General features: G+C 38.3%; 1 protein-coding gene across 1 annotated transcript; it reads left to right on the top strand.

Annotated features, from left to right (window-relative positions):
• Positions 1-27,042: 27,042 nt before the first annotated feature.
• Positions 27,043-71,299, top strand: LOC140245797 (myelin regulatory factor-like protein). The gene is made up of 23 exons (XM_072325310.1): positions 27,043-27,173; positions 33,391-33,448; positions 39,190-39,378; positions 40,996-41,544; positions 43,569-43,672; positions 47,404-47,451; positions 48,613-48,751; positions 50,329-50,422; positions 50,800-50,978; positions 51,507-51,708; positions 52,987-53,067; positions 54,417-54,536; positions 56,872-57,257; positions 57,817-57,987; positions 60,042-60,101; positions 60,804-60,883; positions 61,780-61,926; positions 66,161-66,394; positions 67,157-67,226; positions 67,750-67,821; positions 68,497-68,599; positions 70,112-70,192; positions 70,938-71,299. The coding sequence occupies exons 1-23, from the start codon at positions 27,131-27,133 to the stop codon at positions 71,037-71,039; spliced, it is 3,312 nt and encodes a 1,103-aa protein (XP_072181411.1). The 5' UTR covers positions 27,043-27,130; the 3' UTR covers positions 71,040-71,299.
• The last annotated feature ends 790 nt before the right edge of the window (positions 71,300-72,089 follow it).

Below are 72,089 nucleotides of genomic sequence, written 5' to 3'. Positions count from 1 at the left end.
TTAGAGAGCTTCAAACTCTATGACTTCAATTAAAGCATTCACGATTTGCTTTCACAAACTATGGTAACCAAGAATGAGGCGACTTCAATAATGTAGTCTTTTTATTCATCATCCGAGATGTCCAAACCGATTAACAATTCATTTCACAAATCGAGGCACTTACATTGAAAAAAAGAGCAATAGAAAAACTGTCGTTATTCGATGTGCCTGCGACTTAGCGTGGGGATAATAGGGAGTTTTCGCGACACGACGGGAAGACCAAGAATACGCGGAAGCAATCAGCTGACTTCCGTCCCCATATCTAAGCAGTTTCACTCTCCTGTTAGAACGGAGGCGTGGGGACAAGATCACTGATTTGCTGGCTGGCTGGCTGGCTCACTCCTACCAAGCATCGGGACCGAACGCTATTTTGGCCGAGTACCGTACTCGTTTTCCCCTGGACGGGACGTTTTTCGGATTTGACCATACGCAGAAGCAAATTTTGCACACGGCACGCCCAACTACCGGCTGCGTCGTGCTTGTGAAAACTCGCTAATGGGGGAGGGGGGATCTCCAACTCCCACTCTCACAGTGCAGAATGAACATGGGTATAATTTATAGTCAACATCAGTTAATATACATGTACACATACCTTTTCGGGGTGATTTCCTGCCATCCCCATCTCTCTTTTTGTACATTTTTGTCATCATTTTGTTAATTTGGAATATGGAAAAGTGCATATGAATCAACATTGAATGAAAATCATGTACGTGTATTACCATGTGTCTTTGATGAAAATGTGATTAAAGTATGTTATTTTACTGTCTTGTTCACTTTATTTTCTAGGAGAAAGTGGTATCGCTATAACGCAGTCACCGGGGACGCTTTACCTGTTGAACACGAACAAGCTCACTAAGATGTCAATCGTCCCATCAGATGGAGAGGAGACGGACGTATTGACACTCCCTGGCTCTGCATTAGGGTTTGTCCTTTACAACAGGTAAGACTATAACTTCTCTGACCTTAAGCATTAAACATTACATGTTTGAGTGGGTCAACCACGGGTTCATATAGATCACTTTTTAACCAGGAAAACATCAATTGCATCTTTTTGGAATTCGAAATAGGCCTTCCTTCATGAACATTATGGGAGTACTAAAATGAGCCTGAAATTAACAAACATAATAAAATTCTTCTTTTTTTAAAATTCATTTTTATAAATCGGTGTCATCTTGTTCATTTTCCATTTCTTCAGTTCTTGGTGTTTCCTAGGTGAAAGCATACTAAAAAAGTGAAGAAATGTAATTACCAATGACACATCTTTTTTAAAGAAAATATTCACTCCAAAATAGTTTTGATTGAATAAAAAAGAGAAATAATTTCCCTACGGAACAGTGCAAAAATTACAAAACTCGGATAAGAAATAAGGAGGTTATGACATTTTGACATTTCAAACATTTTCGGAAAATACTTCTTGACCAGTGGTAATGAATATTCAAATCAGCAAGTTGATGATGTCATACTGTCTGCACTTAAATCTCACCAAAACCAAGGAGATTGTGTTTGATTTTCGGAAAATGCCTGTTGCGACACAGATTGTCGCCCCTACACGGATTGTCGCCTCCTGCTCGGGGCGACAATCCGTGACGGGCGCTGGCGGCACGGATTGTCGCCCCCTACACGGATTGTCGCCTGGCGACAATCCGTGACGCTGTGCAGTTCCCAGTTTTTGACCTCGAAGGCGACAATCCGTGTTGGCAAAAAAATTGTTGCGACACGGATTGTCGCCCCGTCACAGATTGTCGCCCCGGGCTCGGGGTGGTTCCTCCGGTGTTAAGCTTTGGTGGGATGGGTATGACTGGTAAGTTATGCGTATGTGTGTGTGTGTGTGTGTGTGGGTGTGTGTGCGTGTGTGTGTGTGTGTGCGTGTATTGTGAGCTGCATGATATGTGATGTGTATGATTTGTTGTGTGTGTGTGTGTCTGTGTGTGTGGGTGGGTGTGTGTGCGTGTGTGTGTGCCTGTATGCTTACGTGTGTATGTGGAATATAGCGGCGCTACTGTGGCAATACAAACGCCTTCAGAGTGTATGAGCACGTGTTTAAAAAATTCACACCAGCGTTGATCTAAAAATAGTATGGGTGTGTGAACCAATATCAGCGGTGAGGCAGGCTAGGCGAGAGAGAGACCGAGAGAAAATACATACAAGGGAGGTACCCTCCCCAAATGTTATTTGTCTTTGTTCATTTTTCACTGCAGTCATTTTCTTCCGTCAGTCTTATAAACTAGAACGTCCATACCACTATTCTTTGTCCCAGAATAGGTTTAGCATGCTTTATGCATGAGCGAATAATTTCCACACGCCGTAAAAAATTTGTCAGTTGTTAGTTGATTTTAGCACAAACGAACTGCCATTGCACACCGCTAATACATACGTAATACAAACAAACACCAACAAACACTCAAACAAATCCTCATAATGCAAATAAACCAACTCAACACTTTTTTCCTTGATATTCATTGATTTCATTCAAATCATTCATAAATCGACTCATTCTGGGTGTAACATGAAAAAAAAAGTTGCAAATGGCAATTCGAAACAGAAACAAATCCATTTGTCAATTTATACCACAAATAATCTCACTTCAACATAGATAACTCGATTATAGACCAACCCTACTAACAATTTCTTCACGAGAAAGTTTTGACATGTAGGGCCCTACCAAACCTATATTCCTTGAATTCATTGGTTTGGATCATGTAACACCTTCTTACTTACAAGGGCATATATATAAAAAGAAAAACACACACACAAATACATTACACGAATCTAAAATGAAATCAGTCATAAAAAACCCGACCACCCCCTCCCCTCCCCATCCGAAACAAATCTAGGGCCTACATCTTCTATCCTAAATATTAAATCCTACCAACATCTGTCATACCATTTATAACTATCCTTCTTCAAATCCAATCCCCAACCCACCAACCCCTGATTAAACAAAACCTAAATCATCCCACACCCACATTCACCAACTCAAATACACACACACACACACACACACACGAAGGTTCCGTTATTCCGAAGTTTCGTTTTTCCGAGGCTTCATTTTAATATCCGAAACACACAATTCCCTATACCTAGAGGTTCGTTGATCCAAAAATGAAATTCGGAATAACGAACCTTCGGAATAATGAGCCTTCGGACGAATGAGCCTTCGGACGAATGAGCCTTCAGAGTAACAAACTTTTGCAATAACGAAATGTAACCCCCTTCCCACACGGTGTAAAAATGGCAGAGGTAAAAATGGCAGAGGTAAAAATGGCAGAGGTAAAAATGGCAGAGGTAAAAATGGCAGGGGTAAAAATGGCAGAGGTAAAAATGGCAGAGGTAAAAATGGCAGAGGTAAAAATGGCAGGGGTAAAAATGGCAGAGGTAAAAATGGCAGAGGTAAAAATGGCAGGGGTAAAAATGGCAGAGGTAAAAATGGCAGGGGTAAAAATGGCAGGGGTAAAAATGGCAGAGGTAAAAATGGCAGGGGTAAAAATGGCAGAGGTAAAAATGGCAGAGGAAAAATGGCAGGGGTAAAAATGGCAGAGGTAAAAGTGGTAGAGGTAAAAATGGCAGAGGTAAAAATGGCAGAGGTAAAAATGGCGGAGGTAAAAATGGCAGGGGTAAAAATGGCCCATTTTTTTCCCGGTCTCCCCTATTTTACTTTCCAGCATTTTTTTTTTTTTTCATTTTTCATTTTTTTTTCTCACGGATACCCTCTGCGTTTTAATGGAAAGGACCAAACCTCCCACCCAGCCTCCAACGTCTCTAAACTATTGCAAATGGACCATGTACAAAAATTGTCCAGAATGAACACTGCATTCCTTCACGACCGATAGGGCTTACGTACATGTACAAAATATTCCCCTCGTTTTCCTCACTTAGACAGGTAGAATGCATATCGCCTCACCTGACCTCTTTCTGGTTTATCCGCAACATTTTCTTGGGGCTATGAGATGAGAGTGCATAAACCGTGACGTAAACGATGTATACGTTATTATAAACATTAAAACGGAAAAAAAGGTATACATGTGCGAAAAAAACACGCGTAAAGGTTTGAAATTCTCGGATCACCACAAAAATTTAATCGCTTGTTACTTGTGCCATTCTCAACCTTTCCTGCAAGTTTCATCTCAAACCGTTAACTACTTTTTGACTTATTTTGCACACAGACAAACTAACTAACTAACTAACTAACGAACGAACAAACCAACGGTAACGAAAACATAACCTCCTCCCTTGGCGGAGGTAACTAACAAAATAGAAAAGCACTCTGAGAGCGCAGACCTCCGTCAAGCATTCAGCTCATTTCCACCATTGATCATGTTCTTCCATAGAACATTGAAAAAAAAAGGATTGTGAAATTATCTTGTGTAAATTAGATATGGCGGGGTCTAAGACTCTTCATATGGCTGCGTACTACAGGCCTCATGAAAATGACGAAGAGAGTCTTGCAGAGCTTCAGCGATCCCTGTGTAAATTAAATCGCGATCATATGGTAGTCATCGAGGCGGTGATTTCATTCTACCTGGATGGGATTGGATTGGATTTTCTTACTGTTGTTGTATAACGAGAGAACAACGTCATTTTCGGTGACTGAATCTACCAATCTTTAGCAACACACCATGTTGATAGATTTACTACGTTAAACATAATGGAATCTGACTTCGGGAGCAACAGCTAAGTTTGAAAGGCATCAAACATTTACATTTTTTCGCCTGCGGATTCGTTCGACAATGATTGAAAAAATCCCATGGCAAACTATCGGTTTTTACTCTCACTTGAACAGTTTATTGCTAAAGTTCGTCTCCAGTTTTAATAAGCATAAGTTTGTTAAGTGACCACAAAGTGTTCATTAAACTTCGAGATATTTGTTTTTGCGCCATGTGATACTTGAACAATGTAATAAAATATTTTGCAAGAGCTTACTTATGTCTGCCGATACATCTGCTGTAGTTTGTTTTTTGCGTTTTGTATTTTTATTTCTACATTATGTCGTGATCAGGCCTTGTGAAATAAATACCCTCCTACGAAACTTGAATGTGAGAAAATAACATAGAACAGGTGAAAAATTAGCGGTTTGCTTCGACTACTGATGTCTCCTTTATTTCTTTACACTAAACAGTTCAAAAAATGAAAAATAATGACAATATACTAGCCTGGACGTGAGCGGAATTTGTTTGTGTAAGAGTGTGTATGTGAGAGTATGTATATCTGCGTACAGAAGTATATGTTTATACCAAAAGTGGGTTCGTGAGTGTGTGTGTGTGCGTGATAACTTCATTGGGCGAAACAACATAGAATTATACTGTTTAAGGGTTTTGCAGCATTGTTGGAACCCCCTTATAATGATAGATGATAGTAATAAAGATGATAATAATAATAATAATAACAATAATAATAATAATAATAATAATAATAATAATAATAACAATAATAATAATAATAATAATAATAATAATAATTTCCCATAGGCCTACTAGGCTCTTAGCTGGTTTATTATTCCTCTGAACGGACAGATTACGCCACTGCACTTGAACCAAACTCAGAATAATGAGAGTGCTCTAATCTTTTTAAAACATAATTCAATAAATATTCAGTTCAGTTCAGTTCAGTTTTTATTTCTGCATTTCAAAATCAATACAAATCCACAAATCAACAAAATACTTACATAGTCATTTACACAGCTAATATTCGTAACGTTTGGATCTTACATACATTTTCTCTTTTTTTTCAAGAACGAATATCATATATGAAAGGAAGCAATAGGAAATGGTAAAAATGAAATGCAGGGGACCATCATCATAAGCTAAGCTTGACGAGGAAGATGGCCCCAGGTAAACAGATACATAAAGAAAATCTTGCCACTCACTGAGTGGGGGGGTGATTGTGCAAAGGGCACAACGAAGAGATACATAAAGAAAATCTTGCCACTCACTGAGTGGGAAGTAATTGTGCGAAGGGCGTGCGGTGCAGTGCGGTGTGCATTGTGTTGGGATGAATCTTGGTTTGTACGTTGAGTGTTATTTTGTGTATCAGTGTGATGAGGTGAATGTTACTTCAGTTATGGCCGTGAACTCATTGTTTAGGGTGTTTGTTGACCAGGTGGTATGAATATTTATGTGTCAGAAGTATACTGGATTATGAGGGTGTTTTTTAGTTCTCGTTTGAAAATGTTCAACGACGTATGTTGTTTTAAATTAGGGGGTAAAGAATTCCAAATATCTGGTCCATTGTGCTTTAACGATTTTTGAGCTAAAATGATTCTGGGGTTTTCGAGATGGTAATCGGACGACTGACGTGTTGGATATGAATGAACGGTGAAATTTGGAGTGAAGAAGCCATCAAAAATTTTTGGAAGACAATTAAATGTATATTTATACATAAAAACAGCAGTTTGAAAGGTGTGAAGATCCTCAATTTTCAATGTTTTTAGTTGACGAAATAGGGGATTGGATGGGGATAAGTAACGGGAATTGGTAATCAAACGTACAGCACGTTTTTGGAGAGTAAGAATTGGATTAATTTTAGTTGAGCCACAGTGACCCCAAACGATATTGCAGTATGTGATATGTGGTAAGATCAATGCATTGTATAGAATAGTCAGGGAATTTTGAGAAATGAAGTTTTTCAATCGATATAAAATTCCTACAGTTCTTGAGACAGACGTGTGGATATTATGAATGTGATCGTTCCAAGTTAAACTCGAGTCAATTGTGATTCCTAAAAATTTAGTAGATCTTACTTCAGTTAAAGATAATCCATCAATATTGATATTATAACTGCTGTTAATATTCTGTGAAGCAGTAGGTTTGAAACGTATAAAATTTGTTTTAGAGACATTAAGGGATAATTTATTATATATAAACCATCGGGAGACTTTGTCTATTTCCGTGTTCAGAGTATTAAACAGTGTTTAATATTTATTCTTCAAACCTGCTGTTGGAATTTGATAATTCGATACAGTTTGCTCTGGCTAGGTTATCAATCAAAACCTCTTCATACGTTTATCTCTGACGAAATCACTCTCATTAATTCTGACATTTTACCTCTGACATTTTTACCTCTGACATTTTTACCTCTGACATTCTTACCTCTGCCAGTTTTACCTCTGACATTACCTCTGCCATTTTTACCTCTTTCATTTTTACCTCTGACATTACTTCTGCCATTTTTACCTCTGCCATTTTTACCTCTGCCATTTTTACCTCTGCCATTTTTACCTCTGCCATTTTTACCCCTGCCATTTTTACCCCTGCCATTTTTACCCCTGCCATTTTTACCTCTGCCATTTTTACCTCTGCCATTTTTACCTCTGCCATTTTTACCTCTGCCATTTTTACCTCTGCCATTTTTACCCCTGCCATTTTTACCTCTGCCATTTTTACCTCTGCCATTTTTACCTCTGCCATTTTTACCTCTGCCATTTTTACCCCTGCCATTTTTACCTCTGCCATTTTTACCCCTGCCATTTTTACCTGGCACCTTCCCACATACCGACGCACACCCGAACCGATGCCACATTCCTTCCTGATGAAACGAGGGGCCCACACACTACAAGCTCTGTCTTTTTAGTGGGTCCCTCCATTTTTCGCACGGTATACATGTACTTCACTTCGATCACTTCTGTTGCTTTTTTACTATACAATGTATGATTACTATAGGTCCTCAATTATTGTACAGTCTATTCATTTCACTATGTTCTATTTACCTTGTTCTCTGTTATCAAAAGAAGTGAAACATATGTTATGTCGAAAAATGAAATAAACTTTGAATTGAATTGAATTGAATTGAACGATTTCCCAATATTGATAAATAAGACATAATGGACCGTATGCAGAAAAGCAGCATCTGCCCGCACGCAAGCTCCACTCCGAATTCATATAAATCTGCCAAACAAACTCATCAAATTCAAAGCTTCTGATAAAATCAATATCAACGTTTATGCCAGCAACAGCTTACTAGGTATCCCTCCCCACGCGCAGCTAAAAAACACATACGCAAAAAACTGACATAATAAACACATTCTTCCATCACACACACACACACACACACAGACGCACAAACGGACACTAAATTATCATGTGCACGCGCACATACACACTTCCTTTAAACCTCACCATGACTTTTTACATGGCATGTTTGCATGGATGTAGCCATGTAAGTTATGTGTTAGTATTTCAATGATTATGTCCAGAACGATATTACCCAGCAAAATGTGCTTCGAGGGCGGGCGACAATCCGTGTAGGGGGCGACAATCCGTGCCGCCAACGCCCGTCACGGATTGTCGCCCCGAGCAGGAGGCGACAATCCGTGTAGGGGCGACAATCCGTGTCGCAACAAATGCCCCCACAGCCCGTTATTCATAAATATTGGTGGTAGAGACATTGAGATAGTCAAGAGTTATAAATAGCTAGGGACAACAGTGGACAGTTCTTGGATTGAAGAGTGCGAATCTGTTATCTTAAAAGCCCGGACTCGTATGTACTTTCTGAGAAAACTGAGATCACTGCACATTGATAGAACTATTCTCAATCTTTTCTGCAAATCAGCTGTTGAAAGTATTGTATTATTTAACTGTGTCATCTGGTTCAGGGTTTGCGGGAAACAAGACTTCAAGAGAATGGAAGCTATAGTGAGACAGGCTAGCAAAATGACTGGGGAAATTTACGACCTTACAAAGGAATGTACAGATCGGATCGTCAATATGGCAGATGGTATTATGCTAAACGAGAATCACCCGCTACATGATTATTTTGAATTCCTACGATCAGGCAAAACACTACGGTCTCTGAATTAATGTACAAATCAATATGCAGATTCCTCTGTTCCATACGCAATCAGGATGTGCAATAACAGCTGCTGATTTTTGCATAAAGTGAAGGGGAGCTGTTGTGTGTATGAAGGCAGGCGGGGGTATTTTTGTGCATAATTAAAAAGACATGGACGAAATTATGGTTTGTGATTTTTTGAATAAAACAATTTTTGAGTGAATTAAGATTATAGAATGTGTTTTTTAGGAAACATTTTGTTGTTGTTTTATTTTTCAGTTTTTGTTTTGTACGTATATTTGTAACCGTGCATCACAAAATGAACAAAAAGTCGCACGCAGTGAATTTGTGTGAGGACTGAAAATAGGTGAAATGGGTCAACAGAGCCGATCTTGAGTTTTTCATATTTTCTGAAAGAGCAAGTCTTCTTCTACATTATGTTCAAGTTTGGGATCATAAAACAAACTAGAAACTGTGCTTTTAGCACTTTTTGTCAAACGCGTTATTGTAGAACAGTGTGAATAGATGTTTCTAATAGAGTCCACTAATCCTGCACACACTCTTCACTTTCAACTATAATAACTTTTGAAAGGATAATGCTACTGCTTTGAAAGTTGTCATAAATCATGAACAGAATGTGTTAATAAAGCATGCCTAATTGTTAAGCTTAACATGACAGTCCCTTCAATATAATCGATCCGGTTGTTGTTGTTGTTGTTGTTGTTGTTGTTGTTGTTGTTGTTGTTTTTGTCCCATTCATGACACAGCTAGCGTGGCTTGGAAAAGATTCAGCGCTTGAATAGACTCTTTACTTCAGAGCCTCTTTTCTCAGTTCACACTTTTCCATAGTGTGTGCAGCTTTCTTTCCAACATTAGGAGAGTCCATTTGAATTGAGTTATGCATCATTTTAAAGCTTAGAGTCTGTTCTTTTAGAACTGCTCTTAACTAAAAATCCATGTCTGGCGACTTTTTGTTTGTTTTGTGGTGCAGGGTCACATTTTGTTATGAAATCACCCGATGAGTTCATTTTGTACCTCTGTGTTTAAGCTATTTAAAAAAAATGGGTTTTTATTGTATCTGAAATGAAGTATTAATAGAAATGCATTTTTTATTTGTTTTGGAAATATCCCATGATCCCTCACAGTATATTGGAAAAAGAAACATTTATATTTGATTCATATACGTATTATGTTCGGATATATATATATATATATATATATATATATATATATATATATTTGCAAGTTAACGTGCAATAGTTGTTTGATTGTGCACATCAGGCGTGTCAGGGCATCAGTGAAAGGAAGCAGATTTTAGCTGTGTGTGTATGGGGGGGGGGGGAGGGGTCGCAAGGAATTATGTGCAATATGTGTTATAATATATGAATTATGATGTTGGGGTGGTCTGTATAGAGTGAGGTGTTGTAGAATTTGTGGTTATATACAGTGGCGTATCTAGAGAAAACGGCGCCCGGGGCAAGCGCGAAAATTGCGCCCCTAATTTCTGAAAAAGTGTTCCACCCCACCCCCATCCCGGTAGGGACTTTAAACAAAGTCCACATAATATGCTTTTTCAAGCACTTAAAAGGGATCTTTTGAGATTGATTTAAATGTAATGAGTGTTGATAAATTTTGGCGAGCGAGCGCAGCGAGCGAGCCGAAAATTTTTGTATTTCAGCTTACAAAACATGGAATTCTTATCATTTTTTGCTTATCAAATCTTACAATTCTAATAAAGATATAGTGACGGCCTTGTAGATAACGATTTATACCAACAAACTGAGGACTTAGAAAAAAATACTCTAAATTAGTACGCGCGAGTGAGCCGAAATTTGTATATTTCCGCGGCATCATCACGATTTGTGCTTATCTCTCTTTTTTTTTCTTCTTTTTTTTGATAAATTTTGACGAGCGAGCGCAGCGAGCGAGCCGAAAATTTTGTATTTCAGCTAACAAAACATGGAATTCTTGTCATTTTTTGCTTAATAAATCTTACAATTCTAATAAAGATATAGTGACGACGATAACGATTTATACCAACAAAATGAGGACTTTAAAAAATACTCTAAATTAGTAGGCGAGATTAAGCTGAAATTTGTATATTTCCGCGTCATCATCAAGTTTTGTTCTTATCCCTTTTTTGGGGGGATAAATTTTGGCGAACGAGCGCAGCGAGCGAGCCGAAAAATTTTGTATTTCAGCTTACATAACATGGAATTCTTGTCATTTTTTGCTTATTAAATCTTACAATTCTAATCAAGATATGGTGACGACATTATATAGATAACGATTTATACCAACAAACTGAGGACTTGAAAAAATACTCTAAATTAGTACGAGCGAGTGAGCCAAAATTTGTGTATATTTCCGCGTCAACATTACGTTTTGTTCTTATCTTGTTTGATTTAGGGTCTTTTTGCGCCCCCCCCCCCCGTTTGTTCGAAACGGTTGGCGCCTTCTTTTGATCCAATGGGCGATCGCTTTAGAACAAAAGAAATTGCAGCCGCTGCTCTGTGAAACATTTTGCCTGCTAAATATAAAATGACATGTGTGAACACAAGAGACATTGGCATTTTCTCCGCGTCATAATCACGTTTTGTTCTTACCTTCTTTTTTATATAAATTTTGGCGAGCGAGCGCAGCGAGGGAGCCGAAAATTTTTGTAGTTCAGCTTACAGAACATGGAATTCTTGTGTGAACACAGATAATAAACATTGTCATTTTGTCCGCGTCATCATCATGTTTTGTTTTTATCTTGTTTGATTTGGTTTTCTGTCCCCCCCCCCCTCTTCCGGGCGAGTTTTTTTCTTGTTCTTTTCTTTCTTTCTTTCTTTCTTTCTTTTTTTCTTCTTCTTCGTTTTATTTTTTCTTTTTTCTTCTTCGTTTTTTTTTTTCGTTTTTTTGCGCCCCCGAGGAGCGGCGCCCGGGGCACGTGCCCCCCTTGCCCCCCCCCCTAGATACGCTACTGGTTATTACCTTTTGCAGCAGTTGACTCCTCCGTAGTTTTCTGTGTATATCAGTGTACATACATATGATTTTTCCCTCTTTGCTCGTTCAACACATGATGATAGTTTGTGTGCTGTGATGTATGTTTAGTACCCTGTATTTCTTTTTTTAGTATTCATTTGACGTTTTATATGTAACGTTATTTGTTATTCATCTTTTGACAATATGTGTTTATGAATGTATGACAAAATCAATTTTCCACGCCATGTTTTTATACATAATTTGGACAATAGAGAAATGAAGTGAAATAAAATGAAATGAAATACTCTCTCAATTTCTTATTCATTCCATATGGAGAAATGACAAAAATCTCAGCTGCATAATTTTGAAACTTGCCTTAAACCTATCCAAAATAACAAAGAACAAATGTTAACTCAATATATTTTGGTATGGGAATATGACTCTACGTCTATCAGCTAAAAATAACAATTTTCCCGAATTTATTAGATAACATACATGAAAAATTCTGAGGGCATGACATCATCAACTTATGTATTTGAATATTCATAAGGACTGGTCAAGAAATGTTTTTTCTTTTTTTTTTAAAGAAATTTGATATTTCGAAATGTCATATCTTCCCATATTTATTATCCTATTTTTGTGATATTTGCAAATCTAGACTTAATCTATATACATTTTCTGCGTGGATTTCATTTTTATGGAGACAGGCATTGGAGATTATATTGGAGTCCCGGGGTTTTATTCTCATAACATGATAATATAACCCTTAAAAACATCATCAAAATGATATTGCGTATTAGTTTATTTTGGACATTTTTGCTTACAGAAGAAATGGGTCCAGTCTCTTCACACAATATGTAAAGTGTTCATTAATGTAATGTTTATTAGCTACATCAGTACGATTGCAGATAAATCACCATCTTTTGACACTTCCAACATGCTTGTTTCAACTTTAGGAATGACTATTTAAAAATAATTTTCCATGATTTTGTTTCAATTTTCCTCTACACGACTTGAATTCTTCACAAGAATACCTAAAAAACACAAACAAACAAACAAACCAAATATATTGTGTTAAGTTTGTTTAGCATGTTTCTAAACATATTATGTCATATATTACCAACACATTATGACCCGTTGTATAACGCGCGTATTAAAGTAAAAAAAAAAAAAAATCTGTTTATCATTGTTACAGTGTTGTCTCATACTGATTTCCAAAGGCATAAAACAAACTGTAAAAAGCCAGTAACAAGATAAGACAGTGTTGAGAAAATCAGCTGTGAAGTTTATATTCGGCAGGGGTTGTGACGAGGGAGATTTTGCATTTTCAGACTTGAAATACAGATATCTAGTGCACTTTTTTCGTTTATGTCCGATTTTTGTTTTCTATCAAAAAAAAAAAAAAAGAAGTAAGTGTTGACGTGTTGCCTATATGAAAAGAGCCCGTAGGTTATTGTTCTCAAGATGTAAGCAGGTTGGAATTCTGGCCATTTTTTTGTTCCAAATCTGTCTTCTGATGAACATCGCAAAAATCAGCCCCCTATTCATGGCCAACCGCTATCAATTAAACTGACCATCTAATTTGTCAATCTTGACAACTTTCTACTGAATCTAGATTTTATATTTCTCTCTTCATTACAGTCCTGACCGTTTGAAACAGACACTAAGAAAAACAAACATTTATAATGAAAACATATCATACAAAAACGAGAAGTTCCGGTTGAAGTTATGTGATGAAATAATTGCTTTATTTAGACTTATAAACCTTTCTTTCTCTCTATTTTATTATTTTTCATATTTTTTTCGGCACTGGTACAAGACATATCTGATGGTATAGATTCGTGTCACTTCATCCGCGAAACACACTGACCGTATTGGTGAATTTGTGTATGTACTTTACTTTCGTGTTTTTTCTACGTTTTTAGTTCTGTGTACTGGACGAGTTGGTATAACCAACGAATAATGTGCAATAAACTGCAAGACGGAGCTGACTGTTCTCCTCTATACACATCTGGTAACATGTACATCTTTGCCGTGTCCATCGACGAAAGTGGTGAGCAAAAAATTAATGTACAATGAATAGTCAGTGCAGTCATGGTTTTGAATTAAAAAAAGGGTCAACTAGTGGAAGAGATGAAACATTGACGACGTGGGGATATGTTTCGATCGATGTTTGATATATGATTCTAACCTTATGCACTGCCAAAAAATTTTGTCATTTTGTCATCATTGAAACATAGCTATTGCGACGGCCTGAATGTGTCCGATCAACATCTCGAACGGGCATATTACCAATGTATACGCAAAACTGCCATCAAGCCTATTTCAAGCGCTTTAATAGAATGTGTAAAAAAAGACATACACAATGATTTTCATAGATTTACAAGAAAAAAGTTGGACATGCTTTTTAAAACGTGTATAATGATTCCATCAACAAGGGGAGCTTCAAGCTAGAAAAAAAGTAATGTGAACTCATGAAGAAATCTAACAGGTAATTAAAAAAAAAAAAAAACAGCACAGCAGCACCACTGTGTGTACGTCACCGAGCGTACGTGCAGGACTGTGTCCTACAAAATGAACAGTATTCAGGGCAGTGTTGCCAGATGGTGATTTTGGTAACCAAAAATGGGTGAAATTTGGTGCTTTTTTAAATTGTTTGGTGACAAAATTTTAGCCTGGTAACCAAATCAAAATTTGGTGATTTTTAGTGATGTTTGGTTATTTTGAGACCAATGAAAAAATAAAAAAAACAATAATGAAAACGAAAATGCATTTTCCTAAAAGTGTTTCCCTTAAATTGCACTGCAATTACCTGTACAAAGATAACATGGTATGTCTTCTGTCGCCCAGCACACACATACACACATACACGTCGAGTATTATCCATGAACGTTGTACGCGTTGTGCGTTGTGTGCGTGACCACGACGTGTAGTGCGATCAAACTGCACCGAGACTCGCACAATGCAATCGTGTAGAGTTCTTGATAATGGTTTATTGACATGATCGGTCATAAACCTGTTTGTGAAGCCACAACTACACTTTTCAAATTTTGTGATTTTTGATGAGTTTTGGTGAGTTTTGACATGCCTTTTGGTGAACTTGTTCTGCTGGGATCTGGCAACGCTGATTCAGGGAAATTATCAGTATCATAATAGACACACCACAACGCTGATATTATTAATGGTTAATAAGTATGGGTATCAATAAAATACATCGTTTTGCAATTGAGCATCATATTGTTTTGATGTATCGATTTAGATTAATGAGGAGAGAATATTGTTTTTCTTTTCAGTGCATCAGCTTGAAATGAAACACGTAGAAATACACTCTAAGAACTGTATATTTTCCAGTGCTGCGAAAAACATGCTTTGTAGTTAGATCTGCATAATTTTTCCAGCTCTTTGCTGGAGAGAAGTTCTAGTTTATGGATTCAGTGAATAGAACTGCCGATACCCTTACAAAAAAGTCCTGTGGTACTCCTGTGGTAATTACCACAGGACGGTACCACAGGACAGTACCACAGGACAGTGTACCACAGGAAAGTACCACAGGACAATTCCTGTGGTACTGTCCTGTGGTATTTTGGGACATACCACAGGACAGTACCACAGGAATTCCTGTGGTATTTTGGGATGTACCACAGGGCAGTACCACAGGAAAGTACCACAGGACCGGTACCACAGAACAGTACCACAGCACAGTACCACAGGAATTCCTGTGGTATTTTGGGACGTACCACAGGGCAGTACCACAGGAATTCCTGTGGTATTTTGGGACGTACCACAGGGCAGTACCACAGGACTAGTACCACAGGAACTGTCCTGTGGTATTTTGGGACAGTACCACAGGACAGTACCACAGGTCGATCATTACCACACAGCATTACCACAGGGCAGTACCACACAGCATTTCCATGGTACCACAGGAGAGTACCACACAGGATAGATCGAAAAAAAAAAAATCTGGGAGAATTTTAGCCACATATCAAGGAATATTACTGATAGGTGAGTGATGGATTTCAGGACAAACATGGCCCTACTTAATAACCTGTCCTACTCCTAACATATAACCTCAAACGAGAGTCTAATGGCCAAATGCCAATCTAGTCCTATAATAGATCTATATAGTCATATTCTATTCCTAGGTAGCCATCGATCCTATCAGTACATATATATATGGCCGTCTATCCGTAAAGCGTTAAGGCATGGTTACTAACTCGATTATGCTTTATTATCAAGATATGAAATTACACTTTCATAACAATATCTATGATATTGGGAATAACATAACATAATTAGACAATCTTTCCTAAAGTTCAAAGTAAGTTTCATCATTAATACTTTGACTTTTTAAGTCATATATGTACTTTCTAAAATCTAGAGTGCTTTTTATGAATATTCATGAGCTATGTAAAAATTTGTACCACAGGAGTACCACAGGAGTACCACAGGAGTACCACAGAAGTCCTTATGAAATTTCTCATGCTTTACATCAGCACTTTCACTAAATAGGTAATACAGCTTGTACTGTAGGAGTATAGGACAGGATAAGTAATGGCAAATCAATGGCTATAATTCACAGCACAACTCATCTATCAATTAATTGAGGAATATTAATATGTGCTTTTTTGTATGTATTTTTGCTATAAATTTCAGTTGATTCTGCCTTACAATTTTCCTGTGTGGTACTGCTGTACTGATATTCTCCTGATGTGATAGTCCTCTGGTATAAAATGTTAAGAAAAAAAAGAATATCCTGTAGCATTTTTCTGTGGTACTTACGAATTTAATTTGCTGTGTGGTACTTCTGTGTGGAATAGCACCATATTATGATTTTCCTGTGGGATTTTGGACAGTTCCTGTGGTACTCTCCTGTGGTATACATCAAAAATTACCGCAGGAATTCCTGTTGTACTGTCCTGTGGTACGTCCCAAAATTCCACAGGACAATTCGTGTGGTACTGTCCTGTGGTACGTCCCAAAATTCCACAGGACAAGTCATGTGGTACTGTCCTGTGGTACTATCCTGTGGTACTTTCCTGTGGTACTGTCCAGTGGTACTGCCCTGTGGTACTGTCCTGTGGTACGTCCCAAATACCACAGGACAAGTCGTGTGGTACTGTCCTGTGGTACTATCCTGTGGTACTGTCCTGTGGTACTGCCCTATGGTACGTCCCAAAATACCACAGGACAAGTCGTGTGGTACTGTCCTGTGGTACTATGCTGTGGTACTTTCCTGTGGTACTGTCCTGTGGTACTGCCCTGTGGTATTGTCCTGTGGTACTGCCCTGTGGTACGTCCCAAAATACCACAGGACAAGTTGTGAGGTACTGTCCTGTGGTAATATCCTGTGGTACTGTCCTGTGGTACGTCCCAAAATACCACAGGACAATTCCTGTGGTACTGTCCTGTGGTATGTCCCAAAATACCACAGGACAAGTCGTGTGGTATTGTCCTGTGGTACTATCCTGCGGTACTTTCCTGTGGTACTGTCCTGTGGTACTGCCCTGTGGTACGTCCCAAAATACCACAGGACAAGTCGTGTGGTACTGTCCTGTGGTACTATCCTGTGGTACTTTCCTGTGGTACTGTCCAGTGGTACTGCTCTGTGGTACTGTCCTGTGGTACTGTCCTGTGGTACGTCCCAAAATACCACAGGGCAAGTCGTGAGGTACTGTCCTGTGGTACTATCCTGTGGTACTGTCCTGTGGCACGTCCCAAAATACCACAGGACAATTCCTGTGGTACTGTCCTGTGGTACTATCCTGTGATACTTTCCTGTGTTACTGTCCTGTGGAACTGCCCTGTGGTACTGTCCTGTGTTACGTCCTAAAATACCACAGGACAAGTCGTGTGGTACTGTCCTGTGGTACTATCCTGTGGTACTTTCCTGTTGTACTCTCCTGTGGTACGTCCCAAAGTACCACAGGACAATTCATGTGGTACTGTCCAGTGGTACTGTCGTGTGGTATACGTCCCAAAATACCACAGGACAATTTGTATGTATACTGTCTTGTGGTACTGTCCTGAGGTTCTTTCCTGTGGTATTGTCCTGTGGTACTGCCCTGTGGTACATCCCAGAGTACCACACGAGCCTGTGACACAGTACCACACAGTTCCTGTGTTTGTGTGGTACATTGTGTGGTACCAACCAGTACCACAGGGAGTACCACATGAGCCTGTAAAACAGTACCACACAGTTCCTGTGGTAACATTTATTTATGTGGTACATTGTGTGGTACTGACAAGTACTACAGGGAGTACCGTACAAGCCTGTGGTACAGTACCACACAGTTCCTGTGGTAACGTTACAAGTGTGTGGTACATTGTGTGGTACCGACAAGTACCACAGGAAGTACCACAGGACTTTTTTGTTAGGGTAAGTACTTTTAGAACATTCTGACCATTATGGCTAGAAAACGAACACTTGACACCCCTTAAAGGGGAAAATTATCTTTTTGTATTTATGTTTTTATTGATTTTCATGAGGGAAAATTAGCTTCCCAAAAGATAACGAGCACCACTGTTCGGTACGTCGCTTGTCTAATTACATGGGCCCTATATGATCGTATTTTCTTTGAACTTTTACGTATAGAATATACACATTTTCGTAAATTTGTCTTCTCTCTCACTGACAGCTGGTCGACTACTGTATTGTAACAAGTTTGGAATCGGCGCAGCCTACTACACTAACTTGCCGCCAGGGATCCCGCGGCACACTTGGGTACAAGGAGTTGGCATACAGAGTGATGCCACCAACAAGGACCTGAGGGATGTGAACATATTTAACCATACAGCGTACTGGTTGAGGCAGGACGGTGTAGTGGTCACCACAGACTACGCCTCGGACAATCCGACTTCCGTGCTGTATCCCATAACACGGGATGAACTCGGAGGTACTCAAGTCACTCGCTTGTCGAAAATGGCCATTGCTTATGATGGCCACATGTAATCCTCACAATCTCGTCTTTTAGTCACTTAGACTATACAAAACGAAGCTAAACAAAAGAAAAATATCTCATAATCTACTATATTCCAGAAATTCCATATCCTTGCTAGACATTGCTGGAAATAATTGTAAATTTTTCATCATTGCAAATTCTTAGCTTGCAAAATATGTGGCTCTTCATTGAAACTGCGTAATAGCATAATGATAATGCTATAACGGCATCTTTTCCACGTTGTAGCTAATATAATTGTCAAATTGTACATGTATATGGCGCTCATTCCATGAAGACTGCTATGGGAGATTTTAGTAGGCGTATAGCTACGGATTTCAACAGATTTGATGACCGCCGAGCATTCGGTACGTCAGTGGACCTTCATATACTTATCTGCCACCTGCCGTATGCCTCATTTGCTTCTAATGGCGATTAAAGAAAGATCAGTAACAATGAGTTACAACTGAAAAATTGAATGGTCATTCCAAAACCATTAGTTACATTGAGTAAAATGCAGAATTTAGATGACGTTGATCATTGCAATGTTCACGTTGCCTATCAATTGCTAAACTCACTTCCTCCTCCTCCCCCTCCCCCCCCCCCCCAAAAAAATGAGAAAATAGTAATGATTAGACGTGCTCTTAATGCTTTATCAGGCACATGAACAGAATGACCAGTGTTTTTTTTTTTTTTTCGTTACGAAGAGTGATCGTAATATTGAGAAACGAGCCTGTCTGCCTAAAGAATATTGAATTTGTCGAGTTACCTGATCTTTGCTGGGGCAAGAAAAAAAAAAGTACTTTATTAGAGCACTACAGAGCGCAAGAACAAATTACAAGTTCATGGTATTATTTTTGTATCCATTTTGTTTTCCACTGAAGAAATAGTGCAGCCAATAGTGGATGTAAAGGAGTATATGAGTTTAACAAAGACACATAATTAATGCATTATTGTTTCATCCTTCGTTTCGATTAGCATAGAAGTATTTAGAGTGAAAAAGGCTGAGTGAATTTTGTTTTTGTCCTCAATTTGAGGGACTTTATTCAAATCAATTATTCAGAATCATGCATAAGTCAATACAAGCATAAGACAATGTAGTCATAGTTCAATTTACATCAAATGAAAATTCTGTATATAACGGATTTTATCATCGATTTCTCGAATACTTCTTTTCTTAGAGATATCATTACAATATAACAGAAACTCATATTTGAATTCTTTTACAATAAAGGATACAGTAAATCGCTGATTTCTGTATTCTTCCATGAGATATACCTTATAAATTGCATATTCCATGAAATTGATTATTGCGTTGGTAAAGAAATAATCTTTCTCACAAATTTCATACCCAATTACTATGATTTTCTCATCTATGATAATGTTTTTTCTTGAACATTCAAAAATAAGGTCACTGATCCTTGCCCAGATGTTTCTTATTCTCGGACAATGTAACAAATTGTGCATTAATGATTCATTTTCATTACAGAATTTGCACTGTGCATTTGTGGTAATTTTCCATTTCAATAGATTATCCTTAAAAGGTACAATATTGTTTATCACTTTGAAATTAAACTGTTTTATCTTGTTGAGTTTCACTTTCAACAGTTTAAAAGCAAATACTGACTCCCAATCAAATGTATAAGGCAGGTCGAGTTTACGTTGCCAAATGATGATCATATTTGGTTCTGAAACCTTCTTTTCTTTTAAACTGATATAATACATTTTAGCTTTTTTGCTAAGGATATCAGAAACATTACTTCTTGACACTTCAAACATCTGTTGACTATTCATTTCATGTTCACTTTTTTGATTACGTAGTTTATGCAACCAAAAATGAGGGAAGGCGTGTTTCAATTTTTGATACTGGAAAGAAACAAGTAAATTATCAATCTGCAGACTATTGTTAACTTGGGTTTGATCAACCCAAGATCCATAATCCACAAGAAGTAATTCTTCTTACTATAGGTCTTGTGGAATGATGAATATTTTACAAGCATTAATTATAAGCTTTTTTTTTTGTTCACACAAGTTTTATCGCAATATTAATGAAACTTACTTTCATTATTAAAACATGCAAAATAGGATGAAAACCATGTAATATTCATGACGCATTAAAGCATTAGATTCATTAATGTCGGCATAGTAATTATGTTGATAATGATCATGTATGTATGTGTGCACTTTTGTTTATGCTTTGTAAATATTAGGGCTTTTTTTCGCTAAAGTAGTATTTGCCTCCTTTATTTAAAAAAAAGGAAGAGAAAACTGTGAATTCACGTGAGAGACAACAATGTAGCAAGTAAGTAGCAAAATTTCTAACATCGGATAACAGCATGTGGAGAATTTTTCTCTTTTTGGCTAATAGCCGTGTTGTCATAGGACGAATGTCGCATATCACTAAAGCTCGTTACAGACACAGCTGACAAGACCTTTTATCTCAAATTTTGGTAAAATATCACCTTTTTCATCAAGGAATTGTAGATGATCATAAAGTTTGGACTGTCAATTATATATTCATTGTTTCGCTTTGGCTGCATGTTTTGCGCTATCCTGAACATTTGACATTTTCAGACATGGGGTTTTGACGCCCCAGTCGCCAAAAGGTACTTGTATTATTGTCCACAAGTTTAAGAAAAGACAGATCTGCGAAAATGTTTGTCATTGATTATTACAGTAAATGGGTTGACAAAATATTGAATTCTTAATCATTTCCCTCTCCCAGTTCTCAAGCATTTATCCTCATGAAGGTATTTCTTTTTAAGTGAAAGCAAAATATTAAAGATTGTTCCTAAGCGATTTGTTTGTAATGGCGGTAAAAAAAGATCCGTAACAAAGAGTCTTGGTTATGACTGCAAAAGTGAGTTGTCATTCAAAAACATGGAGAAAGTGCAGGATTCAGATGAACATGATCATTGAAATGTTTATGTTGCGTAGTCGATTGCTAAACTCACCCCTCCCCCCCCCCCCCGAAAAAAATAGTAGTAATAATTAGACGTGCTCTTGATGTTTTTATCAGGCATATGAACTGAATATCTACGCCTTTGTCTTTTGAATCGTTAGGAACAGTTTTCGTGTTGTAGAGAAACGAGCGTGTCTGCCTATAAGAATACTGAATTTGTCGAGTCACCTCATCACATGTTTAGGCACAAAAAAAAAAAAACACTTTGTTAGAGCACTTTATAGTGACAATCGTTGCTGTTTCATATTGTATAATATATGGTAGGAAACAATCGTGCAGTCAATAGTGGATGTAAGGGGCATGAGCAATTCTTTGTTCAATCGTCTTGCTTAACATGCAACCCTTCAGCGTGAAAAAGACTGTATGAATGAATTCATGTTGCACCTTTATTTTGTTTTCGTGTCCGATGAAAAATATTAAAATTGGCACAAACTTTGCACTCGAAAAAATCATTACTTTAGTTCTTGTAGAGTGATGAATATTTTTCAAGCACATATTGATCATTTTCGTACACACACGTCTTGTTGCATTAATATGAACCCTACTTTTGTTATTTCAACATAAAAAACAAAGATAAAGAATGCTTATCAAGTATGTTGACAATAATTATTCATATATTATGTATGTATATATATATATATATAATGTATATATATATATACATATATATATACACATATATATATAAATATATATATATATATATATATATATATATATATATATATTATATTAGTGTGTGTATCTGTGTATGTATTTGCGTATGTTATGTGAATGTAAGGGCTTTGTGTTCAAAGCTGAAAGTTTTATTGCCTCCTTTATCTAAAGTGACAGACGGTATTGTAGCTGTAAATAAGTGGCACAATCTCTAACATCTGATAATAGCCATAGTGCAGAACATTTTCTTATTTCAATTAATTCATTTATTTACATATTTTATTATTATTGTTATTATTATTATCATTATTATTATTATTATCATTATTATTATTATCATCATTATTGTTATTATTATTATTATCATCATCATCATTATTTTCATCCTTTTTATTTTTTTTTCCTTCTTTTGCTAATAGCCGTATAAAAGCAGTTGTAGGATTAACGTAGCACATCACAAACTATAAAGCTCCCTGCGTAGTGTTATGACTGCTCCATTGCTCTGACGACTAAGCTAGAGGAAAGAGCGCCCCCTCCGGTGCACAGATTCCTCCTCGTGCAGCTGCAGGCAAAAGTAAACCGTAACAAGATGTATCACTTCTAACCAACGGCGTAAATCCGTACTGAGGAGTGGGGAGATGGTCACCATCACCACGATTACAAGCCCATAACCGGACCGGGGGGGGGGGGGGGGGGGGAGAAGCTTGGTGCCCCCCCCCCCCCCCCACACACACACACACACACACACTTTACAGGTACCGGATGTCCCACTCTTTTGCATGAAATATAAAGTGGGAGGAAAGTGGCAGCAAAAATATGAAGACTTTTTGTTCTTGTTGCTTTTTTTTTGCTTGTCAGATGACTTTCAGCGGAAAATCAGACCTTTGGAAAGGGAGGGGGGATGGCCTGTACAATCATCCCCCCTGAATCTTGTATCCTTTATAGAGTTTTGAGTTATTGAAGATGACTGCCATTTATGCCAGAATTGAAATTCCAATATAAAAGCATGTTTCGTCATAATAATAATGATGAAAAATAGAAACAAATTGATGGTCTTACTCCATTTCGAGGGTACTATTTTTTCTTGATGGTGCAACTCCTGCATGTCTGGAAATATTGAGGTATTGAAAAATGATTGTGCAGCATAAATGGAAAATCCTGTATGTTTTCTTATAAATGGTGAAATATCTAACTCTAAAGATAAGAGGGGGATTGAACTCGGGGTGAAAAACAATATAGATATAAGTCAGTTGAGCGAGTTTATAAAATCAACCCAAAATTAATGGTATCAAAAATGGTCGCATAATATTATGTTGTTTTAACGAGTGATGCTAAAGATTGATATTACCATCATACTGAAACTTATGAAAACAAAGATAGTACTTATAATCTTATTTTGCAAAATTGAACCTAAAAATGGCTTTATGGCCGCCAAATATGGCTGGAAAATTATAGTTTGGCCAGGGACACGACATTACTTTGCTCTTGCTGTCTTATTTTTCTCCAAGGACCTAGCCAAAGTTTATAGTATTAGGGTTGTGATGGGGTTTTGGGTTAATTTTGATAATATAACATACTATGATGATTAGGATTTTACTATAGGGTTACCGGTATGTGCGCGGGTATGATTTATGTTTGGCTTAGCATGCAGAATATTTCATGAGAGCAATTGTCTAGCTTCTTTTTTTTTTTTTTTTTTTGTGGGGGGGGGGGGGGTTGTCAGGGGGCTTTTTGTGGTTCAAGGCGCTTTTTTTTTTCAACCATACTCTCTCTCCCATTCTCTCTCCCCTCTCCCTTTTTCTTTCGCTCTCCCTCTTACTGTATATCCATGTTAATGATTTGTCCGATTTGTCCTCAGTCTTGATAAAGGGCAGGCCCCTGGGCCCGAAGGCTCGCGAAGTCAAATCAAATTGTGAGGATTCAAAAGGTACGTCTACCGCTTCTTCTTTATTCTCACCTATATATATATATATATATATATATATATATATATATATATATATATATATATATACTTTTATATATATATATATATATACATATACATAATGATGTACGCCCACAACATCATCTCGTTTAAATTGCCTGTTGTAACAGTTGCATAAAGGTATATTATAGCAATCCCTTTCATAATGCACTTAAAGGCGCGAGTGAGAATAAGGCGAATTTTCTACAGGATTTCCCTCCGCCTCGTAATTCTTCACTTTATTTTCCGTTCTTTTTTTTTTGACATATTTTCAGGATTCGCTAATTTCAAAAGAAATTAGATGGAGTGTTGATTTAAGTATTATTGATATAAAAACCCACAGTTAAATAAAGGATACTATTATAGTTAAATCAACACTCCAAGTCGTGGTAACGATACGAGTTAGGTGTGAGGCGTGTCACAACGGATGGACGAGCCGCAGGCGATTTATTAGTTCCTGAACCGCCAGAAACCGCCCGTCCGCAGCTGCTTTATTATAGTTTTATGCTTTACCATAGAGTATAATTACGTAAGTTGAGAGATGTTAAACATCAACAAAAGGGCCATCTTCCTCGCCCCATATTAGCCATCGCATCTTACATAATCAGCCTCTAATGAAAATCAATATTCAGCAAGAACAATGTCATACACTATGGTGTTTGTTTCTTTTTCCATGTCAAATAGTAACAAAAAAAAGTTTTCTTTATTGTTATACATACTAGCACTATTATATTCACGTAAGTTTATTTATCTTTCTTTTCTCTTCATCGTTAGTATTGCTGCTGCCTGCTTGCTGAATTACTATTACTGCATTCTTGTGGCATTGGATACAATTTTGCATATATGAAATTATAAGATTATTTCCTACAGAAATTCTTAGGTGCTGTGCTAGTTCACTTCTCATCTCTGTTCATTTTCACTCATTTTGCAGTGACGTCAGGGATCACTCCAAAATCTTCGAGTGATCCCTGACGTCACTCCAAAATGAGTGAAAATGAGCATTTTCACTCAAAATTCACTCCAATTTCACTCGAAATTCACTCTTTTTTGTATTCACTCTTTTTAGAGTGAAAATTTTCACTCAAATTTTTTTTAGAGAGTACAGGACGCTGACCTTGTAATGTCCCTTATACCACGATGTAGAAACCGGGTCAATGCTGGACGAGAGCCGATGATAATATTGCATGGTGGATTACTGTGTAGCATTGAAACCTACGCGGAGGACAGTCCGTAGACAATAATAGATGGTTTTCGTTTAATCAAAATAGAGTAAAAAGATAGGAACGGTGTGAGATGACAGACTCGTTTCCAGAGAGAATTAAGTCTGTTATATACAATATCAAAGAAATGTTCTTGTGTTGTTATTTTTGTTATTTTCCCCTTTCTCTCATGTAATCTTAATTTTCAACAAAGAGTATATTCACAGGTGTACAAAATATACTTTATGCAAAAAAAAAAAGTAATCATATTCTGCATAATAGGCCTTCGTAGAAACATAATACTAATACGCGATGAATAATGAAGCTTATAGTAATTTTTATAAGGAGCACGATATTTACTAAACAATGTTAAAAATGTTGAAATGGGGGGGGGGGGGGTCCGGAGGGGGGGGGGGGGGTGAAATAAAAAGTGGAGGTTGTAACATGCATTCCTCTCAAAATCAATATTAACAAGGTACACTTTTTTTTTTTGCATAATACATAGGAAGACATAGGGTCTAACCACTCATTGGGTGAGATGAGGATCCAGCTTTTAAAGTTTTGCGAGATACTTAGAAACCATTTAAAAGAGCATTTCTGAGAAGAATTAAAGTTTCTTATAGGCCCTTTAAAAATCGGTTTTGAAATGGCTGGGATATCCAAATTAAATAGTAAAACAAAGCGGACCCAATCAAATGATGGGTCCTATCTTTTACTAAGATCGTTTGCTTGTTTGATTTTTTTTTAATGTATTATATCTCAGCCATTTTAAAACCAATTTTGATCAACTCTGCTTCATAGAATTTATGTTCTTTCATGTTTTGAGAACTCATTATCTCAAAAAAAAAAAAAATCGTTGGAAACCTGAAATAGCTACATGTTTAACTGCCTCTGGCGCCAGAGGACTATACGTGTACATAATCAAAGTCTGGACACGTGCTGCACTTGTCCAAACTTTGAGTTGCAGGTTCAAACCCCACTATGCTACAGTAACAGGATGCAGAACAAGCTCCCTTGGCTACTAGTGATCGTACCTATCAGCCAGAGTCCAACTTTGTCAATAGCTGGCGCCCGTGGTTTTGGTATCATGGTGCGCTGTCGCCAGTTGAATTCCCCCTACACATTATGCTACTATCGGTGTCCATGACGTCATCGCTACTGGATAATGATGTCGAATGGGTCATCCACAGGTGTCTCATTTGCATACATTTTCGAAAGAAGTTAATTCTGTATAGAAAGTCTATTTGTTTTTTCTTGTTTTGCAGAGACATTGCTAGTTATCTAACACCTAAAGTGGTAGAAAATCAAATCGAGTTAACCAGCTTCCATAGTTTTCTTTTTGCTTATCAAAAAAACAAAAAACAAAAAACAAAAAAACAAACAAACAAAACTCAGCCACCCTTCCTCGATCCTTGTGCGTGCGTGCGAATGCAGCGCAGCCAGCCAGTCATCCATATCATAATATATGCAGCTCCAGTCACAGAAAAACAAAATGGACGCAGGTGCGAATACTAGTAGAGCTACATGTATGCTCTAATGTCACGGGAATGCGATAAGACTATCAAATTCATGGAAGTTTCGTGATATTTTAGTGTGAGGTTGTGGCTGTACGATCCACTAAGGAATTCTCACACCCTCCATGGATGTTTTAGGGGAAAATGAAGCGATTCAGCAGATACTAAGTAAGTATGAGTGTGAGTGTCAGTGGTAGTATTTTGACTTCACCGTGTTATACAAATGTATAGACCGCAAACCGAGGTGATCACACGTAAAATATTATTACGGAAGACTGTGCGGGCAGCAGCACAGTGAGATGTGACTCGCCGTCTCTGCTCTGCCGTAAAGAATCTAAACTTCACCTCATGAATTTTCGTACTATTGATCACGTTCTATAGTATTGAAGTACAGTAACTTCGATGTCTGAAGGGCAGTAGAAGCCAATCGTTGGGGTCTCTACTATTGTTTGCATGCTAACAGTCCAGAACGAAAACGATAAATTTTAATACAATGTAAAATTAACAATGTTTATTGTTAGGGGCCTACAAAAGCCCTAACTTTTCGGGGATAGTGTTCCGTGGATCGTGGAGACTGTGCGCGTCTGGCTTCACGGAATAGAACATACTCATAGGATTAGCCCTACCCCTTCCGTAAAAAGTAAAAGAAAAAAAAAAATGGAAAAAAAATGAGAAAAGCCTCCACATGATAGCAGTCTACCACAGACGGATTTTTCTGTCTAACATCCCGCTGTTGTTGATGTTGCAGGAGAGAGGGCAAAAACAGAAATCAAAAAAATAATTTTAGATCTACAATTGTAACGTTAAAGGGTCCTATTTCTAACGTCATATTAATGAGTAACGTTAGACTCTAACGTTACTACACTGTACTGTACTACTAGAGTACTAGTAGTAGGACCTAGATCTACTAGAAAATCTAGGGTTTATAGCCTGGAAATTTTCATGTATTTCGTGCAACCAGATCAGTGCGAAAAAAAAAAAGTTTAATAATATTTTTGCATGTCATCCACTTAAACATGGTAAAATTTATAGAACCCTCGTACTGGTGTCCAACACATCAACACTGTGCATTGTACAGTTGTACATGGTACATTTTATGATACTGTCACCCCTCTAACGGTTATTTATGTAGCATTGCGCATAAAAAATGAACTTTCACACATGAGACTATGCACAGTGGTTTTGAGTTCCCCACAGTTCACTGGGGATTTGATGATGTCCAAATATAACTAAAAAACCCGATAAGAAACAAGATCAACAGCAAAATAGTGATACCAAAGATTTAATATAAATTATTATGCACCATTGGAAAACCATTACATTTGTATGTGCATTTCACACGTATTGTCAATGGAGAGTAGGGCCAGGGTGGGTGTTGGTTTCAAAACTACGGTGAGTGAGTCATATAACCCACGTGTTTGAAGCAGTTATCTTGGAACATGTACAGCAAATTGCATTTTTAATGAGCGCTTGTGAATTGAGAATATGATTTTCTTTACACGTGAGTAAAATTTCAGACAAATTGTGACATATATTTTAAGAAATTTTATACAGACTGTGTAAAAAGACGTTTAGGTGTTGATGTGTTGGACACCCAACCATACATCTTACAGTGTATGGTAGCCCTACTACATATCGACCACCCTTATTGAAACCGACCGCGTATAATTCACGCACTAAACACTTAGTACGCACTTCTCTGCGCGCAAAGCACATAGAAATGGATTGGCTTTGAATGTAGATGAGGATGGTGTGGGAAAATGCGATAATTCACTGTTCATTAATGGTTTTAATCAAGGACAAAATTTCGAATGAATATTTTCACCGAATCGTAATGACAGCACAATGTAATGTCTATGGAAGTTTCTAAAAGGCTTCTAAAAAGCTTCGTACAACACGGTGTTCAATACAACTCGGTTTGCGTGCATGCAAAAACAGCGGTCGATCCTAATAACGTGATTTACCGCGGGGAGCTGAAACGAGGCCACGCAAGTTCGTCGGCGATATTTTTGCACTGAAACTTCGAATCAAAAAGGGAACAACGGCATTTGATAGAGCTGGATTTTCTCAGTCACGTAGGTCAAGTTTTTTACGTGAATTTCAGTGTTAAATATTCTTATCAAGCAAATAAACATTAGGCGGTCGATTAGTAGTACAAAATGTAGGTCCAACCATACATGTCTAGATTCCTTGTAATTAAAAATGCATGAAATTCAAATATGAAAAAATTACTTGCACGAAAATAACCACTTTAATTTAGTAAACATTACAGGTAAATTTACCTCGATATTAAAGTGCAACGTTTAGAGTAGAAACCTCTCCCAGAGCCTAGTCTACAGTAGACAGGCTTCATGTTACAAAGCATGTGCATTTTATGTAATCACGATGTGTGTACACTTTGTAGGCCTACTGTCAAAGTGCATTTTATAATGTCTGTCGGTGCAAACAGGCGAACTCAATATGACTGGATTTTGCTGCTTCACCTCATCTCCACAATGACAACATCTCTTCAAATTTTGCCCCAAGTACATCTGTACAACCTTTGCAGATCCTATGATATTTATATATTTTATGCATCATATACACGTACACCTGGATAGAACTCTACTGTACAGGTGTACAATGATGTATACCCTGTACATATTTTTGTTCTTATTATTATTTTGTGTGTATGTGTGTGTGTGTGTGTTCCAGGGCCACTCTTGTTTCGTTGAAAAGGACACATGAGCTTATCATACTTCGGTAGCTTTTTGGCAAGATGCTCGTTTACTGATTTTGAACCTTTTTTTTTTTTTTTTGAAAAATACATTTGTATATCCGCTTTTTATAGACTTCAGTTTGTTTCAGGTCTTCAAAGTGTGTCCTTAGCCATGGCCTGATGGCTGGATCATGGATAGACGTACAATCTGTACTCTATGTAGAACGTAGCATGATTGGCACTCGCTAGTGCAGCAACATTATGTATCAAAAGTTGTATATTTTTTTCATGCTCATGCAGCGAACACAGAGACTCCAACTCTCCCGTTTTCGACGGGAGATCTCCCGCCGAGATTGAGATTTACTTGAGATTTGATTTCTCCCGCCCTGGCTCTGTGTCTCCCGGTGGAAAGCATTTCTTACTTATTGCTATCGTATGTTTAAAAAATAAGCCTTAGATAGCACCAGAGAACATCTAGAACCCTAGGAACTTTGCGCTTCACACACATCAACTTGGAGTCTCCCGTTTGCTAGGGGTTTCGGGCGGGAGAATCTCCAGATCAGAAGGTGCTTGGGGTTGGAGTCTCTGCGAACATAGTGCATCTTTAATGAGATCAAGAACTTTTCACTATTTGAGCTTGAAAATTGGTCAAGGGTCTAGGGTGGTACATCTAGTACAGGTCAAAAAAATACCACATAACCAACATTGCAAGTATACAACTGTACAATGTACGTACATATGTATGTTTCCCCAACAGATACTATGATATTGAAAGGACATTTTTCTTTCTGGTGGAATTTCTTGCTTTTTCATTGTTATAAAGAAATGTTTTTGTTGCATTTTTTTTTACAATAAAAAAAAAACAAAACAAACACCATATTTTGAAGTAGCCTCAGAATGAAAAGCTTACATGGACGAGAAACATGTTTACAGTGTATTTGATTTTGCCTTACCAATGCTCACCCTCTCCTTTTTCCATGATCTCCTTTCCTATTGATTATTTGCTTACAATCAGTATGAGATACAATTTACTTTAATTAGAGGTGGGCTATAGAGGGTGACATTTTCAGAACATGCTCATCACACCTTAGTTTGATGACTTTGTGCCTACTGACACCATTTTTGAAAAAAAGAAGGAAAAAAATGCGAAATCCAGGGTGCCCCGGCCGAAATCGTTAAAAATCCAAGATGGCCGCCGTTTCAGCTTTAAAAAGACATTTTTGGCTATAACTCAGCTATTTTTTGGTCTATTGTGATGGTTTTGGTGTCTAACCCCATGTTTTGGGGGTCAAGGAAGTGGATTATAATGATAATTTTGGTGTAAAACCTAATCTTCCACATGATACTAACCTTTTTCCCATATTTATGGTTAAATTTTCCTTGTCCTTTACCCTTACCCCACCCGCCATTTTTTGCACTTTTTTTCTGTATTTTTTAAAAGTCATGTTATCTACCATACTCTTAATAACAAGTTCTAGCTATCAATCTGGTGTTTTCTACCAATGATACAACAAGAAATATAACTTATGTTATATGATGTGTCATGCAGATACCGGTATGTGGCTGGTGCATTCAGGATGCATGGTAACTGTGCAACCAGTACTAATACTGTATCTGCTTTATAGTGCACATTGACATTTGGTCAATAGACCTTTAACAATAGTCAAAGTGTACAATTCTACTGTACAAATGTAAGTGTACAATTTTGTAAAATGACTTGAATAAGCCTTCTATATATGCCAATTGTCCAGCACAAAGCCAAATGTACTTTACTGGATGATGTACATTGTATCTGCCGTCTTGCCTATAAACACACTTTTACTATAACTCAGTCAGCTTTTTCATCTTTTAGCCTAGTTTTGGTGTTTCACCATCACCACTTGGTCCCTTATTTCTCATGCCTGCTTTTCCCTACCATGTACGGTATATTGCTGTACTTTTATAAAGTAAGAATCCTCACGTTTGATGGGTAATTTGATACCATTTGAGTGATTTTCCAACCAGTTCTATGACAAACAAATGTTAGTACGATGTATGTTCCTCACATAGCATCATAATGGTAAAGTCATCATCTCACTCTCTGTGACTGAAAGTACCTAAAGCTGAGGTAATTAATATCTGTTGACTTTATCAGTTATTTCCAGTTCTCTTTTCCAATTCCAAAATGTGGCCCAAGCACAACAAGCAGTTAGAGTATGTGCATCTAGGCTGTCTGTTACAGGAACATAAAACATGGAGAGGCCCATTAACAATGTTGATGAACTCAAGGAATGTCTGGATACCCGAGATCTCATCAAACTCAACTTATAGCTTTTTTAGGTGGAGAGCTGTCATACCGCAGACTCATATCCCATCGAGATTATTGTACAACCACACGTGTACACTTTGTATAAGGTCTCGATACCAAGTCTCTGCTCAAGGTGAAAATGAAGGTGAACTTGACTCTTCTTGTGACTGGAGGAGAGTCTGATAATCAATCTCCCTGCCCCTGATCTGCCTACTGAAGATGACATGGTGAATGCATTGAATCGAAAGTCAACCAATGGCATCATACAACCAACTGCCCATACCAACCTTGAAGATATTGTTGATAGTGAACTGGGCATCAATGATTCTGCATCTTAATTGTGATATTGGATTACATACAAAGGTGCACGATGAAACTGGTACCTTGGTATGTGTTGAGACCAAGAGCATGAGGCATATGGAATCGAGCACATGGAAAAAAATGAAAGGGACAGATCAGCATCATCACTTGTGATGCCCAAAGCAAGCTGATGTACAGACAGTACTGCTGATGCAGATTCTTCCATGTACAATATATTGACTCATGGGATGCATCATCCAGCCGAAACATTACCTTTGTGCTGGACAATATTGGCTTATCATAGAAGGCTTATTCAAGTCATTTTAAAATTCAATTTGTGCACCTACATAAGTACAGTAGAACTGTAGTGTATGATTACATGTCTAATGACCAAATGCTAATTAGCACTACAAAGCAGATACAGTATAAGCACTGGCTTCACAGTTTACCCACCATGCATCCTGAATGCACCAGCCACATATACCGGTATCTGCATGACACATACATATAGCGTAAGTTATTTGTATTTCTTGTTGTATCGTCAGTAGAAAACACCAGATTGATAGCTAGTACTTGCTATTAAGAGTATGGTAGATAACATGACTTTAAAAAAATACAGAAAAAAGTGCAAAAAATGGCGGGTGGGGTAGGGGTAAAGGACAAGGAAAATTTAACCCTAAATATGGGAAAAAGGTCAGTATCATGTGGAAGATTAAGTTTTACACCAAAATTATCATTATAATCCACTTCCTTGACCCCCAAAACATGGGGTTAAACACCAAAACCATCACAATAGACCCAAAAATAGCCAAGTTATAGCCAAAAATGTCTTTTTTAAGCCGAAACGGCGGCCATCTTGGATTTTTAACGATTTCGGCCGGGGCACCCTGGATTTCGTGTTTTTTTCGTTCTTTTTTTCAAAAATGGTGTCAGTAGGCATAAAGTCATCAAACTAAGGTGTGATGAGCATGTTCTGAAAATGTGACCTAAAATTGACCCTCTATAGCCCACCTCTACTTTAATATCATTTTCAATATTGGAATGTCTTGCAGCTCATTTCTTTAATATGCACCCCTTATCTGGTTTCTTTTTCTCTGCAGACCAGGGCATTGATTTGGATCAACTAGAGAGCTTCTTGACAGAATCTGATGCGAGTTTGTAAGTTTAATGCTGTAAAAAGTATTCTTGATGAATTGTTCTCTACCTTGTACAATGTACTTGTCGTCCGCCTCATGCCAAAAGGGCCCTAACAGTGTACAAAGTTTATGGTGTTAAGGCCCTTCTGGCATGAGGCCGACGTTGTATACTTCTCCCCTTTGTACCTCCGTGGTTGTTTGTGTGCACTATGTACTGTACATTGTACAACATACAGTACTTTTAAATCTGTACTGTGTTGTATGTTTACTGCTCATGGAGATCATTTATGTACATGTACAGTGTACACAGTGCTCATCTTTATTGAAAGCCCTCAGTACATGAACAACCACGATTGTGATTGTTAGAAGTATAAAGGGAATTGATACATTTAAAGATGCATACTGGAATATACATATTGTACAGGCATGTATATTTTGATATTAAAAAAAAAACACACACACACACACACACAAAAACAAAAACAAAAACAAGTACATGTATTAAAGCAAACAGTTAAAACAACCAAATAAACAACAGTGTGACAGAAATTGATTTACTTACCAACATTTCTTATTATACAAGTACAAATGAGACAAAAACCTTTTTGGGGAGAAAAGAAGACATTTTCTCATATATTCCCCTCTTTGGCAAATGCCTATGGGATTTGCATGTTAAAAACAAGGGGAATGTAGCATCCGCGCACTTGAGCTCCCGGTGATGAAAATTTGCTGTTGAGAGTTTGTCGCGGAGAGGTTTCGTGATGAAGGGCAAATTCCCATACATCAACACATAAAATTAGAAGGCGATCGCTGCACCATGTGTATGGGTGTGTCTGACTGGGCTGTTTCTGTAACGTGTGCATCATACAATGTACATGAACCTTCAGGAGTTTCGTGACATAGGGCAAATTCCCATACGTTAGCACGCAAAAATAGAGGACGATTGCTGCAGCTGTGTGAACTGGATGTTGCACGCGCCGCGTATCTGAATTGTGCGTAGGGATTGTGTGCATGCGTGTGAGTGTAGCGTAGACCAGTGGTGTGGGGTTCGACCTGGCGCCGAGTGGAATAAGTTTAGACTGTAATGTTTTAATTTAATGCTCAAGATGCCCGACATGGGTAATAATAATGATATGGACTGGCTACTTTTGGGGGATATACAATTGTAGACATTAATTGACCTCACTTGAATTGTATTGCCCAATTCCAGTTCAGGCAATAAATGTCATATCCCCCTCAAGGCCAGTCCATAATGTTAATATTCAGGGTGCTGCATAGTATGTACATGTAACTTTATTTTTATACCACTTGCCTGGTTGGGCAAGCAAATTTTCAAATTTGCTGCAAAACACTTCCCAAATATTGATTTTACTTGCCTGAAAAGAAAGCCCAAATAAAGGAAATGCAAGATTTAGAAAATCAGGTATTTAAGTCAAGGGCTGTACAATGTAAATAAAACACAATCGTTTGAATTTGGAAGCAGCACACATTGATTCGCACACTTAAACACAATGGAGTATTGATCCAATCAAGTGTTGCTGTTGCATTGCATTTCAGCTTTTTCATGTGTTGGAAAGTTGCTAAAATGAGATACATACATGTACAGTACAAATAGCCATTATCTTTGGGCTTTTGTATGGTTGACTTTGTGGGTTTGTTGAGGGGAATACAGTGTAAGTGAATGAAGGGGGGCTACATGTACGCGTATCAAAGCGGCTTCAGAACTTTTTGCTTGCCTATGAAATTCGGGCAAGCATAATTGTTCTCATTGTTCAAAAGACACTTGCCCAAATTTGATTTTCACTTGCCCCAGGCAATCGGGCAAGCACTTACATGTATGTACTAGCACACTGATATTCAATAACAGACAAAGCTTTAAAGGTGCATAGTCCCGGTAGTGTGGAGGGCGCTGTTGATGATACTGCCGATCACAGTTAGCATTGATACGAAGATTACCGAAGTTGAGCTGTCATCAAGAGTAAAGTGCCTAGGTGTTGCTATAAAGTAATGTTGCCTTCGTTGTCTTCTCTGCGCATCGGGCAGTCTGTTGTAATGCCAGGGTGCGTGCATATGTGCTTGTTATTATGACATCACAAAAGAAGTTAATACTAAAGCGGTCATCCCCCTCAGCCGAGTCATGAGCCGAACTGTGATCGGACCACTGGCTACAGTGAATCGGACTTCTTCGGACTCGGGGAAGTGGGCCAAAACGTAAGCGCTAAAGAGGAGTCGATAGCGTAGGTCTCTATAGGAAACTTGCGCCGTGCGCCCGTGTAGGCATTTGACTATTACACTGGAACCATGCACCTTTAAGTCCCAAATTATGGAAAGAAGAAAGGAGATTAAAAGAAGGTATAGTATTTTCATGATAAATTACAGTATGCCTTGGCAGCGACAATGTAATTTTGTGCGTGTGTTTACCACTATGAAGATTTCCTGGAGTGACAGGCTGTAATGGAAACAGTATAAAATATAGTACATAACTGATGCTATTGAAAATGCACTTGTACCATACATCATTCAATACCAATTTTACTAGTTACTATCACAGGTACTGTATGTTGTACACTGGTACATGGATTGCGTACAGTGTTCATGTACACAAATGTATGTTATTGTATGATGTACATGTAAAAATGTACATTTGTAGTGTACATAAAACACAAAATGTACATTGTACACAATAACTGTATGTACTTCATACAGCATGTACTGTACATGTGTACATGTACAAAATTGTACACACTTGTACTGTACAAGAACTTTGAGTCAGTGCTAGGGCTGCATACATTTGTACAAGTACAGGGCCCCATTTCATACATTTTTTGATATGATAGCAACTCTTGCTGGAATGACAATTGTTATGGTAACGACAAGAATTCCAGCAAGAGTTGCTATCCAAAATGGGGCCCTGTACAAGGTTGTACAATGTAGGAACCACATGAAACCACTGTACATTGTACATTGCACATGTAGCACAGGTGTGATGTAGTGTACAGTATATAAAGAGATACTGAGTTCATCAATTTACACATTTTATGGCTGAGCATTGTAAACACATACCTGTGACAATAGTGAATGAAATGTGACCTGCTACAACAAAATGGTCCTAAAGTCGGGTGAGGCCGATTATTTGAAAATTGCATGACACAATTCCCTAATCTTTCTGCTTTAAATTGATGTATAACACATCTTATAAAAAATAATCGGCTGTGGAGATATCGATGTTTAAAAGAGAGCATGTCGAGACGTCTGGAAAAATCAAATACTCGGTATTAAAAGAACATTGTTGTACACAATCCGCCATGCACACTGTGCGTAGTACATTATATTGTAGTATTTGTACACGTACTGCAAGCTCAACTGGATGAGTGTGCATTGGTACCTTTTAGAGCAAACCTTCTTGCCAAGTATTTTTCTTGTTATTCTGACTGTTCAAAAGCTGACCCAAGGCAAAGTTTTGCACAACATTTTTCTGCTGTTTAAAAAATCTAGTACATACACATGTATATTGTGTACATGTTCATTGTACTACTTTACACTGTACATTGCACAAGTACCGGTAGGCTATAGGTTATACATTGTACAGCATGTCTACTACATTGTATGTTTGCACATTGTTTCATGTTATCATATTGTACCATGTGGTCCAATGTAACAGAAACATTGTACAACACTTGCAGATAACATCCAAAACAGAAGTCGCATGACAGTGTCCAAAGTCCAGTGTGCTCTGCCCTTGTGCAGCGCTTTTCTATTGTGTGCACATAATGAATTGTGGAGACTGCAGTTAGAAGCTATTGTATTATACACAGCGTGCATACACAGTGTGTTCTGATTTTATAGCACTCTTTGTATGCAGTCCTGTACACCCCCTTTTCACCCCCCCCCCCACTATAAAAACACAATGAACCAATGGTTACCAATTTTTGTTATGACAGGTACATGTACACCGTGTTAGTTCATTTTGTTTTGTTTTGTTTTGTTTTGTTTTGTTTTTTGTTTTGATTCATGACATTTCAGTCTGCACTGTGCCCTACAGTAGGGCCTTCAATGGCATTCTTCTCTGTGTAGTATCTTATGCTAGTACAGAATTCAGTCAAAAAAACAATGAAAACAATCCAGAACAAAATTATGAAAACCTCTTGCTCATGAGAAGTAAAGACATGGTCTGCTTGTAGACTACAGTGTAATTACAATATTAAACCTGTACACTACAATGTACATGTTGTACTGTACAACGTACATGTACATTGTACAGTGTACATTTGTACATGTACATGTACCAAAAATGTGTACCTGTACATACAGGTACATTGTATGTATGAAAATACAGTTTTACTGTACTCCTTCCATAAAAACTGAACAATCTGTAATAGTTTGAATAGTACAATGTACGTACATGTACACTGTACAACATACAATATACAGTACTTGTACAGTAGCTGTAGATGTACAGGACTGTACAATGTACAGTACAAGTTTTGTGTAGTGGATATTGTAAACATTGATATTTTTGCATTATGATTAGATTTTTTTGCACTGAGCAGCTCAAAAACACGTTTGTGGGTTCCTCAATTTGTGCTGAGCAATTGTCAACCCATTCAATATTTGCAGAGAAAATTGTGAAGATATTTTTAGGGGTTTTTTGAATTTGCGCTGCAGTGTAGCCGGAAGTACATTGTAGTGCGAAATTTTATATGTGAAAATTAATGTAAAATTGTACTGCAAACATTTTTGCAATTCAGTACATGTACTGCGATTTGTATACCGTAGTCCAGATCTACGGGGTTTTCCCTCTACACTACGTACAAAATGTACATTTGCACATCATACAGTTGTACAGATTGTAGGTGTACACTGCATTTCATAGTGCTGAAGATACATTGTATGTACAATGTACACGTAATGTAAATTATGCCTAAATACAGACATCTCTGTTTTCTCACTTAAGTTCTGTAGAGTGTTACTATGGTACCATGGTAATTCCTTGAGGAAAAACTCACAGTGTACACTCTACTTCCAGCCTACTACATTTGCACTTTGTAATACCTGGTAATTTTATACCTGTTAATCTATATTTGTAGATCAAATTGATGTAGCCTTGTAATAGCCTGCCAGTGGTAACTTTGTGAGGGAAGGTTCAAATTATGAACTGTAGTTGTGCTAATCATCAACCAGAAACATGACTATCATTAGGATATTTTGGGGTAAAGACCAATTGCAGGGTTGTGCCAGCACGACATCATCATATCTTCTACTTTTTTGTTTTTATGTACATGTATACAACTATTTTTGTAGTTGCAACCAATATCTCTATTGTAATTGCAAAGAAATTGGAAACTTTCTAATTCCATATCAAACTTTCCTAACAATACATGTTCAAATAGTTGAAACCCATGTTGTTGTTGTTTTTTTTTGTCATCTCATTTTTATACCCTGTTATCAAAGTCAACTGTAGTTTTGAAAACGAAGTATGGAGTTCCATGTTTAAGTCATCTTTTTATTTTCTGGAGTCAAAAGGGGCCTGAGCTTTCGATCCTAGCAGAATCTTCGTCAGAGGCAAAATGACAAACATGCAGGGAAAGCAATCACTTATATGTGATTGCTTTCCCTGCGTGTTTGTCATTTTGCCTCTGACGAAGATTCTGCTAGGATCGAAAGCTCAGGCCCCTTTTGACTCCATTTTACTCCATTGGCTCGCCCTTATTGGATAAGCAGTTTTCAGCAGCTTTTTTTGCTACTTTTTATTTTCTGCAACAGAGGACTATCCGATATAACCAACGATGGATCCCTCGGCCTCATCCACAGTGGTCAGGGGCCGGCTGGGCAGCTGCTGCCCCCGAAATCACAACCCATACCTTGCATGACAGACAACGGGGTCTCCGTCTTTGAGAACCTCGGCTTCAGCAGCGAGGGGGACCTTGATGGACTTCCCACAGTTCCAATGAGGTGTGTGTCATGATGATGATGGTGGTTGTAAAAAACTGTATCTTCAATGTACAGTTGTACTTGTGTTGTGCACGTACGTAATGAACATTGTTAGCCTTTTGTCAAGTCCCTCTCGTGACAGCGCAAGGGCCTTTTGAGATCTGCTTCACACATTTTTATTCATGACACGTGAACCCTACTGAATATTCATAATAACGGGTTCTGGTCGACCAATGGAATGACGTGCTCCCCACATCCTCAGCCTTGGTATTATCATGCCTGTTCACATGCATCACTGACCACCTGTGGAGGTCTGTGGGACACATTTGGTGTATTCAAATCCGGTTCGAGCAGACAGACACGCCGATTGGTTGACTTTTGCTCCCGAAATCGGGGAGCAAAAGTCGGTATTAAATTCAAAGGGCTAACAAAAAGATGCGAAGCAGATCTCAAAAGCAGGGGTCGTACTTAACTTTTTTTTTTAACTAGCCAGGCGGACTACTTAGAATCAATTTTAACACTGAAGAAATATTTTGGCTAGCCAGACGGACTAGTAACTTCAGAATTTATGATTTTTAGCTAGTCCGTCGTGATTTTGGGTGGCCGACCATCGCCAATTTCGAACCCTGAAAAGGCCCCTGCGCAACCCCACTCAGCTGAGCTCTCTTCACCATACAGCGAGAGGGCCTTGACAAAAGGTATTTGTACATTGTATGCTTTAATAATGCATTTAAATGCACCCGGACCTGGGATTTGTTATTATTCGAGGGTGCTTAGGATGGATGGTGTAATGATCGTTGCCGTCTTCAACATATGTTGTATTCAACTGTCAATCAAAGTAGGTCATGGGCGTACATTGCTTAAAACTCTCTTATACAGCTTTAATTTAATCATTCACAATTTGCTGTACGCGGAACCAGCCATGGACAGCAGCCAAATCAATAGATAAAGTGAGATTGGCATTGTTTTGACCATTTTCAACATGCTCACCTAACAAATCAATTTAATAATCAGATATTAAAATCAGAAGCATGGCAGATACAATGTACAATGTACTTGAGCATCAAACTTTGTCCAACAACACCCTCTACAAATGTAGTATCAAAGGTCTTGTACTGGATGTGCCTTTGATCTTAATGAGAGATAAAAGTGAGATTGTAAAAGAGGTGCAGCAAACTATGGTTTATTGTCAAATGGAAGTTTTACTTTTTTGTTGTTTTTGTGTTTGATACATTATGTACAATCTTCATTGTACACTGTACAATGGTCTTGTCAGTTACATGTAAGTCTCTCAGATTACAAAATGTAATGTGTAGATGAACGGTGTAGACATCAACGTGCATGAGATCTGCACTCGCAATGTACAATACATGTATACGACACATAAAGCTGTAGAAATGGGACCCTGTGTGATATATTGCATACAGTGTTCTTCTGTGAGCTTCCTCCATTTTTGATATGGCTGTTTGTTGTGAAATGTAAAGCCATTCAGTAGTACACGCATTGTACAAATCTTACATTTGTGTTCATCAGTTGTAATTCAGCATTTGTGTGGGTGTACAGTTTTGTGATGCTGGGTGCTGGCCTGTGTACCCATGCAATTTTATGTGATTTTGTTGTTGTTGTCATTCTGTGTAGTCATATTCCGGACTCCCCTCCCGACTCCGGGTCAGAGCCTTACTCGCCTCCAGACAACAAGCTGGACCAATGTCTGTCCCATTACCAGGGTGGTGGCTTCAACTCTCAAGGCATGCAGGGGCAAGGTGTGGTGAGCCAAGAACACCCACTGACAAACATCAGCAGATCCTCGGTTCTTGGCAACCCCCAACAGCAGCAGCCGCAGCAGCAGCAACAGGTTCCCATGGTGACGACAATACCTCACAGCAGTGCAATCCCCACGCCCATGATAACGCAAGCCTCGCTACCAGTGCCTTCTGACCACACGTTACCGCTGAACGGTATCCCGGTACCGGCCGGACTGGGACTGCCAGCAGGCATGGCACCCTCTGCACCGGCGCAGGTACCAGTCACCCTGGGAGTGTCCTCCATTTCGGCCGGAGTGCCACAAACGGCGCCGCAGCAGTTCACAAACTTCCTGGCGGACTCGCAAACAACTGCCGTAACCTCCAGCCTGTCACAAGTGCCAATGAGGGAGACAATTAACACCACATTGACGAGGAAAGATAGGTATGGAAAGTGATTGTAATCAGCGGTATCACATAAACCTTTGTCGTATTGAATGCCTGTGTGGACTCTCATTTCATTTTGATACCAAGGTATTTTGTAATAGTCACCAATGAACCCTACCACTACACACAGAGCTGTAATCTTTTTTTGTCCAGCTTTTCTTTTACTTTTGTTTTTAATCGCTCTTGTGAAGCACTTTGCCTCCATGACTGAGGTGAAGGTCTAAGACTTTAATACACTTCTCTATATTCAAGTTTCATTCACTTTTTGGACACAGTCACCTGGTAAAGAGCTCCTCAAAGCTCCATGACACTCTTTGTAACCTACACTGTACATGTTTGAACAAAGTTTATTTATAATTCTGTAGAATTAAATCCTACATTGATGACAACAGCAATGCATCAATGTAGGCTGTACATGGTCTTCAAACTTAGGACCATTAAGAACCACAAAGTTCGTGCGAGTCTTTATACTAATTCAACAGATTGACGTAATGTGTCATTGAAGTGCTGTATCGATATAATGCAATCGTATTCATCAGTTTTGGTTGGTCCTGTAAGATGAAGAATGTTTGCATACATTTTAATTTCGCGAATTTCGCAGGAGCCAAGATTTAGGAAAGTATTGAAAATGCACGCAAAAGTTCTTGTCTACACTCTCTGCATTGAATGCCAGTTGCAATTCACGAAAATTTCTTGCCATGAAAAAGGCCCTCAGCTCCAATTCGTGAAAACCTCATGCCGCGAATATAATGTTTTACAGTAGTAACACTGCAGTAGCATGCAGTGATACCGGTAGTCCTTATGTTTTAAGATATTGTAGGAGTGATAGGTAGGAGGAGTGCTGCGGTAAACTTGAAAGTGAAAAGAAGATGGTGCTGATTATGGACATTGCATTTGGATACTGGTATAGACACCATTCGGTAGAAGCTCATTTCGCGAAAAGTTTTCACCAAGACAGGCTAGTCTGCAGCCAGTGTGTGAAGTGATGCAGTTCCACTATTCAAATTCCAGTCAAGTTTACATTACCATACAGGCTTTTTAATACGTACCTCCAATTCTGACTACCGTTAGCCTACAAGATCTGCACAACTACATCTGCAGGTAGTGATGAGCATGTGCATTTATACTTGTACATGTGCACCCCCTTTGTTACAGACACGGTTGAAATAACAAAAATCCTGTTACAACCAAGTAAAAATCAGGGCACTATTAAAGCTAATTATCTATACATGTTGTATATTGTTTGGCTATAAAAGGAAATTTTGATATATAATGAAAGAAAACTGCCAGTACTGAGGACTTTATTATAATGGGAGTTGCCTGTACCTCATGACATAAAGTTAATGAATGTTGAATGCAGACTGAATGTAATAGAGACCTTTTATAATAGTTACTCAACCCCATTAGTCATATGGGATAAACTTCTTTTCAGGGTCCACTGCTAATTGAACCCCAAACTCTTCAGCTTGGCAGTGCCAACTGAATATCGTGTAGTAATTGTCATTTTAATAGTGGAACACCAGTGTCAAGAGTTTGCCAGCTTGCCAGAAACATACATTTTATATGGCATGACACTTACGCATAATTGGAGGCAATAAGTTCAGCTTTTTTGTTGGCGTCATGAAACTTTCACAAATTGGCGACTGACATTCGATTCGCTGCAAAAGTTTCATGCATGCGAAAATTTCTGTTTTTACAATGCCTCTCTTTTGCCCATGTGTGGTATCAACTTTGCATTGTCATGGAGATCTTCCCGAAGCAAAGTCTGCAGTGTACATGTGATGTGAATACATTTCAGCAGGGTCTTCCTTCTTTGGAATATTATGGATGTATCAAAAGTGTAAGATGTACCCAGTAATCCTTGGTAGTCACCACAGTCTCTTAGCAATGGTTCACTTTATGTAAAGCAAACAAGTACAACAAATGCATGCTTTCCAGAATTACTGTAAAGTAGTTTTGCTATTTTCCAGTGTTTACATTTTTTTGGTTTTGTTTCGTGTTTTGTGTTTCATGTGACTACAGTCTGATTGGCCACACGCAGAAGAAGAGGCGGCATTCAATCTCTCCAGAAAACACCATCAACCAGAACATGCTCAACAAACTGATGCAAGTGAAACAGGAGCCAGGTAAATACAATGTAGCTCCCTCCCTTCCCAACTCTTTGTGTTCACACTGGCTCTCTGTATCATTTCATGCTGAATGTTGGCAAGGCGTATTGCTAGCCAGCCATTCACTTGAAGTCTCTTGTGTGTATCAATAATTTCTGTGCTCTTGTTAATGTTACCTGTTTCCATAAACTATGATAAAATGCAACAACAAAACATTCTGATGATTGTCATCTGATAGTATTTTTAACGACGAATAAGGTCATGGTTTATTAGAATATTAAAAGAATGCGAGTGCCCTGTATCTGGCATCACAAGAGAAGTACACACATAAAATGTAGTTTCATCATTTGATTTCTCCTGTAGACCGATTGCTAAAAGAGCGACTTACAGGTAATACTTGGACAAGAGATTGTGCATGCTTGGTCTAGACCATCTTATTTTTATTTTCTAATCTTTATTATCTTTTTTTTTTTCTTAAGTCCATAGTATTTTTCATTTTGTGATATTGTTACACAATAATAATCCATTATATTCTTGTATCTGTAGTGAAAGAGATGAAAAGTACACATATGCATATTGAATCTATAATTTTGTAGTAAGTAATAAGAGGACTTAAAAATGGTGAACATCTGGCACATTTTGATGCAAGTCACCAGCACTTTACATTTTAGTTTTATGCTTATATTGTAAAGAAATGCATCATATAACTTTGACCTATAATGCCCTACATGTATTGCTAAATACATGTCTAGAAGTAGTCTCAGATATACAGTAACCTCATTAATACATTTAAATTATGTACAATGTACACTGTATATTGTTTGCTAAATCATACAAGTAATGTTTTATCTTTTCATAGCTATATTTGTATCTTCAGTCAAATATCCATATGTTTCTTTTAATAGTCATGAATTTTTATTGAAAAGATTTCAATAATAGTAGATCATTTCCACATCATTTTTATCGAGAGAATTTTGAAACACATTTTTATCCATCAAAAGCACACCATTAATTCATCAGTTTATGTCACAAGCTTGAACTCAAGCACAATATCGGCTAACCTGAGGATTGGCATGAATAATATTAAAAAGCTTGGCTTCTGTGCATGTGGTTACAATTTTTAGTCATCTACAGAGAGAGCAGTATTGTCTTGATAGTTTTTTGTTTTTTTCAGTGTGATATTTTTCATGCATGGTGCTGATTTATTCTTTTAAATGTGACCCTGCATCACAAAACAAACAAAAAGTCGCCAGACATGAATTTTTTAAAGAGTAGATTCTGAAAGAGCAGACTCCAAGCTTTAAAATGATGTATAACTCAATTCAAATGGACTCTCCTATATCTAAAACCTATCTAGATATTGGAAAGAAAGGACACACTCTGGAAAGTGTGAATTGAGAAAACAGGCTCTGAAGTACCGGGTGTATTCAAGCGCTTAATCCTTTATACCAAGCTATGGCAGCTGTGGGATGAATGGAACAAAAAACAGGATGTTGACCATCGGAGAGACAACAATGATGGGATTATCAGATTAAGCTGAAATTGATCATGCTTCATTAGCACATTCTGTACATGATTAATGCCAACTTTCAATGCAGCAGCATCACTCTTTTCAAAGTTATAGGAGTTGAAAGTGAAGTGTATGGACAGGGCTTTTGAGAAACGGGAAGAGGGTTCTATGAGAAACAACTAATCACACTATTCCACCAAAAAGTGCTGAAAAACTGCTGAAAACACAAGTTCCTGTTTGTGTTATGATCCCAAACTTTAATATGATATAGAAAAAGACTTGCTCTTTCAGAAAATAGGAAAAACTAAAGATTGGTTAGGTTGACCCATTTCACCTATTTTCAGTCCTCGCACAAAATCACTGTGTGCTACTTTTTGTTCGTTTTGTGATGCACGGTCACAAATAGGAATGTCATCACTGGTCATACTGACACTCTACTTGAATTGTGTTTACCTTCAGAAGACATACAGTAGTAGGAGTTTTTTAAAAGAAGCGAGTTCAGCTTTATTAAGATGTACACTTGTGTATACACGTATGACAAGTCAAAGTGTTCCATGTGTATTCTTGAATAAACATGTACCTCGGTACATGAATAAAGTGATGAATGACAAATTGTACCACCCAAATCCTGTTAAGTGTGACAAGAAGAGAGAAAATATGGGCACTTATAGTACAAGTGAAAGGAATCTCAAGGAATGCATTGAGTTTTGTGGCTGATTGCTGCAGAACATTGCACAAAGCCATACAATGCAGGTCATATCTCAACCTGAAATCTCTAGAATGTACAAAAGGAAGTTGGAATGGATTGTGAAGGAGCCACTACACTGTACCACCATTGAATCAGTTCATTAAAGCATGACTAAAAACCAAAGCCATTTCTTATGACATCCTGCTTCAAATTCATGCATTCCCTGATTGACAGCTACTCCCTGAAACTCATTATTGTTTGATTCGGTGATGACCTGAAACTGTCCAGGGCTGCACAATTTCATTACATTCATGTCAGCTTGACGGTTAATTATAATGACAGCAGGCATGACAGTGTATGGCATGCTTTGTAATAGCACTCCCTTTGTACTGTGTGGATATTTATTTACAGCTCTATGTAAAATGTAGTAGGGCATTTCCACAGTAAAAGGGTACATTTCAGGGATGTTGCTTTATTTTTTTTGTTCCCAATGTGCACTACCCCCTGTACAAAATGATCTTTTAGAATAGTTTAATGAGATATAACTTTGCCCCCAAATTGCTTCAACGAAGAAATGTTATAGAAATTTTGCCAAAATGAAAAATTTGGGGATAACGTACAATGTACATGTGTACACGTACAGTATGTGATGCTGGACAGGAAGCTATGTACTAACAAATGAAGGTCAAATAATGAATACTCACTGAAAATTTGTTTTTCAACTGATTGGCCTAATATTGATAAGAAAAGATGAATAACAGTGAGTCCTCACTGAAATTCTGTTGAACACTGTGTTCTATACCATTTCTAAACTTAGTGGTGAACATATGTTTAACATGGATGGACAAAAATGGGACAGTTTTGTCTGTTCATAATACATACATTCACCACTAAGTCTAAACAATAAAGATGAATAGCTCAACAAATGGCTCCTGTAAGAGAAAATTATTTCCTTTACATTATGAAACACTAACAATAGATACAAAAAAAAAAAAATATAGCAAGATCTTGCACAAAACCACATAAAAATGTGTTGTTGTTTTTTTCTTGGACTTGATACTGTAGGTTAAATGGACTATGAGCAAGGGACAAATCATACACAAATTAAACCTCCAATTCAAAGTGTTAAAGAGATGGTACAGTTTTGGTTGAGACATAACTTCAGGTTTCTATTTTTTTTTGAGAGATAGATAATGAGAAACCTCTTTATGAAATATGAAAGAGCATGTACCAGTAATTCTAAGAGGGATTCAACATTTATTTCATGAAAATCGGTCTTAAAATGGCTGAGATATCCAAAATAGAGCATTCTTAATAAAAGGTGGGACCCACCTTTTATAAGGGTCTCTTTCGTTTACTTTGTTTTTGGATGTCTCAGCGAATCCAAAACCAATTTTCATCTAATAAACTTTGAATTCCCCTTGTATATGCTCTGTACTATTTCATGAGTGTTTCTTGGTATCTCACAAAAAGTTGAAAGCCCAATTCTAATCTCCACCAATGCTATACAATCCCTTTAAACTGCCCAGATTTTCTTGTGTTCTGTTTCAGTTGATCCGTCACCGTGCCCGCTCAGCAACGAGGGAGATTACAATTCAAGTAAGTGTTTTTGAAGACACCAACATTCAATATTAAACTTTACTGTTACTTGTATAACTCACATACTGCAAATTGAAAGTGGTACAGTACACACTGCTTGTTCTTCAACTACGTACATGCCACATATTTATTTCGCGAGTATAAATTTTCGCGAATGGGGAATTCCCGACGATTTCGCGAGTGGTAGAATTTACGATCCTGAAGTCCTGTACTGAACGGAGAAGAGTACACGCGTACTTCACATTCACATCGGGATCAGAGTCCATATTTTCGTGTGTCTTTAATTTTGCAAATAGCAGCTGACTCGCGAAATTCGCGAAAATAAAAACCTCGTGAAATATTCGGTGTATACAATATTAAAGGGTCTATGCAGATGGGACAATGCATTGCTTATGTCCAATGTACAACTGTCACACCATGCATAAGATGGCTTTTGATGAATAGAGTAAATTCAGACCATCAGAATGGTAGAGGCTTTAATAATTAAAATTGAACCTAAATATTAAAGAACTTCATGGAAATGGAAAGTTATACACATCTGTATGTCAGTGTGGAAGGATGCATCTCCCTGCGTTTTTTGTGATATATATTTATCATCTTCTACTTCAGCATCATCACAGTTGTTTTCTGTCAGAACTTTCAAGCCAATATCATTTGTAAATGTTTAATTTCTTTCATTTTGTATCCTGTGTTATCATTGTTATCGGGGATTTCCCTGTGAGATGGATGAGCTGTAACATTCAGTTTCCTGCTGCTAATCAACCGAAGTTATTGTTGTTTTTATTTGGCCTCTGGGCAGGGCAGTACTACGTATAGTCATTTTTGCCGGCCCATGCATGATACATTTCAATACTAATAGCAACTGAAAATAGTGAGTCTTATTATTTTGTGTGAATATGGACTTCCAGACAATATTGTAAGTAGCTGAAATTGGCGATCATGGAGTACGGTGATGAGTGGAGACAGCAACGCTTGCGTGTCACATTTGCGTCAACGCCAGAGTTCATAATTCTGCTGGATCTCAAGTTCACGAATAGCACCTTACTCCTCAAAAAATTGCAAAAATAAAGCTCTCACAAAATCTACAGCTTACAGTATGCTTCTAATCCATGCTTCAGCTATGTATCTCTTAAAACTTTGTTGTGTTAAACCCCTCGACAGATCTGGGAAGTGAATATATATATGACCAGCCGGCTGGTGACGGCTTGCCTTACACAGACGCTGTCTACCAGTTCCTGAAGTGGCAGCCGTACCAGACCAACAAGTGGCACAAAATTATGGATGCAAATGGACAAGAAATGTGAGAACAACTTCTTCTTCTTCTTCTTCTTCTTCTTCTTCTTCTTCTTCTTCTTCTTCTTCTTCTTCTTCTTCTTCTTCTTCTTCTTCTTCTTCTTTTTCTTCTTCTTCTTTTCTCCACCTTCTTCTCCTCCCCTCCTCTATCTCTTCCTTCTTCTTCATCATTTTCCTCCTCCTTCGCTTCTTTTGTCTCTTTTTTGTGATATATTTTGCTCTGATTGGCAAGACTGAGTATCTAATGACGGTATTCCCCAAGTACTGTAGACCAATCAAGTTGGTCTACTGCTACTTTCTATTTGCTGTCTTCCTGTTAAACTCTAACATACTGTACTTTGATCCTTGTTCATTTAGCAATTGGTGCCGAATGTGAAACTAGCAGACAGTGAATAGGGATTATCTCATCCTCTTGATCAGGAGTGTATCAAAATTGTGCGTGTAATAGAGCTGCACGGTCTCCGAAATTCTGTAGGGGGCTCTGTAGAAACTGTCATAATATCCTGCTGTTTAGATTTACAAAAAGAAGAAAGAAAAAAAAAAGAGATAAAAGTATGTGTATCTCTGATGCGGGAATTGTTACTACCTACTATAGAGATGCCTGTACACTGTAACACTCGGGCATCTCCTCTAAATGCTCTTTGGAACCTCCCTAATTTCCACTGTTTCATTTTGGTGCTCCTGCATTTGTGGGACTCTGCATTTGGTATCATACATTGTAACATTGTATTTGTATACAAAATCAAGTTGATTTTTGTAATCGTGAACATGACTGGATGTTTGTACATTTGTTTGCTTGTTCTGAAGTACATTTTGTACTATGACTGGAAAACAATTGCTTGCAAAGCTGCTACCACGTTCAAAGGCACGTGCAAGTCACGTACAAGTATTCATATACAGTAATGTTGTTTATAGATGATAATGAAACACTCCCCTGCTACTAGTGTTAAATCGATACTTCAAATAAGATGTGTCAGAAAAACTGACAACTGCAGATTTAATGTGTGAGCTTGAGTTCCAGCTCGGCTTTAGTTGTTCTCCTGTAAAGCAGCAATGACCTGCAACTATAGGTAAAGAAGTTCATATTCCTCCTGGCAAACAGTGAATTTAGTACCTTTGCTTAATCTCAGAACCTGCATTTTGAAAGCTGTGGTAATACACATATGTACATGAAATCTATTCTTCACAGTTTTGACTTTAAGCATGATATGAGCACACTGAAATAATGTACATGTAGTTGTAGAAACAGGATTATTTGGGAAAGGCACACTGCTGGGGTTTGTTTCATTTTTTGTGTTGTTTTGTTTTATTTTGTTCTTTATGGGGATGGTTTTCGTAGCAATTTTCCTCTAGAAATTTTTCCAGTAAAGTCACATACAAGTGTAAGATCTGAGTTACAAAAACACTGTATACAATATGTACGAACCTAATATGTACCATAGTCGTACTTTAGGTTTCTCATGTGCTGTTGTTATCTTTATTCTCCAAACCACTCACAATGTATTGTTGGTACTTAACTGCTGCTCTCGTGGAGTTTGCTAATGAATGTCCAATTAATGTAACTTTACACTTCTCAACCTGCAGAACAACTCTCAGCTATCGCGTCGAGGCTGACAAAGGCTTCAACTTCTCAATACCAGACGACGCATTTGTGTGCCAAAAGAAGAATCACTTTCAGGTAGAAAAGAAATTTTGTTTTTCCTCACTAGTAGTTCTTCTGTGACTTGTAAAATTCTATAATTCATAATTATACTTCTTCTGATGCTAAATGTATTGGAAGCAATCATTTTGCTAACCAAGAAAACTACCCCTGGGATAAAGGATAGAGCATCAGTTTTTGATATTCTAAGACGAGTCCAGCTGTGTGTGTTTTAAACATGTCGGTAAAAGCAGGCTCCAGATTGGCACTTCATACAGCAGCAGGTGAATGTGAAAGATAGCGAGAAATGAAATTAGGATAGCCCTGTTTAGAGTGGTTTCTTCAGTGATATGATAGTTAACTGCTTACCTCAGCACCTCATTTCACTGACCATCCACCTTTGCTGATGATGACAGGTGACCGTCCACCTGTGTGTCAACGGTCAGCCGAGGCTGGTGGAGACGGAGTCCGGCCTGAAGGCAGCGGACAATTTTTGCATCCACGTCCACGGCATCAAAGTGGAAGCTATGAATTCCTACATCCGGGTGGAGCAGTCCCAGGCAGACCGCAGCAAGAAACCCTTTGTCCCCGCCAAGTGAGTAGATGTGAGATCACATTCATGCCTAGCAAGGTGGCATCCATTAGGGGTGTAAGAATCAGTGGTTGCTTATTTCTGCCATGTTTAGATGATCTGGTAAATACAATGGTATGCCTCTTGCCCTGTTGATTTTACTGAGAAACATTTACTGGTTCCGAAGTATGCATGCAATTTATGTGCTCTATGAAAGTGGTCAAATAGGAATTCTTTAAATGCTTACAAAAGACATGAGCTTTGAGATACAATGTATATGTCGTAAAGAATGTGATGCTGGGAGTAAGAAATGAGATGGATAATGTTGAGCGCACACAGAGGTAAAAAGAAACAGTATGTATGGAAGGAGACCAAGAGTTAGGAGACAACATGAGCGAGCCGATATTGATAAATGTGGTCATTCCTCATGCAAATTTGTTCGTGGAAAAGGAAGATACCATCTTTGTCAGACTGAGAGATCTACATGGAGATGACAATTTCAAATCTTGTGTCCATTCAAACCATTTCTTTCCCCTTCTGTAATGCTTACAGGATTGACATCATCCCGGATAACGTTGTCAAGGCGACCATCGGGCGGCTTCACTTCAGCGAGACGACATCCAACAACATGCGGAAGAAGGGCAAGCCCAACCCGGACCAGCGCTACTTCATGTTGGTCGTCTCCATCCAGGCTCACGTGGGAAACGAGATCTACACCGTAGCATCTCAAGTCTCTGAGAGAATCATCGTCAGGGTAATGACTGATGTCAGAATTCTTGTGTTATCTCCGACAAGGTGTATCGCACGTTTGTTAGCAATATGTATTTATTAATCTATGATTGGATGACCATTAATGCATTATGGCAATTTAAAGACTTTTTAAATTTATTAGTGGGAATTGTACTTGACAAGTTTCCTTAGTTTCCAGGTTTGTTTGTTTGTTTGTTTTTGAATGCTGTGGAATATATGTGACCCGCTACAACAAAAAGGTCGTAAAGTCGCGCACGGTCGAAGCGGTGAAAATCATGTTTGAAGTCAGAGCATTAAAATTGGTCAAAACTTACGATTTTCTGATTTTGATATATTATTGGAGTCTAACATGTCTTCTATCATCTGTCAAAATTTTGAAGCAAAATGATCAAAGGAAAGACCAAAAAATAGCATTTTTCTGAGCCATGTTTTTTGGCGTTTCAACGAAGCAGAAACTGGTTCGAAAATTTGGATTGAGCGCCACAGATAGGTTCCACCCCTAACAACGACCAGAGTGATCTCATTGGTCAGTTTGCTGCTTGCTGCTAACAGAAGCGTGAAGCTCGCACACTGCCCAGTCGACTGGTGCATGCGGACGGGGTGCGCTATGCTCAGCCGCTTCTCACATCCTGGTCACTGATTGGTTGGTGAGGAGACCGCCGACGCTGATGTGCTTGAATGAACTCTTCGGGGGTTGCTAGGGCTTACCTTCTATTGTCCAGAGGTGAAAACTGACTTGCGTGTCCCTTGATCGCGATTGCGTCAAGAGGAAGACATTTAGGGCGCTTTTCTCGAAACAGTGATTTTCCAGACGTCTCGACATGCTCTCTTTTAAACATCGATATCTCCGCAGCCTATTATTTTTATAAAATGTGTTAAATATCAATTTAAAGCAGAAAGATTAGGGGGTTATATCATGCAATTTTCAAATAATCGACCTCGCCCGACTTTAGGATCATTTTGTTGTAGCGGGTCACATATGAACTAGAAAACTTCTGTTACTTCTATCACAAGTATACTGTTGAACAGGCAAAGATGTATCCCTAGGTGGTAGAGTATATCTTTTGTCTTTTATTATCACTGGAAGCATAAAACAAATAAAGTCTCGCTCCCACTGTTACATTGTAAAATCTATACATGTTGTTCATATACCTGCCAGTAGAGCAGGTGGTTTTTATGCCTCCACCTGAAGGGTGCCGGAGGCATTATTGATGCCTTCTAGTATTTCAGTTTTTCAGTTAAAATAATGTCTAATATGTGGCTATCTTTATATTGACTGCAGGCATCCAACCCGGGCCAGTTTGAGAGTGATGTTGATGTTTTCTGGCAGAAGGGATCAAACCAGGACTCCATCTTCCATAATGTGAGATGCGCCATTTTTTTACAGTATTGTGGATTAACATGAAAACTGTCTTCTATATGTACATGATGTATGTGACTTACTGTTGGGTGGAAGAAGGTGTTATGATCAGTGATGTATCTGTTGGGTGGAAGAAGGTGTTATGATCAGTGATGTATCTGTTGGGTGGAAGAAGGTGTTATGATCAGTGATGTATCTGTTGGGTGGAAGAAGGTGTTATGATCACTGATGTATCTGTGCTTAATAGCTCTCTGTAGTGTTGATCACTTGTATGGATACAAAGGATAATAGTCCAAGTGGAAAGTAGGAACCACTGTGGGATTTGAACCTTTGGCTGCCTGCTTCCATGTCAATGATGTTACCATGTGAACTAAACCAGAGATCGGTAGTGACAAGATGAACCTGGAACAGGGGGGTATTTCATCAACGCTTGTCAGCGCCGACAACTGTCGCCGCTGACCAATTTCAGCAAAATCCTTGGTTTTGATTGGCTGAGATGCTCTGGTCACTGACTGTTACTATGGTGATTCAAGTTGTCAGCGCCGACAAACGTTGATGAAACACCCCCCAGAACTCCAGATTCCTCTCCTTGTTTCTCTCGCTCTTTAGTCTAATTGATAATTCTTAATTCTGCAGATTGATATTTTACTACATAATTCAAAAGTAAGGAATTGTTACTGCAGAGAGTGCAAGATCTACATACTTGTTGTAGACGTGCTTTCCTTTTAGGTGTTTGTCATTAAGATCACATACTGTATACGCCATATATTAAGCAAGTCTAAATTTTCGCGAGTCAGGACTTCCCGACAATTTCGCGAGTGGTGAAATTCACGAGTGTTGAGTGCTGTACTGAATGGAGAAATGTATTTAAGGTGTGCGTCACATTCATATCAGGGGATCAGAGTCATTATTTTTGTGTGTCTTTAATTTCGCGAATAGCACCTGACTCGCAAAATTCATGAAAATAAAGACCTCGCGAAATATTCGGCGTATACAGTAATTGATCTGCATGACACACTAATAGCGCAAGTGAAGGTGATGAAGTAACTCACATTTCTGTGTTTCTGTAAGTGTTAATGTCATGTCATGTCTTTGTGTAAACAGTACTTATAAAATCTTATGAAGGTGTGATGTTAAGCGTTACCCCTTCCAAGCCATCTGCTCTATATATAATGTTGTGATATTGTAATCATGTTGATATATTTTCCTACCACTGTGAACTTGCCCACTGGTGAAAACACGCATAAAAATTAGTGTGAGATATCTTTAATGGTCAGCAGTATGTTATCCCATGCCCAGCCTGTTGGTCAGTTTGACAGTTCCAGTGCAACAATTGCTTTTATACTATACAGGGACGAATTGGCATCAACACTGAGAGGCCGGATGAGGCGCTGGTTGTCAACGGCAACCTGAAGGTCACAGGTCACGTGATGCAGCCCTCTGACAAAAGGGCAAAGGAAGATTTCCAGGAGGTTAGATTTTTTAAAATGAATTCTAGCAGGAGTATTTTCAAAAGTAAGTCAGAAGGTTTAAGATAGCCTGATGGTTGTATTACTCTCTAGATCAACATTAAAGGTGACATATTGTCGTGGGCTAAATAGTGCTTCATCACTCTCAGAATATTCAGCAAGCCTGTTCCAAAGATTTTACAGCAAGCCTACAGCATTTTCCGTCTGACTGTCTTGCCCAGAGTGTGAAGCACATGGCATGCATTATGACAGAGACAAGGACAACTAGGCATATGACGGAGTTATGACATACATGTAAAAGGCAGAGTTACTTATCTTTAGCTGTGGGCACCACTGTAGCATAGCAGGGTTTATTTATTTATTATTTATTTATTCAGTTTTCTTTACCCAGGGTAGCCCCATCAGTGGTTTAAACACTGTTATCCTAGGGGGCCCTGCAACAGAATGACAAACTATAACAGTTCAACAAACACAAAATAACAAATCAGGGACATTCCTTTTTACATCATAACATCAACACAATATCAATACTCTATATAAATGAAAAAAAAAATGCAAAGTTAATCCTTGACGATAATTATACACAAACTCATGTTATTTGAGAAAAAAAAAATAATACCTTAACATTAAACAGGAATATCAAAATACCCGAATTCTACCCCAAGTGAGATATGTATGCTCTTACGAACGCTTGAAGAGAGGTGGCGTTTCGGACTTCAGCGGGGAGCCGATTCCAAATACATGATGCATAGTGTGAAAACGATTTTTTTCCGGCTTGAGTTTTAACATGTGGAATTATGAGACCATTATAACTTGTGTTTCGCGTACGATATGAATGTATGTTACCAAGAGGCGTGATGAGTTCTTGCACATATTCGGGCATGTTGCCATGAAGTGTCTTAAAGACTGCTTTACAAGTGTTGAAACGCCACCTCTCTTCAAGCGTCATCCAACGTAACCTTCTAAGCACCTGATTGGTTGGCACTGTGTGATCCACTCTCCTTACCACTCTGGCCATTTTCTTGTGTTGTTTGATAAGCACATCTTTAAGGGTTTGTGAGCAGTTTGACCATGCACAGGAGCAATAATCAAAATACGGTAGGATTAATGAGTTTGCCAGGATTTTAGCGAGTACTTTCGGTTAGGTACTTCCGCAGTCGTCTCAGCAATGCTAGTCGTGTGGCAATTTTTTTGCAACATTCTTCAACTTGCTTTTGCCATCTCATTGATTCATCCATCCAAACTCCTAGGTACTTATATTCCCTCACTCTATCCAATTCATTACCATCGATTTCAAGTTTCAGCCGATCAGCAGATAGCAGTTTTCTTGATGTTCCTATCACCATGAACTGAGTTTTCTTAACATTCAACGTCAAACAATTTTGTCTCAACCACCGGTTTACATTGTACAATTCAGTATTCAGCACGGTTTCAATCTCCTGGGCATCATTTCCACTATAAAACAGAACTGTGTCATCTGCATATAACATTACTTCACACTTATTTACTGAATTGGGGAGATCATTTAACATAACTGAAAACAGAAGTGGCCCAAGTATCGAACCTTGGGGGACACCCACACATACACTAGTACTTTCGGACAAAACTCCCTTTAATGAGATGCGCTGTGTACGACCACTGAGATATGAATGGAACCATCTCAATGCATTTCCCCTCACACCGTACATACATAGCTTTCCCAGTAAAAGTTCATGGTCTACTGAGTCAAAGGCTTTCTTCAAGTCCAAATACACCACTCCAGTTAGTTTACCACGATCCGTGTGCCTGTACAAAAAATCACTGAAGTATGTAAGTACTGTATCAGTTGAGTGGTTTTTTCTGAATCCAGATTGTTCATACATACCCATGAGAAGTATGCTGCTTCCTTCAGCAATGTTCATGTATTCCCCATCCCACTTTAGATGGGTACTCAGAGCTCACCAAGAACTCTCTCTTATCAGTGCAGCAACTTTAGAGATGTTTATACAGGTTTTGGTCAGTTTGTTCAGTTATTCAATAAATCGTTTAGTAATGCAGTCTGTAGATTATCCAAGTATTCAAATGATGTGATGGACGTTGTATGAGCGACTATGACAGGCATGACACACTGATATGACACACGATGTACCATGACCTAATGGACTCTACCTCCGAAAGGATTCCTCCAAAATTGTTCATTTGCGAAGGTTTATCCAGTCCTCTCATTTCGATGCAAATACAATGTCATGACAAACAATGGACATGCTCCAAGAAGAGCCTGCCCTACGTTTTCTATATTAAGATTGTTTTTGGGGGAGATGACTGAAGCGAAAATATGTGCTGTCTTTCGATTTTGTAGCTGGATCCACGAGAACAGCTGAAGAACATCGGCAAAATGCGGGTGATGCGGTACCGCTACATCCCGGCCTTCGCCGAGCAAGCCGGCCTGCCTCCGTGCGACCAGCTGGAGACGGGCGTCATAGCCCAGGAGGTGATGGAGGTGCTGCCCGACGCCGTCCAGAAGACCGGCACCGTCCACCTGCCCAACGGGGCCAAGATCGAACACTTCCTGGTGGTCAACAAGGACCGCATCTACATGGAGAACGTGGGCGCGGTCAAGGAGTTGGTCCGGCTGACGGACAACCTGGAGACGCGCATCGACGAGCTAGAGAAAATGAACCAGAAGCTGTCCAAGCTGAAGCGCATCGACAGTCTGAAGTCAAACACCAGTATTGGGACCCTCAGGTGAGCACCTGTCTCGTATTGGACAGCCATTCATCTCTGCAAAACCAGCGACATATTCGCAGACACTTGTTGGTGGGTGGTTTCACAGTACACCATGTATTCTTTCCTTGATCTGAGTGAGTGTGGTCCTGAAAAGAGCCACTCAGAACTGCACTCACATTCAAGAAAAAATACATGGTGTATCGTGAAATCATCCGTGTCAGGATCAGAATTCATATTTTAGCGTGCTTTGACATTGGCAAATAGCACCTGACTTGCAAAATCCACAAAAATGAAACCCCTGCGAAATATATGGCGTATGCACTATTTCACCTGCCTCTGAATCTATGCATATCATACCTTCCATGAAACATACAAACACACGGTCATGCACTTACATCATAATACTCATGCAAACAGAAATACATACATACACACGTATGTACATGCATACATACGTCATGTACATACATGCAGTCCATTAAGACATGTTTGTACGTACATTTTCCACATTCATTGTACCAGTATGTAAATTCCACTTTTCTTTGTATTTTTTGTTTTTTTGTTATCCCACCTGCAGTCGTAACGGAAGCAATAAGTCCAAGGGTAGCACCAAGGGGAAGAGCTCCGGCTCCGGCAAAAATGGCAGCAGCTGTGAAAAGGGCAAAGGTCAGCAGGATGTCGGCTACTGCCTCTCGCCTCGATCCATGCAGATGCTGATCGTCGCCCTCGTCTTGATCATGCTCTTCTGGTGAGATATTGCCGCGCCCAGTCTGAAAGGCATAATTTACCATTTGCAGATGAAACAAAAACCCAGCGTTAGTGATTCAAAATAGTTCTAAAATGTGAGTTAGGGATACAAACAACCAATGTCAAAATTTGAACTAGTATACATTTAATCAATGTTAGGTATTGTTAACCCTAATCAGGCCGGGCTTTTTTGGGTGTTCTGTGGCCGGGGAGGGGTTGATTCAACCCCCCCCCCCCCCCCCCCCCCGAGATCTCGGCCGTTGATCGCACAATCGCCATGAAATTTGGCACGTGCATTACCTGTGGCGTAATCTACAAAGCTATACAAAAAGAAATGGAAATTTTTGTCATAATAATTAATTATGCTAATATATGCGTAAAATCATACATTTTGCTCTAAATCAGAAATAAAAGCTCATAGAATCCTAATTTTTGGTGAAAACATTCTTTGTAGCATTCCTAACAATGTACTTGAAAAAAAATTTGGTATCGCAATCAATTTCTTATGTATTTTATTGTTTTATGAGTTTCTTATGTATTTCTTTGTTTTTTCGACCTTTTGTTTTATCATTTTTTTTCCACAAAATTTATGACAGAACCTATTTCCAGCATAATTATGCTAAAATTAATTAGTTTCAGCCTATGAAAGTGAAAATAATCATATCTTTATGAATAAGAAGAGAAAACTCCATTTGCATAGACTTTATACACAAAATCACATTTTTGAGCCATTTTCGGTCTGACAGGCATGTATTAAATGTTATGCAGCGTCGCAACGGTATGCGCAATTTTCGCGAAAATGGTGTCAAAAGGTGCGCGAGACTTGAAAGTAAAAAGTCAGCAAACGGCGCGGTCAAAAAATTTCGCACGGCGGAGTAGTCGCGAAAAATGTCGAGGGGGGGGGGGGTGATTCAACACCCCCCCCCCCCCCCCCCCCGGCCTTTTTAGGGTTAAATATACAAGATGAGAACAATAGTTATACAATAAAAAATGTTTCCAGACTAAACCATTTACAGTTATGGTTTAAAGAGAAAAATAGTGAGATCTTATATTTCAGGTTTTATTGCAAAAATTTGAGATGGTTGGATGTTTTGTGATACAACTGACCTATACATATATGCATCAAAAGTGATATCTTGAACATTTTTTAAATTACTGCTCCCAAAAGTAAACAGGACCTTTAACCCTTTCTGTGCCAGGAACATTGCACAGTGTGTACAATGCTGTCAGGTTTTCTGTTTCAGTGAGCACTCAAAGCACACAAAGTGTTAATCCTCTCAAAAGCATATCTGGTGAGAAATTGCCACTCCTGTTCTTAACGCTTTCCATGCCGGGGACTTTGAACAGCGTGTGCAATGCTGTTGGGTTTTCTATTCCAATGAACACTCAAAACACCCAAAGTGTTGATCCTCTCAAAAGCATCTTTCTGCTTTTGTTTTGTTTTAGAGTAATGATAGCGAAGGGAACCCAGCTTTATAGCAAAGCGTTGTTGATGGCCAGCGAGCAGTGTGATGTGTGTATTCATGTAGTCAGGCTCTGCCAACTGTAGACAAGAGATAAGTTTTGGATCAGATGAATGCAAGTCAGATTTGTAATGTTTTGACTGCATTGAAGTTAGGCTTCATCAGATTGTTTCAGGATTGATTTGCAGGTAACATTTGATTTTAGTTTTGATATAAGTTTTTATGTTTGCCTGTCAAGTAAGAATGTGATAGTGTCAGATGTGGCAGATGAACAAAAAGAAATGCCAAGTATCACTCAGTATCATAGAACAACCACAATGCTTATATATGGTCATGACAAAGCAGTGAAAAAGAGGTAGCTGAAAAAAAAAATGATTTCCCTGGTGTTGATAGCGGTTGCATTGATGTCCGAGTGTATCTGTCTTGCCAACATCTTATACCCACATGCAAGCCTTTATATCTCTTTTTGTTTTTGTATGTGTTTGCTTGTGTTTTTTTTTTTTTAACTTATCCAGTATTTTGATATAATAATTACAGTGGATTCTCAAGATACCCCTCTCTATCCCCTCTCCTTTCTTCTCAACTGAAATAGCTTTGCAGCAATCGCCACACTGTACATCATGGAGAGGAACAACAATCTCCCACAGACTGAGTAAGTGTGAGAATGCACCGTCCCAACAAGACCTCATCAAGCACTGTTTGTAGCTCATGTCCTTCCAGCCATCACCTAAAGCAGAAAGAATTAATTTTGTAGAAGGCATTTGATCACCCTGACTCTGTGAAGCGGTGAAGCAGAAGCATTAAAGGCCTCATGAAAATTTCCAGTATTTGATATATTATGCAGTTAGAGTGGCCCAGACCATTTCTGGGGACTTTACAGTGTCCATTGTAAGCATGGCCATTTGTGAAGGCATTGTAATTTGATGCTGATATTAAGTTCAAAGGTTAAAATGATCTTTCAATAGTCTGTTCTTGCAAGACAAAAATAATCTTCAAGCAGATTTCAAATGTATTGCCCTGAACTGAGCTACTGTGAGGCATCATGTGATGTTCCCATTTATTTCAATCCAGTCCTCTAATGGCAGCAGTATATAGGACCACAAAGTTTACCTTGTACAGCTTGTGTCTTGAACAGCAAGATACGCTTGGCTGCTGATTACTTCTTGAATACAATTAGGGAATTGACATTTTGCTCTTCGTAAAATCTCATTGATTTCTCTTTTTCCTTGTCGTGTGTGTATTGAAACGTGCTGTTTGCAGTCATTTATGACACTTTTCCTTGATATGATAAATAAAAACATCTTCTGAAGGCTCATTTTCGTGCTATGATTTTGTCTGCGTTGTGTGCAAACAGTGTTCTTACAACAGTGACGAGTTCCCTCACCGCAACTCTTAAAGCGTCCACCACGGGAGGCTCTTCCACTGCCAAGAAAGGTGAGCACACTTTTCCAAATCTGCGCGAAGTACCGTAGTGACTGTTATTCCTAGTAGAGCTGTGAAGCTTTGGGTCTGTACACTCCATTACTTCCCCTCACAAATTCTGTGAAGATATTTCAGTGAGCTTAGTCCTGTGTTGAATTAGACTGATTTCTGTATACGCCGTATATTTCGCGAGTCAGGTGCTATTCGCAAAATTAAAGACACTCAAAAATATTGAAATTCCCGATCGTGAAATTTTAGAAATATATGGCGCATACAGTATACACAAATTTCATCCACCTGTTCATATGGATATTGTTGTTTTGCTGTTGTAAAGCAAATTTTGTGGAATAGGCTGCCAGTCAGACTTACATGTAGGGCTGAGACGGACCCAAAGCAATTTGTAAAATCTTTGGAAACCTATCTTTTTTCTTCCTCATGTATGAGACGAAAATTTTGTAAGGCACATACAAAGTCTTTTAGATTATTACTTGCTTTGTAAATGGAAAATATTATTATTATTCTAATTAATGAAGTAATTTTCTTTTTCATTTCTTGTATTGTTTCTGTATGGTACAAATAATCAAAGAAATCATTGTGACAGAGAACAGAGATACACTCTGTATGATAAGAGGAAAAAAAAAAAATCAAATTACCACACAGGAGGATCCCCAGTAATCAATGAAGAAATTAAGTCGGGTTTATCATACAGTCACATACATTATTTACAGCAGTAGCATTAAAAAAAAAAAAAAAAAAAAAAAAAAAAAAAAAAAAAAATTGTACCATAGTCTTAAAGTATAAACCACCTTCATGAATTCTAACCTATGAGGTTTGTTTGGCCAGCCTTCATCTAGTATATCTTGTCATGAATTCAACCTGTGAAACTTGATGCATTCCCGTCCATCTAGACATCGACCCAGGCGTTCCCGTAGTAACGCCGAGCGTCTGTACAGGTGATGGGTGTAAGGTGTACTGCTGTGACGTCTCTTCTCTGAGCAACTTACCCATGGAGATCTCCAATATCCCCACGCTCAATTCGACATACAAACCATCGGGTAAGTGTTTTTCCCTTTAAAGGAGACCTCCGGATGATTTTCAGATTTCTACATTTGAACAACTATAAATTAGTTATACTGAGGACGGAGTTTCAGAATTTATGATAATTGGGATGAAGAATAAGAATATTTTTGAAATTTATAACAAATTGCAATGAACACGGATGATGACATGGCAGAGTCACCATAAGAATGCATGAGTTGGGGCTCAAGGAAGCAGAACAAAAGAAGAAGGCATGCATAGATTATACACGGTGAACTCACAAGTAAGTGGTATTGTAATGGAAATACACTGATCTACATTTCTGAAATATGTGAGCCTCCTATGTCATCATCCTTGTTCAGTGTAGTTTGTTTAAGGTTTGGGAATTTCAAAGTATTGTTTCTCTGCTCATGAACCACAGTAAATTCCAAAAATCTATACATTGAGCTGTTTATTCATAAAATGTACTACATGATGATGTGAAATTATGAAAATCGTCTGGAATGCCCCTTTAAGCCCATTCAATCCTGTGAGAATTGTACTGGTGAAATAATTTCTTGTCATGAGATTCGCAACTCTGAATGTCATTGTCTATATTGTACTGAAAAAACAGAGTATATGGAACTGGTTAGTTTTATGAAATACAGTTAAACTCGCATAAGTCGATCTTCTCGGGACTGAGCAAAACACATCGACTTAGGCGAGTTTCGACTTGTACGTAAGTCGAAAAAAATCGACTTAAAGTTACACCACACGTACATATGTATAATGTACATGTATGTTGTCTACTCTGGAGCCGAGAGCTGGAGCGGTGTGCCCGATATTTGCCCTTCAGCAAGACACTCTATCCACATTGATGCAGGCCAGGGCTCCACACTTAACTTTTATTTTGGTGGCCCCCGAATGATTGATTTTTATTTTTTGGTGGCCCGAACCAAAAAAAAAACCAAAACAAAACAAAAACAAGCAAAACTAAATCGGTCCTATATACGTTCGGTCCGAAAGTTACCATTATTTATTTCTGATTGTAAAAGCAATCATCCACCATTTACAAGTATTTTAACACCTTCCGGAGCCGAATGTTGCCGTTAATCATTTTCAAATGTAAAAACAAGCAACCGACATTCATTCTAGGATCTTACGGAGCTGAATATCATCCTTATTCATTTCCGAACGTGAAAGCAAACATCCGCTTTTTATTTCATCATCTAAATGAGCTGATTGATACCGTTAATCATTTCCAAATGTAAAAGAAACAATCTGTTACTTATTTTAGCATCGTACGGAGCAGAATATTACCGTTATTCGATCTCCAAATTCAAAAGCAAACACTCGACATTTATTTTATGATCGTAAGGAGCCGAATGTTACTGCTGTCCACTTCCGAAAGTGAAATGAATCATCTGACATTTATTTTGGCATCTTCAGGAGTCGAATGTTACATGCTATTTACTTTCGAACGTAAAAGCGAACTTTCGGCAATTATTTCATCATCGTACTGAGTTGAGTACTATAGTCATTCATTTCCGAACGCCAAAGCAAACATTCAACATTTATTTTAGCATCTTCCGGAGCTGAATGTTATTGCTATTTACTTTCGAACATAAAAGCAAACATAAGACATTCATTTTATCATCGGACGGAGTTGAATACTATTGTTATTCATTTCCGAACGTTAAAGCAAATATCAAACATTAACTTTACCATCACACGCAGCTAAATGTTACTGTTATTCATTTCGAAATTTAAAAGCAAACATCCGACAGTTATTTAGCATCGTATGGAGAAGAATATTACTGCTATTTACTTCCGAACGTAAAAACAATCATCTGACATTTATTTAAGCATCTTCTGGAGCCGAATGTTATTACTATTTACTTTCGAAAGTAAAAGCAAACACCCGACATTTATCTCATCGTCGTACGAAGTTGATTATTATTGTTATTCATTTCCGAACGTCAAAGGGATAATTCGACATTTACTTTAGCATCTTCCGGAGCTGAATGTTAATGTTATATACTTTCGAACGAAAAAGTAAACATCCGACATTTATTTCATCATCGTACGAAGTTGATTATTATTGTTATTCATTTCCGAACGTCAAAGGGATAATTCGACATTTACTTTAGCATCTTCCGGAGCTGAATGTAATTGTTATTTACTTTCGAACGTACACATCCGGCATTTATTTTATCATCGTATGGAGTTGAATATCATTATTTTTCATATCCGAACGTCAAAGCAAACATTCGACATTTATTTCAGCATCTTCCGGATACTTTTTTTTTTATCCTTATTCATTTCCGAACGCAAAATCAAATCTCTGACATTCCAAAAGTATAAGCAAACATCCGACATTTATTTTAGTATTATACGGAATCGAATATTACCGTTATTCATTTCCAAAATTAAAAGAGCAAACATCTGACATTTATTCAGCATCTTATGGAACCGACTGTTACCGCTTCATTTCCAAAACTGAAGGCAAACATTCGGCTTTTTTGGTGGCCCGGCGTGCGTTTTTGGTGACCCAGGTCGCAAATTAACCATTCGCGAAATCGTGATTCGATTCGCGAAAAGACTCCGCTAAATATAAGGCATAGATCGCTACACTCGGCAGGGGCTACGTCGTCCTTTCACCAGGTCTCGTTACAAAACCAAAATCTCGCGTGAGTTCTTGCGTTACCTATCGTTAATGTTAACGAAACATCGTTAATTTGCGCTAGGGATCGTTACTCATCGTTGCTACAAACGTTAATTTTCCCGATCGTTAGTTTGCGTTACTAACGATTCAGGTGAAACCGCTTGCGTTAATGAAATGTTAATGTTTATTTACGCAGTTTCTTTTGGTATATACTGTATGTAAACAAAAACTGGCGTCTCGTGATTTTGACAGTGATTTATTACACAATAAAATCTTATTCGACTTAGGCACAGTGAATTCAATGGTTTTTCCGTGAAAGTGTTCTTGGAATTTCATCGACTTAAGCGAGTATTCGACTTAAAAAATTCGACTTATGAGTGAATTAATACACGTAAGTCAATGGGGAAAAATCGGGACTTTTTAAAATTATCGACTTGCGCGATTATTCGACATATGCGATGTCGACTTAGGCGAGTTTAACTGTATGGATGAAATCAAAGACATAATACTAAGAGGTCACCAATTTGAAAGTAATCAAAAACTTGATATATCATGTAAATGTGTTGCCACTTTAAAAAATCATTTATTAATGAAGCAATTCAGAGATGTTTGAAAATTTTGGAACCCCCCCCAAAAAAAAGAAAAAAAAGCAGTTATATACAATCCAGTAAAGGTGCAAATAGAAGACCTCTCCCCCTTTTTTTTAATTATCTACCTTACACATAATCCTATGAGTGAGTTGTAAACACTCTGATATTTAAATATAAACCCAAACCACAGAAATATTGGGTTTGTGAGACTGGATGGCTTTAACTGTCAATTGTGTTTTCAGCCAGCCTCAAGTTGCCAATCGTTTCTATGCGAGCATCCTTTGAGGTCTGCTGCATGTCTCTCTCACAAAGATTTCACACATCCAACTGGACCCCATGGAAGACCAGCTTAACGTAGCTGAATATGGGCTATCCAGCCATCTTGTCAGATGGAAAATGAACAAACAAACAAACTTAAGCAAGCACTAAAAGATGATTGTTTTGTACATTTATGATATCTATAGATGATGTGATAATGCATTCGTTATAAGACTTTGAAACTGCCCTGTACTGTCTCAAGTTCACCTGGAGATTATTGCTACTTTCTGACATACCATATGAATGATATTATTTTGAGCAATTACCTGTACCTGAGAACTGTTGGTTGTGTCTTTGATCACTCTTCTAGCTGAATCTTCCAGATTTTTCATAACTCCCTGAACTTTTCTGTATTGTAAACATTTGTTGTGTTTGTTCTGGTGACTCATCCAATTCTTTGAACATTCTATTGTAAACATTTGTTGTGTTTGTTCGGGTGACTCATCCAATTCTTTGAACATTCTGTTGAGAACCTTGTAACTTTCATGATGAAGTACCAATTCAGATGAACTTTTACTGTAATAAAACCTTGTAATTAATTGATTTCAATTCTTTTCCTCCCCAACCATACCAACTCAAATTATCCTTCCCTGCCCCATCCCTTTGCTTTACCCTCACTCACTTCACTTACTAACAACTACGATGTAACAACGAATAAATCTCTCTTGGCACTGGGAATGATTGCCGGTACATATCCAGTCGTCCTGCCTGTTGTCCAACCATTTGCGGAGGTGTCCTCTGACACTGTCACGTCGGCGAGTTCCCGTACCGTCTCGGGCGGCTCGGCACCATCCTCCGGGGAGCCAGGGGACATGCCGGCGAGGGGCAACGTGAGCGCGGGGATGGAGAGCGACCTGGACTCGGTTGCCATCCAGTCTCGGCGCCGTCGCCACCTGGCCACGCTTCTCCGAAACAAGAGGATGACCAAAGTCGGTGAGATATCAGGAACTCTGGCTACATTGCCCACCAGTAATTCTATGTCCTGGTGCCACATGGTAGAGTTAATGGTGTTTGTTCTCTTTGAGCTGATTCTGTTTTTAGCATACTTCACATTCAAAGATCAAACACTGGTGAGAGAGAGTTTGCAGAGAGAATGAAAATTGTGTATTGCATAATCATAGTTATACAGTATGAGACAGTTAAAAACATCAAACTTGTCTATCTCTAAATTGATGACTTATTTTGTGATTTATGTACCAGCTTTTGGCCATTAGGCATATGGAAACGTGTGAGAATTTTTGTGTCGAAGAGTATCTTTTTACGATGTGACTCACCCTTGCCTGCGGAATGTAGGGTAAACTGCTTAATATTTGTTTGTGATTTTGGAATTTGATCATATAGTCAACACTTCTATTTTGATATCCAATGCAGTGTTGAGGCAACACTTTTGGGCATCAGTGAAAAAGCATTAATCAATTCACATAACCTTTGAAGGGATGATATAGTTTTGGTTGAGATTGGGCTTCAGAATTTATGTATTTCTTGGGGGATGGGGGGGGGGGGGTAATATAATGAGAAATTACTCCTGAAATATGAAAAAAAAAAAAATACAATTCCCAAAGGAAATCTAGGTGTATTTGATGAAAATCGGTTTTGAAATGGCTAAGGCTGTCCACTGACTGGTTGTGGACGATGTATACACAGAATGGTTGATCAACTCATGCATTTTCCTTGTCTAACCTTTGGTACCCACAGATGTAGACGTTACATCCATCGTTCTGGATGACACTCAGAGTGTAGTGGCAGATTGTGCATCACCGTCAGGGTAAGTTCAAAAGCCATCAGTTATTACAAGCTTGTCAAATATGGAAAGCTGTTTTTTTTTTTTTTTTTATTAGTAGCCAAGGAAAACAGAATGTGTGTCATGAATGTGAATCGCCTTCACTGTTTATATGTAGAGCTGAAAATTGTGTATCATGTGTTCTTTTTAATATGTTTCATACAGTTTGTAGTTACGATTAGGTATTAAAATCCCCTTTACTATTACTCCACACATACGTACAAGAAATAGCCATCTCTTTGCATTGAGATTGTTCTTTTGCAGTTAGAGCACTGAAGTTTGAAATAAGTTTACCAAAAAAAAAAGCACAAAAATTACTGACAGCTCTTTGTAAAAGCTCTAAAAACTTGTTTTTGTTGTTTTTTTAATGTGTAGGAAGTTTTGTAAAGCACATAGAGGGTCTTCTAGATCATGTGCTATTATTATGCATACTACCATTGTGACAGGAAAATTGTACCATTAATGTGTCTTTTTTCTGTTATCCCCTACCCCTCCCTTCCTGCTGTAGGAATGGGAATTATTCTTGTGGAATAACTGTGCCTCCCCATTTCCCTGTGAAGTTCACCCAGTTGGAACTGAAGTAAGTACTGTATCCTACACTGTAATATGTTGCATATTGTGTTATGATATCCGTGTATGATGCACAACAATATACCATTAATATACCAACCATGGGTTATGGCATTGTGTAGTGCCATCATGTGTTTGTAAGATGTACAGTTGCATACTGCCATGGTGGCAGCCACAGTTTAGCAGTTGGCCATAATGATCCCAATGCCAATTCAGGCCAATTATGACTTGTAAAACTTTTATACAATAATGAAAAGTATGGCCTTTTTATGCATTTTTTTTTCAAAGGATGTTATCACAATTTTGAACAGTAATTCAGAATGACTTCGTTTCAATTTACAAACTGAGATCACTGGTGTACTGTGTGTGTGATGAGCCCTCATGTTATGATGTTGCTGCACTATTGAGCTCATTTTTGCAAAAAAGAAAAGAAAAATAAAAGAAAAAAAAAGTTGTTTCATAAAGCATCAAAAATCACCATCACCAATTGTTTGGTAATCCAGGGTATGGGCACTGGAAAAGAAAAAGGAAATTAACAAATGGAGGATTTCTAATCGGTACCCCAGGGGTACAAAAAGTATATGTAATAAATCACATCCAATAAAGAGTGAAAAAGAATGCGTGAATACTGACACCTCTCCCCCACTCTGCCTCCTCTCCCCCACCCCGCCCCCTCTCTCCTCAGCACAACGGGAGTGTCAGTCATGGTGTTGTGTTCATGGACCAGTGGCTCCTCGTGTCTCGAGCAAATCGAGTCTCCTGAGTCGGCCAGTGCCACATTCTCCACAGTAAGTCCTGACTTTTTTCATTAACTGTGATTCACAATGGCCATAGACACAAACAGAAAGCATGTTACATTATACAGGGATGTACGTACGAACTGAGAGTTTAATCTGACTTCATATTTTCATGCTCTGCCCAAAACCCACTTTTTAATTTTTTAATTTTTCCATTCAAATGCATTGAATGTTCACAGTTTGATTACCCTCCCATGTTTTATATGTAAGTTTCAGATTTTGGTCTGCAAGTACTCTCACATCCTGATTATAGCAATTGTAGAGAAAATCCTGTGATCTCGTTGGTCGAGGGCCATGTGTTGATTTAAATGGCTGCACAGTGCCTCACTGACGATAGCCACTGTGAACATGCTACACGTATTGCATTCTGCAATTCATGCATTCTGTAAAAAATGCTTATTGGCAAGCTCACCATGTGTCGAGTAATTACTGGATGCATGTATTTTCTTGTGGCAAGCCAAAAAGAAATGTATCCAGTAAATTTGCCTTCCGGTTTATTACTGTCTTACATGGTCAAAAAATGTGTTTTTGACGAAGAAATGGTCTCGCATTCTATAAAACAAATGATACCTCTTGTGTCAGGAGGCATAGTTTGTATGTGGTAACTGTAGAAGTATGCCACCATCACATCGATATATTGTGTCTGTGCTTATATGTGTACTAAATGGGGGAGAATTATTATTCCTTAACCCTAAAGGGGCCGGGCTTTTTTGGCTATGGGGGGGATTCCGCCCCCCCCCCCCCCAGACATCTCGGTGCGATCGCGATGAAATTTTGCATGCGTGAGACCCGCGTCATAATCTACAAGATTGTGTTATAAGATTTTTTGAAACAATCAATTTCTAATTTTAATTAATTAATTATGCAAATTAAGCTCAAGGTGATATTTTAGCTTAATTAAAAGCATTGAGAGTCTAATTTTTGATCTGTAAATCTGTTTTAGCATATTCAACAATTGTACATCACAAAAACTTCCAAAACTAATTTCAATTCTTATGTATTTTATTGTTTTCAGAATTTCTTATGTATTTCTTTGTTTTTCAACTTTTGTTTTTTCTTTGTTTTTTCATTGGAAATTGTCACTGACCACTTTTCTACCATAATTAGCACAAAATTAATCAATGAAAGTGATTAATTGTAAAAATAATCAGGTTTTTATGCCTTTCATGACAGAGCACTGTTTTCCATAGGAAATGTACACAAAATCACAAAATTGTGCCCGTTTTGGAGCGACATTCCGTTACAAAAATGGGCGTGGCTTCGCAAAAGTATGCGCGGACGTTGCAAATTTGGTCTCAAAAGTTGTGCGAGACTTGAACGAAGAAAGTCAAGAAGCCTCGCGATGAGGCCTTCTCGCGTTACAGAATTATAGCGCGAAACGTCGAGGGGGGGGGGATTCCGGCCCCCCCCCCCGCCCCCCCGGCCCTTTTAGGGTTAAATATGATCTTTATTCTCTATTCTCACCAGTATCTTCTCTTCTCTTGTGTTTTTCTGTGTTCTCAGGGCTTTTCACACACCTGGGACATGCCGGTCGGCGTCTTTCAAAACAGTTCCTACACATTCCGCATTATGCCACTGTCAGAGGTAAGGACACATGGCTGATCATGTGATATACAGTAGGACCTCGATTATCCTGCCACGATGGGACCGGAGGGTCTCTTGATAATCGATTTGGCCGGATAAGAGAGATAAGCTCAAATACAGCGCTTTCTAGCATATCATGCTAGGGGTATACAAATGTTATTACCAATTTATCAATCATTATGATTATCTGCATGACATTGTCATACGTGTGTGATACTTCAGATGATACAGAAATAAAATGAAATATAAGTAAGATATCCCTTCATGTCCCTTCATGTATTGTTTGATTGATACTGACAGACAATGAGATTGATATTGCAACCCGTCGAATACTGCCGCTGCATTGTACTGTAACCACTGCTGTGCACTCAGTGCCAGTGACAAGCACGGCACCAGTCATTGATATATCATCTCATGAACTATAAACTTAAAGTTACGGTTCGCTGTGATGATTGATATATGTCCCGTTGTGTGTTTGCATGATGGTGGTTGAACGTGTGCTTGTTTTGAGTGAGGTTTGGTACTGAAAATACGTGAAAACATTAAAAAACAAAAAACAAAAATGTCAGCCAGTCCACATCTGGATAATACAGGTACCGGATAATCGATGGCCAAATAATCAAGATCCTACTGTATTCTTTTGATCCCCTCCGTGGCATCCTGTGATTATCTGCAAGTGTCTTTATATGGCAGTCCGTTAGTTTGTCTTAACTGTTGCTCTCTCCTTGCGTCTTCCCTTGTATAGGTACAGACGTATGACTGCACACAGGACAGCAGTCTGATAGGAATGGATTTTATGGAGTACAGCTTCAACTTTGATCGGGACCTCTCCCTCTGCCCCGCGTAAGCTCCCCATCACCGCTGGACGCACCCCACGGTTTCTGTTCCGTTGGGCCCGCGAAATCAGCGATGGATCTTTTGGATGCAGATATCACTGGGAATAGATCTACATGTAGAGATAACACCTTTTCCATGTTTATGTGTAGGGATCTTGACAACAATGACAAATCATCACAGATATCTTCTGCAACTGGTCTTCATTTAGTGTATAATAACTCTGAATTCATTTTATATTTCTTCTTTTCTCTTCTCTCCCATTAAAAGAAAAAAAAATCTTTGGCTGAAAGGCATCAGAGAACTCCTTACCTTTCTGTTATTATCTCTCTAAAGTTTAATTGCTGTTAATTATAACCCATGCAGCATACGTCGGTCCCAAAAGGGATTAGTACTTCCCATGCCAAATTTCATTTTACTCACCAGTACTGTGTATATTCCTTATTAGGTGACCAATCATGTGAAAGGCATTTTCATTTTCTTCATTATCAATGCAAACTACCGTGGCATGTGTATAGTGAGTGAATACCCCGCCCTCAGCAAGGGTGTTAGATGGTCAAGCTATTAAACAGAAATGCATAGAATTTTGTAAAAAAAAAAAAAAAAAAAATCCCTCAAAACATAAGTTCTGCGTAGCAGATGTTATACTTTTGTTCATTTTCATACCATATGTACTCTTGTGTGAAAGGTCACTTCTCTTCTTTTAATGCAGTACTAAGAATTGTTCTCCCAAGTTTGTTCAGTACATGGGCAGCCCTTTAGATCATGAATGATGTCAAGATTTTGTAATCGACTGCAGCTCCCTGCAACACTAGTGCCCTGGAGTGTCCGTAATTTGAGGAGATTCTCACAAAATGGCGTCAAATTCTTTGCGATGCTAAGCAAGCATAATCGTGAGTGTGAACATGCATGACTTTACCACTAGTCATCAAACACATGTATGTAGGCAGAATGTTTAACAGGGGAAGCTGATGCTTGCAAAGATCACAAAGCTGTGGGTCCAGGAGTGAATTATGAAAAATAAATAGGGAATGTAATTGTACCGTGAAATTTTTAGATTGTT

The sequence above is a fragment of the Diadema setosum genome, unplaced genomic scaffold (genome assembly GCF_964275005.1).
Source record: "Diadema setosum unplaced genomic scaffold, eeDiaSeto1 scaffold_34, whole genome shotgun sequence".
Classification (NCBI taxonomy): Eukaryota; Metazoa; Echinodermata; class Echinoidea; order Diadematoida; family Diadematidae; genus Diadema; species Diadema setosum.
This window is presented reverse-complemented; position numbering and strand designations above follow the sequence as displayed.

What these genes read in the sequence shown, in the direction of transcription:
- LOC140245797 (XM_072325310.1), top strand. Translation starts at nt 27,131, where the DNA reads ATGGATGTTTTAGGGGAAAATGAAGCGATTCAGCAGATACTAA. An exon ending in AAACCCTTTGTCCCCGCCAA is followed by an intron (nt 50,979 to 51,506) that starts GTGAGTAGATGT and finishes TAATGCTTACAG; the next exon opens with GATTGACATCATCCCGGATA. An exon ending in TTCACCCAGTTGGAACTGAA is followed by an intron (nt 67,822 to 68,496) that starts GTAAGTACTGTA and finishes CTCTCTCCTCAG; the next exon opens with CACAACGGGAGTGTCAGTCA.